The sequence below is a fragment of the Ziziphus jujuba genome, chromosome 5, assembly GCF_031755915.1.
Source record: "Ziziphus jujuba cultivar Dongzao chromosome 5, ASM3175591v1".
Lineage (NCBI taxonomy): Eukaryota > Viridiplantae > Streptophyta > Magnoliopsida > Rosales > Rhamnaceae > Ziziphus > Ziziphus jujuba.
In genome coordinates, this window is record NC_083383.1 from 17,444,946 (window position 1) to 17,517,034 (window position 72,089).

The following is a 72,089-nucleotide window of genomic DNA, read 5'->3' on the forward strand; positions in this document are numbered from 1 at the left end:
TAGTGTGCTTCATTGTTGGGTTTGAAGGGTTAGTAGGCATACCCCTCATGATAGCCTCTGCCAAACACTTGATATGCTCAACCCCTAGGGAGGTCTCATCCGTACCCTTTATTGGCTCTTGCTGACATCTACGTCTACCATGTCTAGAAGGCATTTTCAAATCCAAATATAAAAGACAAATTCAACTAAATATGATATTCAACCCGAATCAAATGAACAAATGAGATAATGTCTACAAAGTAGAAACAATGTCGAAAGGCTATGATGCATACAATAGTGCAAGTCCATTGGTAGGACTACTTCTGGGGCCCTTTTTTGGGCATCTAAGATGGTCCTGCTTGGAAAACCCCACTAAACCCATACCGAGAGTGCAATGGAACCACACCATAAATTGGATATACCATATTAGCATAATATATAAAAATAAACACCTTTAATAAAAATTGCAAAATTATAATCATACCCAGCAACGATTCCCACTCAAAAGAAAGAAAAGTAGAAATAAATATACATATTAGATCAATCCACTAGAGTATACTAAAGGGAGCAAATGAGTTTAAAAATAAATAAAATAAAACAAATGGTAGTCTCATATAAAGGAGAAAAAGGGATAATACATCAGCAGCAAAAGTGCAATGAAGGTGAATATGCAATAATGGTGAAATATATGAAGGTGATGATAAAACGGTTTCTAGATATAGTATGTATCAATTGTCAACCAAATCCTAGGGAATACAAAAATATGAGACGAGCTCAGTGAATGAACATGTATGGTATTATGAAATAAATATTATTCTTAAAATTCATTTATTTCAAAACTTCACTTTCACTATTTGAAAATTTCCCTGCTTTAAGAAGTAGTTTTCATAAAACCCTTAATTATTCCCAACATAATAATTTCATTAAACATAAGATAAAAAAATTAAAACCAAATAATATCCATATAGTTAAAATAATAATTTTACAAGTCACAATTCAAAAATATTGGTAAACCAAATGTGTATATATATATATATATATATACTATCACCACAACGTAATAACAATAAATCTATGCACCATATCCATTATCATAATATGTTGTATGACCACACTAGCGTCCCAATATGTAGTCGACTACCAAGGGAAGGGAAAATTGTAAATGCGACCCTCAACATCCCAATGGTGTAATAGACTGGGACCTCCCATTCAATTTCAAGAATTACATGATCAAGCAGAGAATTGTCAAATAAGCATATGTAATCATAATCCAACAAATTCATATCCATGATATAGTATAGTATACAATAATCCACAATCTAGTGTCCATTTCATAATCCAATATATTTATAAAATGTATCAAGTAATACCCATAATCATCAATACTAAATTATTCTTACAAATACTATCATAAACATATATACACATATATAGCCATGTACTGAAGTTTATTTATGCCGAGCTAAACATTTTAATATATCATAATACATCAAATCAAATAATTCATTTGTAGCACGTACTAAAGCATATGACTAGAATAATTCTCGAAATAACAATAATAATAAGACAATTTATATATCATATATAATCAAATACATAATTGTTAAAAATATTTCAAAAATTAAAGTTCACTTACAGATCATAGCTCAAATTAGCTTCTCCACCAGATTGCCTCCAATATCAATTCTGATGCCTAAAATAATAATAAAATATTTTTTATGCTCTAAAAATTAAAACAAAGACATTGAGTGCATACCAATATTCCAAAATAATTTTAATAACTCTTAAATTTCTATAATTAAACACCAAACATTCCAATTATATTGTAAGCCATAAATATCTAACACTCAAAATTGGGGTTTTTCAGACTAGTTTAAAGAAACTTCTATTAGGTCCCATTAACACCAAATTACACTAATCCAACTTTAATATTGTTCGTTTTCTCCAATTACCTCCAAACACAATCCAAATTTATCTAATATTAAACTAATTGATGCAAAAATTGAAAATGTCCAAAATTTGCAAACTTTATATCGACGAAAAGCTCATGAGATAAGGAATACAATAGTGTACTCATCTTGCTCCAAAAACCTTACTAGTGGCCAAAAAGCCTCCCCTAAATTTTGGTTAAACTTAATGTTGATGGGTCTCTCAACATGTGACAAATTTTGATAAACAGAGGTCAGATTCAAGCTTAAAGGGTCCAAAAAATGGTGGATAAGAGGTATGGGGCAGCTTGGAATGGTTGAAAAATGGCCAAACTTCAAAGACCCAATTGGACCGATGTCGGCTTTGTCGATCTAATCTAGGTGTGTTCGATGGAAATTTCGTCTAGATATTCCTGGGTTTTGGTGGCCGATGAGCAACCTTGCTGGGTGGTCGATGCGTGTAGCTCACTAGTGTCGAAAAATAGGTTAAATCGATGTTGACTTAGTTCGGTTTAAGACAGGTTGGGCGATCCAAACGACTCTGTCGGGTTTGCTGGTTTCTTAAGGCGTTTTGGATATTTTTCAATTTATTTAGTGAAGGTATGGTTTTTGAGATATAGATAGACCTTGGATCCACTTAAAGATAAGTCTGGACTGGTTTGGCTATAGATAAAATATTGGTATTTAAAAACTTCCCAGATCCATAGCTTTCTAACCATAACTTAGAATTAAGTATGCTTTCAGTCTACGAACTCATATCAATGAGCTTTATGCTATGGTGTACGGTTAAACCAAAATTTTTTTTTAAAAAAAAGGTCAAACTTAGGACCCATTCACAATCTAACTAGTCAATCCTGGTCAAACCAAATAAAATATAAATTCTAATTTTTAATATTGGAACGAGTCGTCACATTTAGTTCTCAAGTTTGATATTGTCATTCCCTGTCAAAATTATATCAACCACATAAACAATCAAAATAGCAAGTTTTCCTTTGCTTGAGTGTTTATAAAACATGGTATGATCTGCTTAGCTTTGATAGTAACCTTGTCTTCTAACAACTTTCCCAAAATGCTTAAACTAACCTTTAGGAGATTGTTTAAGGCCATCTAATGATTTCCTCAATCTAAATACTTTATTTTTATCATGTTTACCTTCAAATTCATGTCATAAATCCATAAAAACTTTCTCTTTCAAATCTATATTCAAGAATGCATTTTTTTATATGTAGCTAATGTAAGGACTAGTTGTAGTTTACAGTTACAGAGAGTAACATTTGAATTGAGTTTATCTTGGCTACCAAAGCAATTGAACTTGATAGTCAATCCCAAAGGTTTGTGTAAACCCTTTTGCCATAAGTCTCTCCTAATACCTTTCTATACTCCCATTAGCTTTGCGTTTAATAGAAAACACCCATTTGCAGCCTTTAGTCTTTTTCTCTCTAGGGAGATTAACCACCTCCCTAGTGCCACTCTTTTTTAGAGCATTCATTTCTTCCAAAACTGCTAACTTCCAATCTAGATGATCTAGAGCTTCCTAAATGGTTTTTGGAACAAACATTTTAGTGATTTTAGAAGTAAATGCATTGTGATTATTGGAAAGCCTATGATATGGCTCATATTTAGCAATAGGATGCTTGGTACAAGTTTTGACTCCTTTCCTAAGTGTTTTAAGGTCATTGATATCTAGAAACTCATAATTAGGAATTCCAAGACTACGAGGAACTAAAGTTGAAAGATTACCTGGAATATTTGTTGGACCAGCTCTTAGGGATAATGATTAACCCTGCTTTAGGATTGTAGAATTATCTATATATTTTGATTAGCGATTCTTCTAGTATAAACACAAAACGTACAAGTAGGATAAAGAGGATCATTTTGTAGTATGTCATTCCTTGTTTGTGGTTTAGTTATGCTTGGCAAGAGTTTTCATTTTCCCTTTTTAAAATAGTTGTTTCCTGTTTATTCAATTCAATAAAGGAAGAATTAGGCAACGGTATAGATACTTCCCAAAACTAACATTCCTTTCCCTCTTTCTCACCTAAATACAACTTTGGCTTAAATAGGGTTAATTTTCCAAAAAAGAAACATCCATGCTAGTAAATCTTTCTAGTTATAGGGTTAAAACACTTATACCATTTCTTATTAGGAGCATACCCCATGAAAACATATTTTTCTGCTTTAGAACACAATTTAGATCGAAGATGAATAGGTATGTGGATAAACAATGTGTAGCAATAACTTTTAATGGTAAATATGAAGGTATCCTAAAATCAGGAAAAGTATTTTCAAGACACTTTAAAGGTGTTATATATTTTAAAACATGAGTAGGCATTCTATTAATCAAAGTCTTTTCAAGACACTTTAAAGGTGTTATTATTTCAAAACATGAGTAGGCGTTCTATTAATCAAGTAACATATAGTTCAAATAGCATCTCACCATAAATATTTTGGAACATGCATAGAAAACATTAAAGCTTATCCTACTGTAAGTAAATGTCACTTATTCATTTCAGCAATGCCATTTTATTGGGGTGTATGTTGACATGTGAATTGATGTTAAATACCTCTTTCTTTCAAAAATTTTTCCAAAAAATGATTAATGTATCCCATTCCATTATAAGTATGTAATATATTGACTTTTGTTTGAAATTGGATTTCAATCATATTGTAAAAGTCCATAAATTGTTTTTCAACTTTAGATTTTTCGTTCATCAGTATATGCAACACAACCTTGTATGATCATCAATGAAGGTCACACACCATTTTTTTTTCTAGATAAAGTTGTAATCTTTGATGGGCCCCGAACATCACTTTGAATCAAGTAAAAAGGTTTTGATGCTCAATAAACAGCTTTTGAAGTATAAGAAACTCAATGGCTTTTTGATAAATGATAACTTTCACACTGAAAAAAAGAACAATCTAAACTTCTAAATAAAGTAGGAAATTATCTTGGATAAGGAAAACTAGGATGTTCTAATGTAAGATGCCAAAAGTTTGAACTAATACTACTATTAAAACCCTGAGCTTGTTTATTGTTAAAGAAGTTGTCATCAAAATGGTAAAGACCATCTACCAATCATCATCCTCGAGTTCTAATCCTGAAATTCACAACGAGAATAAAAAAATGTAACATAAAAATTATAATCTTTGGATATTTTACTCATAGACAAAAAATTGTAGGCAAGATTAGGACATGGAGAACAAAGTTTTAAGTCTATATATATATATATATATTTAAATAATTGAATTAAACCTATTTGCCATCTGTTATTCTAACTTTATGGTTGCCTGAACAAGGTGAATAAGATTTAAGTAAATGAAAAGGTTTGGTCATGTGATTTGACACACCTAAATTAATAATTCATGGTGCAAAGGTTAAACTACAAAGGGAAAGCACTAAGACAGCTACCTATTTGAGCAAGAGAAACACTAGAAATACCGGATAACCAATTAGACTAAGGTATTTTAAGAAGATGATCCATCTACTCTTTACCAAAGGGACTAGTCTCGGCCTCATTTATAGAAGGGAACACGTGGCTGGTTTTGTCACAAGGTTTGCTGTTTTTTCAATTCGTGGGTTTTCCATGAAGTTTCCAACAGGTTTCTCTGAGTATGGCGAGGTTTGTTGCAATAGTCACACCAAACTCAAGGTTTCCCATTTGACGGGCACTGGTTTGTAACAGTCCAATCTGCATTAGCATCGTGAGCTATTAATGATGAGTTTTCCTTTGCTCCACCAACCCCTTTTTTTCCAAGTGTGACACTCCCACATCTCTCCTCCTTCCTAGCTTCAAACCTTTCCAATTGGAGGAAGAGGTTGTCGGCCAATTATTCTTCTTCTCACTTCATCAAACTCGATATAAAGGCCAGCAAGGAATTTGAAGATTCGGTTGATCTCCATCATTTTTTTGTTGTGATTACTATCTTTTTTTCAGAAGAGTCAGAAAATAAATTCGTACTTTGATACCACATAAACACAAAGATATTTAAAGGAATAAAAAAACGGATATGATTCATTTCACATTCATATAAAATAAAATTTACTAGTTCCCTACTTATAGGCTATACATAGTATAGAATTAGGAATGAAATAACTACTACAGCTATTACTTTAATCTTTGCTAAATTATAAAGTCAACTAATCCTATATTTATAGAAGATACAACAAGGAGAACTCCTAGAATCTTGGCAATAACTTGGCCTAATATTCAACTTTCCAACATAATACCTTTGATCTCACTTCAAAATTCCCTCAGAAATATAATTTTTGATAGCTGTCAACTTCAATCAAATGCTATCATTTTCATGTACCAACTCACCTCCGCCGCATGACTATGATAATTCACCGATGAGTTGGATATACATTAACATGTGCATCATCAAAAAGCTTTAATCTGGTTCGAATTGATGGCTATCAACTTCAATCAAACGCTACCATTTGTTGGATAATAGCAAAAACTATTGAAAGAATGAATTGGAGGGTTGGATGTTTTGAAAATAAATTAACTAATTTAATTGATATTATGAAAGAGAGGAGAGGCCGAGATAAAAGAAGAAATGGTTAAAAAGCACTTAAACGGGCTTTTTTCATGTAGAGTAGACATAGCCTATTTATAGGCTTACATTGGCGATCCAAACTCTACATTGGTGGTCCAAAATAACATCAAGAAGCTTCCTAATTCAAGTTAACAATCCCACCGCCTCATAAGCATGCCTTGATTTCTAACACATCAGCTAACACGTGTTAACTTATCAACTCCCTACTCAATACATATAAGGCCTAGCTTACATGTGGCAACTTGCAACCTTTTATAGCCAATGATAGGCTTTCTTCTATGTTAAGCATTCACTTACAAACTTTTCTTAAGTTCCCTCCTTTGCCAATGCAATTACAAATTATTATTTTACTTTTTAACACCCCTTCTTATTTTGTAATTTTGGTAAAGCTCTTGAAGTCTTCTAGCTTCTTTGTTGTTGTCACCTTTGTAAAAGTATCTGCTATTTGTTAAGCTGCATTAACAAATTCTAGTTTAATTTCTTCTACTTCAACCAAATATTTGATAAAGTGATGTCGAATCTTTATGTGCTTTGTCCTGCAATGGAACACTGGATTTTTTATCATTGCTACTACTGACATATTATCACACTTGATGATTGTTGGAGCAGTTTCTTTATGTTGCATATCTGATCAAATTCTTTTGAGCCATATTGATTCACTTACTGCATCTATAGCCGATATATATTCTGCTTCTATTGAAGATAATGCCATGGTCCTTTGCTTCTTTGATGATCAAGAAATCGATTTTGTACCCAAGCAAAATAAATATCCTTAGGTTCTTTTGCAATCATCTACAGAGCTGCCCAGTCACTGTCTATATATCCAGTGAGCTTGTCATCTTCTTCTCTAACGTAATTAATTCCTAGCTTTTTGGTACCTTGCATATAGTGAAGAATTCTCTTTGCTGCAGTATAGTGATTTTTACTAGGCTCGTGCATGAATTTGGAAACATAACTAACAGCAAAGACAATATCTGGTTTGGTATTTGGTAGATAGATGAGGCATCCAACTAAGCTTCTGTAGTTTTTTGCATCAACTCTCTTTGTGCCATCATCCTTATGCAACTTCTCATTTAATTCCATTGGTGTAGATATCGGTTTATAGTTGTCCATACGAAAATGTTTAAGATCATTTAAATATTTTTCTTGAAAAATAAATATTTCTCTTTTTGCATGTTGAACTTGGATGCCAAGAAAATATTTCATCAGGCCAAGATCTGTCATCTTATATTCTTTCATCATTGTACTTTTGAATTCTTCTACCATTTTTGGATTAGTACTAGTATAAATCAAATCATCAACATATAAGCAGACAATGAGAATATCTTACGTACCTTCTTTTTTGACATATAAGGAAGGCTCACTTGGACTCTGTTGAAATCAATTTTACTATTCTAAGGTCAATTTTACTGTTCCAAGCTCTTGGTGCTTGCTTTAGTCCATATAGTGCCTTCTTTAATCGTAACACTTTGTTTTCATGTTCTTTGATGGTGTAACTCATGGGTTGTTCCACATACACTTTCTCTTTGAGTTCTCCATTAAGAAAGGTGGATTTGACATCCAATTGATAAAGTGGTGCCTCCATTTGAGAAGCTAATGCAAGAACTACTCTAACAGTTTCCATTCGAGCAACTGGTGAGAATGTCTGGTTGAAGTTAATTCTTGGCTGTTGCGAATAGCCCTTCACTACTAGCCATGCTTTATATTTCTGAATTGTTCTGTCTTCTTTGTACTTGGTTTTGTAGACCTATTTGAGTCCAATAACATCTTTGCCTTTAGGTAGATCCATCAGTTTCCACGTATCATTCTTTTTAATTGTTGCAATTTCTTCATCCATTGCTTTAATTCATATATTTTCTTTCATTGCTTCTTCAAAATTTTGAGGCTCACATGCAAAAAATGTCATATTAGTAGATTCATAGATATCTACGATTGAGCGTACCTTTCTTGGCGGTGATTATCTGAAGATATATCCACTACTTGGATTGGGCTTGGAGTTTCTTGACGACTTGTGCTTGGACCAGGGTCTTGAACAAGTTGAGAATCTGACTTATCCTGAATAGGAATTTCTTCAAGTATTTTTGCTTCTGTTTTGGGAGTGTTTTCCCAATTCCATGCTGCAGATTTGTCAAAGATAACATCCCTAAAAATTATTAGTTTAGTTGTTTTTGGATTGTATAGCGGTAACCTTTTGACTCACTGCTGTATCCAAGGAATACATATTTCTCTCCTTTATCATCAAATTTTTCTCTGTATTATGATGGGACACGTGCATAAGCTATGCATCCAAATACTTTTAAAAACTATACCTGTGACTTTTGTTTGTGCCATGCTTCATGTGGAGTCTTGTTCATAATAGCATTTGTTGGAGATCTATTCAAATTGTAGACGACAGTGTTGACTGCTTCTGCCTAATAGTCATTTGGTAGTCATTTGGAAGGCCTTTCTCCTTTAGCATGCTTCTGGCCATGTCTGTAATTGTTCTATTTTTGCGCTCTACTACACCATTTGCTGAGGGGTATGCTGAACAGTGAGTTGTCTTTGAACTCCATTTTTCTTGCAGTACTCCATAAATGGTTTAGAAATAAATTCTCCACCACGGTATGTTTGGAGTATCTTCAGCAGCTTCCTAACTTGCTTTTCTACGAGCACCTTGAATTGTTAGAAGACTGAAAAAGCTTTTGACTTTTCTTTAAGAAAATATACCCGCATCATTCGGGTAAAATTATCAACAAACAGAAGGAAATACCGTCTTCCATTTAGAGATGGAGTTCAAGTTGGTCCAAAAATATCAGAATGTACCAATTCTAATAGTGCCTTTACTGTCCAGGTATTTTTGGAAAATGACAATCTATGCATTTTTCCATATATACATCCCTCACAGAATTTGTTTACGTGAGCAATAAGAGATAGGCCTAAAACCGTATTTTTATCTTTTAATAACTTTAGATTATTATAATTTAGATGCCCATATCGTAGATGCCATAAGTATGACTCATACAATTTTTGACTTTGAAAAGTTAGTTTTTCATCACATGGCATAATAAGAGGAAAAATATTATTTTGATTCATTTGTATTTTTACCATTATGATGTTTTTATTTTCTCAATAATTGTGCTTTCATTTCCATCAAAATTTACAGAATAATTCTTTCGAAGTAACTGACCAACACTTAAAAGATTTTATGTTAAGCCAGGAACATAAAGCACATCATGGATGAGTTTAGAGTTACCTCCTATGGAGTTTACTGCTATTATTCCTTTTCCTTTGATTTCATGCAACTTTCCATCTCCAAGCTTTACTTCGGGTAAAAAATTTTTATCCATCTTCACAAAGAGTTGTGAATCACATGTCATATGACTATTGCATCCACTATCCAAATACCATGTATGTTTTGATTCTTGTTTAACAGACATGCATGAATGAAATACTGGACTTTCTTCAACCTTTTTAGAATAATTAACTTCATTCCTTTCTTGCATGTCTTTATACCAATAATCTCTTTGTGAATGATTAAAAATTTTGCATTTTGTGCATTTATCATGGTGATCTTTTGACTCATGCCCAAGTTTTTTTGCAAATAATGCAATAAGGTTTAGAATTACCCAGGTGGCTTCTTTGCTCATAATTGTTTCTTTCTCCTCTGCTTCTGCCTTGAATTCAATGTCCTCTTCTAAAGGAACCTCCTTTTCTTGTTGAGCTACTTGTTGAGGTTGCAGAATTCTTTTCTGTGATATTACAATTAGATTTGAATGCTTGCTCCACAGGTTGGTTAGAAAACATGCTCATTCTTTTTTCATGTACTTTGAGAGAGCCAAATAGTTTATCCAACATTTGTTTTAAGAACTGTTTTTTATTTTTGAAAAGAGAAAATTGTTCTCAAAATGAAAATGTGTTGTTTAGCCATTAGTTTTCAAAAACTATTTTCAATGAACAAAAGGAAAATATGTTTTTTATAGTTTTCAAAAAAATTAAAAATATGTTGGTTCACTACATTTAGCATTTGAGCATTGACAGAGGAGAGTGAGAATGACAATTTGTCTCGCACAACCCAAAATTGCATGTATCGCCCCTAAAAGTATGTTTTTGGTTTTTGAAAATTGTTTTCAAATATAATTGGTCAAACACTCGTTATTTTCATAAAACAATAGAAAACTATTTTTATTCTATATTTTGAAAATAATGTTTTGAAAATAAAAAATAAAAAACATGGCCGAACAGATCCTAAGTTTTCAAATTTTTGGACTCTTCTATAGCTGCAACAATATGCTTAAATTTTGCTAATAGACATCTTAATATTTTTTCTACAATTTTTTGATCAGCAATAGTATCTCCATAACTTCTAGTTTGATCAACAATTGCAAAAGCTCTAGAAGAGAATTCTTGAATAGTTTCGTTATCCTTCATTGCTAAATTATCAAATTCTCTCCAAAGAATTTGAAGTTTAATAGAGATTACCTTTTCATGGCCTCCAAATTGTTGTTTTAGAATTTCCCATGCAGCTTTAGATTTTGTTACATTTGATATTTTAGGGAAGATACTTTTGCTTATCCCTTGTTGAATGAAAAGCAATGCTCGTGCATCTCTTTGGATATTTTGCTTGTACTCTTTCTTTGCTACTTTTGTCCAAGACTATGATCCCACAAATCTTAAGATAAAACGAGTTTTCATTTAGATGCACCAAAAATCGTAACTTTCACCAGTAGAGATGGGAATTAGATTTTGGGCATAACTAAAAGTTGGTTGGTTATTAGTTGCCATGGATATTTTATAGAGTGGCAAGAACTAGGCTCTAATGCCAAATTTTGTTGGATAATAGCAGAAACTATTGAAAAAATGAAATGGAGGCTTGGCTGTTTTGAAAATAAATTAGCTAATTTAATTGATATTACAAAAGAGAGGAGAGACCGAGAGTTAAAGAAGAAATGGGTAAAAAAACACTTAAACAGGCTTTTTAATATGGAGTAGACATAGCCTATTTATAGGCTTACATTGGTGGTCCAAACTCTACATTGGTGGTCCAAAATAACATCAAGAAGCTTCCTAATTCAAGTTAACAATCCCACCACCTCATAAGCATGCCTTGATTTCTAACACATCAGTTAACATGTGTTAACTTATCAACTCCCTACTCAATACATATAAGGCCTACCTTACATGTGGCAACTTGCAACCTTTTGTAGCCAATGATAGGCTTCCTTCTATGTTAAGCATTCACTTACAAACTTTTCTTAAATTGCCGACTTTGCCAATGAAATTACAAACTATCATTATAATTATTATTTTACTTTTTAACACCATTTTCACTATACCAACTTGTCACATAAAGCCCGAGATTGAAAGGATTAGGGCAAGGTTAATCTAAAAGAAACAAGGTTTTGAAAGGTTTGGAAATTGATTTGGAGTTTTAGGTGTTCTCGGCTTGCTTTGGTTAAGCTGCTGGAAAATTTTCCAGTTTTGGCCGGTTTGTGTTTCTCTTGGTTTCAAAATGGAAACTAAGGTATTTTTTCCAAAACATTCAACTCTATATTCATTTAGATGTAGTAGACACTTATAGCATACAAAATAGGTGTGAAAGCACACCATTGCTGGTTCTAAACACCAATACAAAACAAGTCCTTCATGTTGAAGTAAAACACATGTGTAAAGTAGCTTTGCCACATGCTTCATGGTTTGTTGACAAGTGTTGCTACCTCATTAGGTACTTTATGTGAAGTAGTCCTCATGCATGATGACACATTTCCTTCCATACATTGGATGAGAGAGAGGCCAAATGGTTTGGTTCCATGTCACCAAGTAGCTTCCATGTCACCATCTTGGTCACCAAGGTGCTTTCCATGTCATCAAGGTGCATTCATTTTCCTAACCTCTAATTTGGCTAATACATATCAAATAACACATTTTGGTGTCTTTGTGCACCAACTTAATAAGCTTAGAAAACAACAAAAAGATTTAATCAACTACCAAAACAAAATACAAAGCAAAATAAGAAGGTTGCTTCTCGGCCAAGGCATTTAGCTTGGTCTTGGGTTTGGCTTGTTTATGGCTAAAACGTTGCCATGATTCTCTAACAGAGATGAGCTATACAATTATACTCATAAATCCAAACCAAATCAAAGCTAATCATTGTTGCAAGATACGAGCTAAACTTCAAAATTATATTCTAAAAGACCTATACGATATTTCAAACATATTTATCTACTTTATCTGCTATCATATGTTTAGAGCTTGTTTGTCTGCTTTATCTTCCATTACATGTTTAGCATATTATCTGCCATCACATGTTTAGAACATATTTATCTGTTTTATCTGTGATCACATGTTTGGAGCATACTTATCTACTGTCACATGTTTCCAGTATATTTATTTGCTTTATTTGCTGTTGCATGTTTAGACCATGTTTGTTTGCTTGTCTGCCACTGCCTGTTTAAAGCATATTCATCCGTTATCACATATGTTTAGAGCATACTTATCTCCTTTATTGGCAATGAGATTTTCGAGCATATATATTTGCCTTACTTGCAATTACACGTATGGAGTATATTTATTTGTTATGAAATATTTTTGACATATTTATTGATTATTCTGTACTTTGGACAATTAATCTAATATTCTAAAAAGGGCCGTAGCATGTTGGGCATATTTACCTGATATTTTGGAAGAGTCGTAGTATTTTGGACATATTTATTTGGTATTTTAGAAGACTCGTAGAATTCCAGGCAAATTTATTTGGTATTTTAAAATCCATGGTATTTCAGGCATATTTATTTAGCATTCTGGAAGATCCATGGTATTTCGAACACATTTATCTGGTATTCTAAAAGAACTATGGTATTTTGGGCATGCTTATTTGGTATTCTTTCGGGCATATTTATCTAAGCATTCTAGAAGACTCATGGTAGTTTAGGCATAACACCTGGTATTCAAGAAGATTTATAATATTCTTCTATATTTCAAGCATAATTCTCTGTTACTCAGTGTTTGGCTATATTTGTCTGCAATCTCTAAATACAGTAATATTTATGTAGTATTCTACAAAAACTTATGCTGTTTTAAGCTTATTTATCAGGAGTACGGAATGACCTTTGGAATTTTGTGCATTTATGACATTTTATTAAGAATTTCTGAAAAAAAAAATGCAAATAACTGAATTCCTTAATTGGTTAAATTTATATCTTCAGCTAGATATCATTCTCAAATTATATGGAGCTTTATGAGCATTACTCCGATGAAGGTCACTAAAAAAAATAAAAATGGCCCATAGTTGCACTTAAGGCAATCAAAGTCCAATAAGATGGATATTTTGTTCAAAAGCACATATTCATTGGGGTGGAGCCAAATACAAGCCTGCAGGGGGCATGGCCCCCATTCTCTCCCAAATTAATATCCTACCTTTTTAAAGTTGCTTAAAAAAAATTTAAACCCACCTCCCTCCCCCCTCCCCCACAATTAAGATACCATTATTGATTTTTATGTAATCAATAGTTGTTATATATAAAATTATAAAATATGAAATTGTTATCATAAAGCTTTTAATTCAAATATCAATTGTTTTTACCATAAATAGAATGAATTTCATATAAATTTTAAATATATAAAAAGACAACTAATAATTTATGCCTTTTTTTTTTGTTTTTTTAACTTATGATTTATAAATCAAGATGAATAAGTATAATTTTATTTATCAATATAGCTTTTTAGAGTTTTTTATTTATTTGTTTTCTCATTTACATTTAAAATTTTGATTTTGATTTAATCTCACATACAATTTATTTGTTTAAAATTTTGTCTTCCTTCTGCATTATGCCCCCCAAGTTAATTTTCCTAGTTCCTCCCCTGCATATTCACAATGCAAAATCAAGCCTTCATGCTCTCTAAGGGTAATTGAAGCCAAATAAAATGGATATTTCATTCAAAATGACAGATTCACATGGCAAAATCAAGCCCTCATGCATTTGAGACAACTCAAACCCTTATATAATCAAGGCAATCTATATGAAGCCTTCATGTATGTGAGGCAACCTAAACTCTCATATATTGGAGACAATCTACACAAAGCCCTCATACATTTAAGGCAACCCAAGCCCTCATATATTTAAGGCAATTTATACAAAGCTCTTATGCACTTGAGAAAACCTATTTAAAGCCCTCATATATTTGAAGTGATCTATACAAAGCTCTCACGTATTCCACTCATCTAAAGCCCTCAACACTCCAAGCAATTTGTCCAAAATAATTATAAACTCAAGGTAATTATTCTCAAGATAAATATATCAAATGCAACCCAAGCCTTTATGCACTTGAGACGACCTATTTGAAGCCCTCATATATTAGAAGTGATCTATTAAAAGCTCTCATATATTCCACTTGTCTAAAGCCCTCAGGCACTCGAGGCAATTTGTCTAAAATCATTATAAACTCAAGGTAATTAATTTCAAGACAAATATATATGTTAGAACTCAATTATTACTTTCGGAGTTGCACACTATAACTAAAAAATTAGGGCAGCAACTGTATGAGAATATTTCTCCTATTAAAAACAAAAATAAAAAAAATTCTTGGCCCACTAACAAGCGCAAAATAGATAACCATTTCATGTATAAATTCTATCTCATGTTATTCTTTCCTAGTTCTCTATACTTTCTCAATATACTTTCTCAATAAATATTGCCACATCACTGTCTACTTCGTTAATTCCCTATCTATTCATTATACGGAAAGAGGGGTGCTAAATACAATACGGTTTTTGACCCAGTCAACCAGCCTTTGTTTTGTTCCAATATTCAAAAGGGGAATTTGGCCCAATGCCCTCATAGGGATGAGCTTCACTATTTTTACCCTTTCATTTGGTATCTTTTTTTTTTCTCTACCTTTTCAATTTTTAATAATCCCAAAATACCCTTATATCCAAATTAAATATTTTTACTTTTTTTTTTTATGTTATTTCTTTCTTTTCTTCACCTGATTGTTCTCTTCTCCTTCATCACCCTACCCTAAAGCTGGCTCATCTCTTCTCATTCATTAAGCTTTCTTCACCTAGTTGCCCTTTTACCAAACAGCCCTGTTTTGTCTCTCCGGTCACCAAAATTCCATACAAAGAAATTGATGGTTTGGAATTCGAAATTAGGATATTGTGAAAAAGGAGGAGGTGGATTTGTATACGAAGCTCAAGGGTGGTGCTGCATGGTGGAAGCAGATGCCCAAGCTTGCTGTTTCACTTGGCATCTGTGATAAAATTCTTGGTCTGTTTGCTTCATTTTTCCCTTGACTTTTCAATTTGAGTGGTTTCTAAGGTTTTTTTTTAAACAGTTGTTGGGTTTTTTTTTTTTCCTGATTAATTTTGGCATAAGTTGGAATCAAAATTAGGGTTATGTTTTGTTTTTGCTATTTCTGTAATTTTTTTCCTTATGCTTTTGTAATTTTTGTTTTCGATAGTGTTCTGTGCGATTTAACGGTTCGATAATGGAAATCGGCAAGGATTTAGGAATGGAGGATGGGGATTTTGTGGTGGAGACTTGCATTACACGTACTCTACCCCCGGCATTGACGCTTGAGAAGGGATTAGAGAGTATCAAAGATGCTGTGGGGAAGTTGAAACTGAATCCTCCTTCTACCTCCAGTGGGTTCTTTCGGTTTCAGGTACTGGAAAATTCCGTAAGACTTTGCTATTTTGATACTATGTCGTTTTGTTTGATTTTCACTTCATATGTGATTCTATGAGGATTTCTACAGGTCGCTGTGCCTTCCAGTGTGAAAGCTTTAGATTGGTTTGCCTATCAATCAGAGTCTTCCAAGGTTTTCTTTCTGTTTTTATGTCGAAGGAAACAGAAAATCCTAATTGTAAATTGCTTTATGTGAATGAAACTGTTGGAGTTTTTGGAATTGGGTTTGTTGTTCACTTTACATGGAGTTCTTCTTCTATCTCAAGAGAGAAGACAACGACCAAAAGGTTTAGATTCTCGTATCTCTTATTTCTCACTCATCAAAAGCGTCTCCTATGGTGATTTAGGGGTTGCATTTGGTTTTTGTTGTTTGTTGCCTGTTGTTCATTAATATATATGTATATATATATATATATGTAAAAGTAATTTTAACTTTATTAGGACAAGAGTTCATTTTTTACTATTGAGCTTGATTGCTAAACTGGTTAAAGTTGGGGGTCTGTAATAGGTTCCCCCACTCCAAAAAAGAAAATATTGCCTTTTGAATAGTTGGTCTGAAAGATGGATGTTTCAAATTTCTATTTGGAGGGTCATGGACAATTCTAGAGCTATTGAGACTTATGGCTTACCCTATTCCATTGAAATCAAGGTCCAGAAGGTTATCTAATCATTTTTTTAAGTGGCTTTAGGCTAACGAACGGAATATGTGTTGAATAAGAACCCAAAATTTGTTTGGTATTTTGTTGAAAGGTCTATTTGGAAAATGACAAGGCAGAAATGAAATTGAATATTAAGTGAACTCTTCATTGGCAATTATGTAAGGAATGTTTCAATATATATGCTAAAGGTTCTAAAACATTTTATGAAATTTAGAATAATTTTGTCCATTTATTGGAAATTTGTGGTTGGTATGAAAAATTGATTAAGTAATGATGGTTAGTTGCTTATGGTTATGCATCTAATTATGATGCAAAATCTATTGCCCTTAAGGTTCCTACATGTTTGATAATTTGCATTTGGTATTGCAAATATGATGCATATTGTAGTGTCAATTTTTATCTGCATTTAGGTATACGTTGTTTTGCATGGATACTTGGGTCTTTTAGATTTGTATGAATCTTCTTCCTTGACAGCTCTAAAAATGGTAGCTAAATGCTATTAAATTTAAGTAATGTTTGTGGTTTCTCCATAGATAGAACAAATGAGCTCTTGCAAAATAAGGGTAAAACTTCGACTGTTCATTGGTCACGGTTTTGCATGTGATACTTATTTAATTTATTACTTTATGTAGTTGCATGTGATACTTATTTAATGTATGTCTTTGCTTTACTTAGTTGCCTGGTGCCATTGCTTATCTGCCACCAGTTCTATATAAATTATGATTGGCTGACGCATTGAATGATGATAGTTAAAGACGAAATGAAAAATGTGTTTAATATCTATCATTATTATTGGTATATATATATGTATATATATATATATATATATGTATATATATATATATATATATGTATATATATATTTTTTTTACTAGATATGACATTCTAGAATAGACAAAGATGGGAGAAAAAAAAAAAAAAGACAAATAAGTTTATATACATTGTTAGGAGTTAGAACCACATGTTATTTGTTATAGTTTCATCTGATAAGTTGGAACTTAATAAAGGACAAGCAAGGTGTATCTGTGTTTGTATGCCATGTTTCATTGGCTATGCTTAGTCGATGCTTTACTAAAATCCATTTAATGGTGAAGCAATAATAGAGTTTCATTCATTTCAATCTCTCAATATAAACGAGAAATCTATGAGAGTATTGAAAACCCAAGAAGTAAGTTAAAAAAAAAAAAAAGTTGGTGGAAGAGAGTAGAGAGAGGCTGCTGAAGAATGTGGTTTACTATGAGAATTGCCTAGGTTGTAAAGTGGAACAGTATAAAGAGATACAATGTGGTTTACCAATTTGAGACCTTCTTTTTATTTGGATTGTTGTGTTGTGTAATGGTATGCTTTTTCTTATTCATCTACTATTTGTTGTTTATTTATTTTTATTAATTTTTGGTTTTTGGCATTCCAAAGCATTGTTGAATGTTGATCATGTTGATGTTTTGTTTGATTTGTTGCATCTATGATGTGTATTTTGTTCTCTGCTACATGTTTTGTACTTGTTAGATTACTGGTGGATGAATTTGATGCTGCACTTTGTAAGGTTGGCAAAGGTTGACAAGGAAGTAGCAAAAGAATTTGATGGAAAACATTTTCACATTCTTCCTTCTTCTGGACACTCTGTTTTTTATAGACATGCTTTGAAGTAGGATTGAATGAAGATCCAATAAACATCTTTAACTTTAATTCAGTTTTGTTAACCTTTTTGAAGTCTGACTTATAGTCTTGTTTCTTCTTCTTCTTCTTCTTCATCCTTCTTTTTTTTTTTTTCAAGTTATTTTATTTTATCTGTAAATAGATTAGACATTTATTATTGCCTTTTGTTTTCCTTTCCAAACAGAATTCAGTTGTGCATCACATTGATATTTTTTGTCATTTGGTACTTTTTACTTAGATCAATATTATTTATACCATGTTTTTATAGAATTTGTTTAAGAAATGATCTCTTCTTCATTTCTTACTTGAATCACACAAATCCAGGACCACTTGTATGATCTATGATCCATATAATTTTCTCAGCATATTAATTGTTTATGACTAACTGTCTTTCTTGATTTGTTTGCAGTGCTGCCAATAGCATCTCTGTTTCCATTCCTTTATTTCATGGTAAGTGTGTATTTTATTTGTGAGTGTTTTTTCCTTCATTATACTCATTCATATATAGCTTCCAACATTTATAGCATTTTCCATGCCAGTGATGGAATTTTTGCACTGTTATTTGAATTTGACATGTTTATAAGTTTGAATGTGTTACTTGACATGGAAATGTTTCCTGTGTTACTTTTAATTATATCTTATGTTATTTGTCTTGCCTTTAGGATCTTCATAGAATGTATTTGCGAACATCCTTTTAGCATATTTTTCTAACTCTTTTAGTTCTTGAAGATGTATGAAATTAGATATTATTTTTTGAAACGAATTTGGGTGAATGCCTCTATTTTGAAAGCTTTAATTAAAAATACCCCCCGTTGTGTTGATATGTATATGTTAATGAAATATACCTTCTTCCTTTCAAAATTTGTTTATCTACCCTCTCATACCTATTTTATCCTTGAAAAAAAATTAAAAATAACTTGAGTGTCTTTTTTTTTTATATTTATATTTTTCTGGTAGTCTGGATTAATATTTGTTGAAGGTTGGCCATCTACTCAATGTATTCATTGAAATTGGTGTTTTTTGCTGTTTTGGAGATTTAGGCATCCTTTAGCAAATCAGTCTATGAGATTGGATTTTGGTTCTATACAATTTATAGAGAGCAAGGGATATTACTGGATATGAGCTATTGCCTCAATTGTTAGATTTGAACCTTTATACTTCTTTATGGATACTCTAGGTATTTAATTATTTTCTTTGAAACTTGTATGCTAAATATTGTAACTAACTGTAGATATTTCTTTTGATTTCATCTAGGTATCAAATTCATCCAGATATCAAATCGGTCTCCGTTTTAGTGGAGGTGCCCTGTATGCTTTTAATGCTGTCACTAAAGTTTGGCATTATACCAATTATGGTGCCAGTTTGTGTTTGAGAATTCGACATTGATGGGGAACTTTGGGTCAAATTGGGATTGATACCAACAGAGCCTTTTGTAAGAGCTGTAATATTCTTTAGTTTTTATTCATAAAACACTTGTACATTTTTCTCTTGCTAATTCAGATTTAGTTTTTAGTTTTTGTGCATGATTCTCGTGTCATGATGAAGTGTAAGGACCCAATTTTATTATTAAATCTCCATATTATTTGAGAAGTGGAAAAGCAATAAATAAGAAAGATGAGAATTTAAATGGATGGTAATTGAGTTCTCAAATATTGGCTCTCTAGTTTCTGACCATTTGAACTTATTTGAACGGTATGCATGAAATGTAGTTAGTTTTAGATTGTAGACTATTCTCAGCTTGAAAGCTTCTTCCAATCACTTTTAAAATGCGGCTCCATGGCAGTATGTCCAAATGAGAGTTGTCAGGAGGGAATTAATTGTGCACTTGTGGAAAATATTTAAATAAATGGATATGAAAGTGTAGAATAAATGGAACAGTCTCCCATTTCTCATCTACCCTCATTTCTCATTAACTGTCGAAAAAAGTGGAAAATATTTAAACAAATTCTTTTTACCATCTCCCATTTCTCATCTACCCTCATTAACTTCTATCCCTCTCTCTGACTCTCCCTGCTACCACATTCAATGAATCCTATGTGTCTCCCTCTCTCTTTCTCTTTTGTTGGTTACGTACCTTTCACCTTTCTTCGCACTGACCAACCATTGCAGAAAACACAATACCACCTTCAATTCAGTTCAGTCTCCCTGCATACCCCCAACCTTTTGTGATAACAACAAGACTAAAAATCTTCATTGTGGAGCCCATAGACTTCAAAAGCGTGTAATTAAAGTGTACGTTTGTGCAGATCAGAGTTAAAGATTTTTTGGTGTGTGTATATATATATATATAAATATATATACATATTTGTATATATTTTTCCCTTATATTGGATACATTGTTTGTCACGTTTTGACATGATATATAAGTGCAAGTTCTATGTTGGTTTGATTTTATGTAAAACAATCCATAAATGGTTTGGAAATTTCCATTTGAAAATTACAACCTTTGTTCGTTACATACGGTCCATTTGTAATTACGAAACACTTGCTTGTTGGAAAATTTAACGGCGGTTCCATCGGAATATTTAATTTTTCCATTTTCTGAAAGCAAAACACCTTAAACGAATTTGTCCACTTTGATAATGTTATTATATACGAATGACATGCTAAATGTAACTATATTTATGATCGTGAACAAAATAATCCACAAAACACCAAAATGTCAACATTGCATCCATTCAAGCTAACGTTATGTTATGATTTAGCACATGTGCCACAAACTTGACATCTTATTCTACTAGATCCACTATGTCTGTCAGGAGTAGCTATTCTACTAGGCGTTAATATGCAACATTTAAACATAATTGTTTGGCTTATTTTCTGTACTCATTTTCTGAAAATGCATTTGTATTTTTTCATTACTTTTGCTTCAAGATTATAGTTAAACCTTCCAGCAAAGATTCTACGATTGCAATTATTTTTAGTCATACGACTTCACGAATTACCACAAGCTTGTGACAAGGAGATACTTCTTATGTTTTGAATTGGTAAACCCTTTGTGCTCAATATCACAAATTTCAGTTCTACTGTTCTATGATGGAACATGGAGTTTATGTTCTGAAGGTACTTGGAGATATCAACGTCAAAGAACAAAGATGATACGGATCAAAAGGAATTGTACATTGGCAGAACTTGAAGATGTTGTCTACAATGCTCTTAACTTAGATTCTACACAACATCAATTAATCTTCAAGTTTATATACCATGTGTGTTTGTAATGTGAGTCGTACGTTGTGGAAAATGAGGAAGACCTACAAAGTTTTATAGAAGAGTATAGTTCACATAGACCTCAAGACAGATCTCCACTTATTGTTGATGTGTTATCCAAGGTTCCACAGAGTATTAATACTGCTGGATGTGTTGTGAATAGCATACCTACAAGTTCAGGATTTATGACTGTTGCCCCACTATTTGCAGTTCCAGAGATAGCTATATGTACCTCTGATGCTGATATGCAGTCCCCAACGACCGAACTTCATGTGCCGGAAACTCAACCTAGATTCTATGAAAATCAAATTTGTGAAAACAATGTGCAATCTGTGGAACATGATCATGATAATGAGTGCTTCGACATTAATGATATGAATGAATATCGTGGACATGATTATGATAAAGATGAACAATTTGAGGTTGAGGTCAACACTGATCGTAGTGACGATGGGTTACGTGACATTTGTTGGACCCAATATTCGTGACTTTCAGCTGGTGATAGTTGACATGGTGATTCTCTTTATGGTAATAGTCCAATTAGTAATGTGAATGATGATGTACTTGCTTCTCCTTATGCCGAAAACCATTTGGACATTAGACAGGATTCTACCGCATCCATGGCTGAATATAGGGTTAACGTCGCTTCTCATCTATCAATGCCCATGAAATCATTCAAATGAACCAACTCTTTTCGAGTAAGAATGCGCTACAGAAGAAGGTTAGTCTTTATGCACTAAGGAGAAATTTTGAATTCAAGGTCAAGAAGTCAGATAGGGTTCAATATCAGGTTGTATGTGTAAACGACAATTGCATGTGGCGATTGCATGCTACCAAGCTACATGGTAATAGTACAGAGGCCTTCATTATTAGGGCCTTTGAGGATGAGCATATTTGCTCTTTAGATATCATGAAAAGGGATCATCGTCAAGCAACAAGTTAGGTTATTGGAGACATCATCCAGCCAACATTTGATGGGATTTCATGGCAATACAAACCCCGAGATATCGTGCATGATATTCGCTTTAATTACGGAGTAAACATAAGCTACAACAAAGCATGGGCCGCTAAGGAAGCTGCACTATCAGGTTTGTGGAGCACGCCAGAAGAGTCATATGCAAAACTTCCTTTATGGAATCATGTTTTGAAGAGCAAAAATCCGAGCACGTTTACTCGAATTGAAACCGATGATCAAAACAGATTTTTATATTTTTTCATGGCACTTGGAGCTAGCATCAGAGGGTCCCGATTCGATTTTTAACCCGGTTATTTCTCCCACCTCCGGCCACCATTTAAGGCCAAACCGGTCCCCTTTTTTTCCTCTCTTCATTTCCTACTGATATCCAATATCAATCTATCCTAAAACCTTGTTATAATCACTTCCATACAAAAACCTAAATTTCAAATAAACTTCAAAAATTCCACATTTTAACTGATTCCAAACACAAATCAAAAGTTTCAATGTATCACATTGTACTAAATTTGTAAGTATTTAATGGTAAGGCAACAAATAAACACAGAAGAAAAAAACCCACACAGGTCCACGGCAAGGCAACAAATAAACACAAAAACAAATCCACACCGGTCACGGCAAGGCAAAAAATTACACCAAAACAAACCTACACCGGTCCATGGCAACAAATAAATAAAAATATTAAAACAATTACCTCAGAGATAGTCGTTCAAGGGTGCTGAGATAAGATGAAGTTTTGTTTTTTTGTTTTTTCTTCGTATTTTTAAGGGTGCTGAAATGAAGCTTCCTTTGTTTTTTTCAGGGTAAGTTTTGTTTTTTAGTATTTTTGTGTATTATTGTAAAAACAATTACTTGATATACTTTATTTTCTTTTTATAAAAGTAGATTTTTTTTCTTTGTTTGTTTTTATTGTTTTAAGGTTAAAATAGATATTTAAGGGTAGAAAAAAAATAATAGCAAATGAATGGACAAATATTATTAAGCTCATCCCCAAAGGAATATTGGGCCAAATTCTCCTATTCAAAACCCATTCATAAGATAGTTCATGGCTTCCAAGTCCAATTGGGTATCTGGAGCCCGATCCAATTCTCTATTTCCAAGTTGAGTATCTGGCTAAATTGCTGTGCAACTTTCAGTTCAAGATAATTAATTTTGGAATTTGAAAGTTTTGCAATTATTTTTTGATCTTCTTCAAAATTAAAAGAAAATATTCAGTCAGATTTTATTTCCATATTTGTTTTTTGTAAATAAATAATACAACTTACATCCTAGAACTTTCAAAAACATATAAGAATTTAAATATAATTTGCAACTATATTTTTAAACTTTTCAAATTAATTAAAATATACAAATCAGATAATCAGATTTCATATACATATATATTTTTTAATTCTTATAAAAACAATAATACAACATACAGTGTAAAACTTTCAAAAAGGCATAAGAATTTCAATTATAATTCACCATTATATATATATATATATATATATATATAGATATATATACATATTTACGTGCTTGTATTTGGAATATAAAGCAAAATTTAAAATTGGGAATTGTTTTTATTTTGTATTGATCAATTCCATTTTTCATCTCTTTTTTTTTTTTTTTTTGGTTCTCTGGTTCTCTCTCTATATACTTATTTTGTCGCTTATGTTTCCATATGACTTACAAAACTACTTTTATCTCAATTTGCTCCCATCTTTTTTAAGAAATATCGCTTCTGAAGTGTGATATAATGTTATAATCCATTCAATTACATTACCGTAAATTCAACATGCCAATCAAGCCACTAAACTGCAAACAAGCATCAAATGTATGTTTTAAATATATATATATATATATATATATGAAAAATAAAAAATATTACGATCAATAGAAACCAAGATTATTGTGGACAATTGTCTTTCAGCACAAAAAGTTTTATGTATATATATATATATATATAATTTTTCTAAAACTCTATCAATCTCGCACTATAAGAGGTGCGCCACCAATTTTTTTATTTATTATTTATTATTATTATTATGATTATTATTATTATTATTATTTTGTCTACATTAGACTAGATTTTCGAGTATATTATCGACAAAAGATTGGTGGAATGCCATTTATGGTATTGGATTGGCATACATTGTAACAAGATTGTATATATAATCATGCTCAAATCATATGTTTAATATTTGAATTAATATTATAATTTTTTTTTTAATTTTTAGATCATATCAAAAATAAAATTTAAAATCAAATTTCTTAATCATCAAATCCTAACATAATTTATTTTTCCTAAACAAAATTTTGGTATACCATTATATCTACATTTAACCATTTTTAAATTTTAATTTTTAACATTTAATGTAATTTAAAAGTTAATAAAAAAATACTTAATATCAAAACTATCACACCATCCTCATAAAAATCTAACTATATATGTATATTAAAAATATATATATAGTCAATGTTTGATGTTACCAAAATTATTTTGGAATTCTAACATATTTGTTTTCGTTTGAGAGGTTTTTTAATTCCTACTTAAGCGTTGCTATCCAGATTGACCATCTTGTTACATATTGATAAAAATTTTATTATTTATTATCAATGATAATAATTATTAATAAAATCTTTATTAACATTGCAATTTTTAATTGACAACATTTAATAATGCATTCATTTTTTATTCTAACACCTTAATTTGGCATCTCAAAAAAAAAAATAATAATAATAATAAATAAAAACCTTAATTTAGAAAAAATTCTTTTGAACAATTACTTAAATTGCCAAATTGACATGAATCCTAGTAAATAACCGATCATCAATGGTAAGGAAAAGCATTTTTCTATAAATAAAAGATTGAGAGCTTGTTTGGTAGGTAATGTCAGATAGCAGTTCATAAAGAAGTAATTAGGTATCTGATTTTTTGTTTTTTTTTTTTTAAAAGGGCTTCAAAACAAAAATAGGAAGCTTTTAAATTAAAACATTAAATACTTTTCATTTTGAAAAAGTACCAACCTTCGTGTAATTGCACTTTTTTAAAACCACCAGAAATGCTTTTCTTTTTTCTATTTTCTTTTTTTTTTTTCCCCATCCAAAGAAACAATTTTTTTTCTTTTTCCAAACATGTTATCAAATATGTATTTTTTTTTCTTTTTTTTTAATAAATGGTTTTAACTCTAAAAGAAGCATTGCCCCAAAAAAATCTTAAAAAAATAAAATGCACTTTAGTCAACCTGTCGGCTACCATATTTTCTTTTTCTTGTTCAGATATTTTTCCACATTTCTCACTATATGTTTAGGAAACTCATTGAATTACATACCTAAATGACACTAGAAAAAATTGATCCTTAAACATGCTCGCTAACAGATCATACAACCCAATTTTCTGATATCAGCATAAATTAACCTTAGCTTCAACATGAAACAAAAAATGGCAATTCTTCAGCTGAAAGTCTGATATTGAAAGAGAACCAAGCAAATATACACATCATGCTTGCTCGTCCAAACTCAAAGCTAGCACACACAATAACCACAATCCGAAGGAAAAAGTGCAATAACTAAAAATATTGGAACTAATTAGAGACCCAATAACTTCAAGTTCAAATGTATTTATACTGAATAATCCAAGGACCTTTCAAGGAGAATTTTAAAAAGCACATGGTACATGCATAACAGAGGAACTAATGACAAGCAAGCTCCATGAAATATCCATCAAGCAGGCAGTAGAGCAATGTAACCACATTATTCCGTAATTTGGGTAAGTCAATGAAGAACATTCCAGAAAATTTATTATGGAATGTAAAGATTTTTAACTTTGTCCTATAAGATTGTGTCAACCTTCAATAGTCCTTCCCCATAGTTGATGAAATTCAATTGAATAATTGAAATTTCAGTTCAACATTAAATAAATACTACAAGTGAAAAAATGAAAAAAAAGGAGGACAAAAAAATTGATAACTACAAAAGATGATGCTACTCTCTTTCCCATTTTCTGCAATAATCTTTCACAAAATGCGGCCTCTCAATACCTATTTATCACAATCAGTTTATTATGTTATCATCATGCATATGGACTAAAGCTACCCGAAAATGTCTTAACAGTCAAACCTGGTGCAATTTAATCCGAAGAACACTGTTTTCAATAGTCAGAGCTCAAGTAATACAATCCCACACCAAAGTGATTGTGGGAATTATATTGAAGCTAGAAACCAATAAAGATCATCATTATCAACTATTTAACTTCAGAACCATACTGTTAATGGCAAGAGGGCAAAATATTGAGGACTCACCTTGAAGTCCAGGATACTCATTTGTTGCTGTTATTATCTTGAAGATTGCTTGTTTCTTGAATGGTACTACCTTTTGAATCAATGCAAGGGGTGAGAGGAGGAAAGGAAGGCACAGCCTTCAATATGAACTTGCGGCCACTTCTCAATGCCCCTGAAGAGCTCGAACCAAGCTCACGAATGTGACCATGTGGTGGAGAAACCCGCTTCTTATTCGGGGAACTTGCTTTCACAGACTTAATTGGAGTTGAACTGTCTTTTAGTATCTCAGGTGTGTCATCTTGCAAAATGTCATGAATTTCACGACCAGATTCAAGCCCCTGGAGAGACTTGGTCCCAACTATTCTGGTAACAGGGGTAACGGGTGAATTACGCCAACGAAGGGAACTGCCAGATGAAAGGCTATCACTTCCAGGGCACCGTTGAACTTTTGAAACATTTGTCCAGTCCCTTGCTCTGCATGAAGCCATGGCTGTTGATGAAGTATCTGAAGGTGCAGTGAGATGGCATACACTGGGGCCTGTATCGCATCTTGGTGTATTTGGATCCATTGTTCCAATGTTATAATCCGCTTGCCAGTCACAAGAATCAAGATTTAATAAATCTTTATCTCTTCCTGAAAGAATGTCATTGTCCTCCAAATTTCTTGTAGAAGATCGTGAAGATTTTTCATAAGAGGATAAGATGAAGAGATCAGATTCAGGTGATCTTTTAGAGAGAAACCGAGATTTTGGTACATTCTTTCCATGGCTACAAAGAAAGTAAAGAAACAATCAACAAATGAACTTAGGTTCACAGTACGATCTATGCAGTTGAGATCAAGGTGGGAAATTAAAATAAAAGAACATTACTCTGAGTATTGAAATGTTGGTGTTAGTGGCGTGAGGTCATGCACATCATGCAACTCTGCATGTATAGGATTTCTCTTGATTGGCACCATTTCCAACTTCCCATCAAATGCATCTTCCAAATTTTTCTTGCTAGCCGCATTGCTCACCATTTCCTTAGCCAACCCATGTTCCACAGCAATATATTCTATAGAAGCAACAAGAAAATTAAATTCCACCATAAGTTGCAAAAATTGACAACTTTTTGGCTGTATGTTTGGATATGAAGACACATTTACAAAATTATGTTTCCATAAATTACCTAACAAATTATCAAAGATAGTACAACATATCTATCTACTAAGGCATGCTAAGTTAAGAAAAAAAGAACCTCCAAGAAACAAACTATGCATAGGCAAAGAAAAAACATTCTTCTTCTCTGTAACAGGACAAGTGATACTAGAATCTGTTTCATAAAGTGACAAAATATAACTTCTTGTTTAGATTTCTACCTTCCTTCCTGCCGTAGACATTTTTACATCCATCACAACGACAACCAGTTGAGCACCCAACATTAGCCTTTTTCAAAGCAATGAAAATAGAATTGAGCAATTAGAATGTATTGGAAAGGAGAAAGATAACAAATAGGAAGGCATACAATGTCAAAGCAAAAATACAAAACCTGATAGCATTCGCAATACTTTTTCAGGCACATCGACTTTTTACAATTACAACCCCTTTTGTGTCTTGCTGAGGATGGAGTCATCCGACTACCATCTTCCTGTCATGGGACAATTCCTCGTTAAGTTGGTAACAAAACAGATTATAACAAAAACAAGCTGAAAAGTTCTCTAATACCGCATTATTAGGTGGAAATTCAGTGACACGCTGTACAATCTTGGGAGCAAATGCAAGTGGATTGCGGGATTCAATTTGTTGCCTTGTCTCAAGAACTGTATCCTCATATTCAGGTCTGTTAAAGCATCCTTGGCAAGCACAAGGTTCAGCACAGTAGATTCCGGCAGCAAAACAATCGCAATAGCTGCAAAGAAAATGCATATGGAAACAATATGAATATGCAAATGCAAATCTAAAACACAAAAGTAGAGAAACTTACAGTTTCAAGCATTTGGTCTTCTTACAGTTGCAACGCTTGCAACCATCACTTTCTGTAGCACTTGTTTTCTTCCTGGAGAATATAACAACCCAACAGTCCTGGCTAAAACATATAACAACTAAGAAAATAAAAATTTATAACAGCAAACGTACTAACCTTTTCTTTGTGGGGCTTGGTTGGTCATACTCTTCAAAACTATCAGCCTTTTGAAAGTTGGGTTTCTCTATCTCATCCTGAACCACTTGATATTCAAATTCAAGATTGTTGGGTGACACGGTAGTTGCAGAACTTGCAGCTGTGAAAGCCTTAGTTTCAAACCACCCTTCCTCATCACCAGCTGAGTTTTTTTCAACATTGCTTAATGACGATGAGAAGCTTTTTGTTTTCTCTATCACTTGACTACTCACAGATGTGGGTTTCTTTCCTTGGACACCCATATAAAGATCTTCTAATTTTATACTTGCAGTTGAAGCGTGACCCATTGATGCAGCATTGACAATGCTATTTAGATGCAAACCAATACCTGATGGCTTGCAAAATGTTGAAGAGTTTCCACAATATGGAGGAGGCAATGAGGGAGCAATGCAATCAGTCAATTTAACCAGCTTTCTTTTTCCAGAAGTTGCTTTTAGGTCTGCACGACACGGTTCAGCATTCTCAATCTCTGCATTGGTGGCAGCTAATCTTGAACTAGTGTCACTTGCTGCCTCCGGATAACTGTTGCTGCCTCCAGTAGTATACAAAGAGGCCTCTCCGAACTGAAGGCAACGTCTACGTATACCACGTTGGTTTTGATTGGCCTAAAAAGACTCATGCAATTATTCTACTGCAAAAAGAAAAAACCCCTAGCAGAACTTGACAACCAAAAAGTAAGACTTCATTTTTTTCCCTTCCAAAAAAATAAAAACAATTACTTTTTGGCCTTCCATCTATGGCATCATTATATAAGAAAGCAATAATCTTGTCATTTACAAAGAAAAGACACAAAGCTGCACCCCACATGGAAGAATAACACCTTAAGAACAAAAAATATGAAAAGAAGGCCCACTTGTATTGCAATGAAGGATAAGGGCTCATCTTGTGAACAGGACTGCATGGCACTGCCAGGATTGGATTTTACCAGATTGAATTAAACTATATTGGATTGTATAGTATTGGGATTTCGTAGAAGGATTGTATGGTATTGCATTAGATACTTACAATGTTTAGTGCAGGATTATATTATACTGCACTATAAATTTTTAAAATATATCACCTTAAGCACAAAAAATACGAAAAGAAGGCCTACTTGTATTGTAATGAAGGATAAGGGCTTGTCTTGTGAATGAGCCTGTATGGTACTAGCGATTGTACCAGATTGGATTAAACTATATTGGATTGTATATATATATAAATATATATTGGTAGATGGATTGTATAGTATTGCATTAGATATTCACGATGTTTAGTGCAGGATTACATTACACTGCACTACAAATTTTTAAAATATACTATATTATATATATATAGTTTTGTTATAAAACGTGTGCATGCTCTCATATCAAGGGCATTGTCTGGTCAATTACATGTAACCCACCGGTTATAATGGGTTTTATGATTTGATCAATCTCAATCACATATAATCCACCAGGTACGCACTTTATAGCAAAATTCTATAAATTATGTAAATTTTTTATTATTTTGAATGTAGATTTATTAATTTATTATGAGATTTTTATTTCAAATTTGTATGATATTAAAATAAGGAAAAAGTTAATAATATTTTTCAAAATTATATTAAACATAAAAAAATAGAAATAAAGAATATTATTAAACTAAAAACTGGGGGAAAAAATGAATTACTTCCACCCAGCACCAACAATCAGAGAAAACTACATCTACATACACAAAATACTAATTTATTAAAAACGAGAAAAAAAAAAAAAAGAGTTTAGTGGGAGTACCAAAATTCTGATTTCAATTCTATATCATTAAGACTAACAATGGCCATGATCAAAGCAACAAAAAAATGAAGAAGAATTGCAAGTGGGTCACTAGATGGAAAAATCAAACAGAAAAAAAATAAATAAATAAATGTTGAAGAAAAATTAATATAAAACAGGTTTGTGGAGGAGATCGGCAACATGAATTACTTCCATGCAGGCACCAAAAATAGAGAAAATTATATCTAAATACATTATATTATTTATTAAACAAGAGAACAGTTTTAGATTATCAATGGCTGCAACAAGATCAGAGCAACAAGAAAATGAAGAAGAATCATGAATGGGTTACTGGTTGGAAAAATACAAAAGGTAAAAGGGAAAACAATTAAATGTTGAAGAAATTAATATAAAATTGATCGTGGAGAAGAAAGAGAAGATCGATGGCCAACAGAGGATTCTCTGGCAGCTGTTGGGTGGCTGGGCATAGTGGAGACAGAGAAGATCTTGAAGTGAAGTTTGGGTTTTGTTTTTGGTCTTTGTTAGTAATTTGCAACTTAAACCTGATTTTGTACTTAGAACGAATAACACAGCATTTGCAGGATTAAAATGGTCAGGTTGGATTAGCTGTATGGGAGTAGCCAAGCACAGTATAGTGCTATTTAATAAAATTCCAAGTGCTTATGCGGCAAATACAGTACACAAAATGAGCCCTAAAATCAAATAGAAGGAAGCTAATGAGAGATATAATTGAAGAATCTATGGCACATGTCAGCATTATTTTCGATTGATATTTATTGAAATCATTCCTCAAAGAAACAAAGAAGTAGTAAAAAAATGTATTCATTGTGTCACTCAACCTTGTCATCTACCAAGAAAAGATGCATACATATTAAATAGAGGAATAATGCCTCAAGGATGAAAATAACAAAAGAAGCCACACTTGCATCGCAATGAAGGTTGACACCTCTAGTTAAAAAGATAATGAAAATACTTTATGAATTTGTAGAGAAAAAAAAGTATCACTTTGCATCATTTTCCTTGGATATATATAGAAACCATCCCTTGAAGTTGAAGGAATCATATTCTAAAAAAATTGAAAATTTCTCTAGAATGTGTCACTCAATCTTGAGTGATACCTATGAACAAAATTCCCCATCCAATGTCAGACATACACACTAGAATTCAAATCCAAAGTTGATGTGAAAAATATATCTTGAACAGTGTGGTCTCATTACCATAAAAAAAGAATGAATTCCATCAACTTAAATACACATATTAGAATTCATAATTGATGTCAACGTGCAACATATATCTAGAACAGCAAAGAACCATTAGAAACCCATAAGACTTCTTTGTAAGACTCAACTGATAACTATTAACTAAAGATATGATGCAAAGGATTAATAATAATTAATGAAAGAAGGCATAAGTAAACAAAATTTGTGGTTTAAAATTCAAATTAAATAAATTGTACCTTAGGACCATGAAACAACATATTCTCAACTAGTCCATTCGAGACACCAGCATTTTCATTTTCACCAAAATCTTCGTATGCCTCGACACTCTGCAGAGACTCAGGTAAAGGCTGAGAAGTACAATTACAATCATCTTGATGGCTGCATCCTCTATCCTGCAACATGAAATTTTATAAGTTGTAAAGAAAATGTCCAACAAAATTCTAGCTCATTAAACCACATTATTCTGTTCTTTTTCATTTTTTTTCATTTTCAAGCCAAAGCCAGGTGCTTTTACCTTGACCTGTGAATGTTGACAATCTTGCTTATCAATAGCATGATCTACATGCAAACTAGATTTGATATTTGCGCATTCACTAGATGTCCCATCATTTTCCTCCTCGTCAACTATGTTTGGCCTAGCATCAGAAGTTGGCTTTCCTTGAATGTCCTTCTTAGCTTCCTCCAACAAACCGAGATGTTCCTCCACTACTGTTGATGCATCTGCCCTAAGTCCAGACTTGTTATCACATGTCAATATGGTTTCCTTTAAGTCATTTGATGGTTTAGATGTATCATCAATTTGTTTCAAACATGGAGAGACTGAATAAGTAGAATTCAAGCAATCCACCTCCCCAGGGTCAGCCAAATACTCATCAATACATCCTGAGGAACTATGGGGCTCACTTTGCAAAGAATCCTTAGCATCAAAATCCTTCTTGGAGTCAGTTATCAATCCCCTTTGCAATATGCTACTAGATTCCTCAGAATAGACTAGACCATCAGTAGATTTCTTGTCCCTGTTATCATTCTGAGTTGCTTCTGCACTAGATAATTGGGGGTACTGAGACCTGATAAAAATTAACAATTATCATGTTATTATTACCAAAACCATGAAAATAAGAAAATGAATCTGAAAGTAACTGAACTACATTTCAAGGGGACCAAACCTCTTTAGAAAGCTTGCTTCACGTTGCACATTTATACGGGGTGATGTGAACACAAGAGGAGGAGAAGAAAGTCCAGGAAACCCTTGTGCTACATGTGCAGCCTTGACAGACTTGATTGGTGATAGATTGCTTACATAGCTAGAAAAGGGGGACTCCTGAATCCAACAAAAACAATGTGAAGATGAGATTCATTACTAATGCCCATTTCATTAACAAAAGTGAGGATGTTGCCCTTCTAACAGAGCAATGGTTTGAAGGAGAAGCCATTGAAACATCTCAATAAGAAGATTCCCATCATTTAATATAAACTCCGTGAACTAGAAAGATTATCCATCAGTTTTCTCTACCATTTTGTAACCAGAAGTATAATTGCATCAATTTGACTCCATAAATCTTTGTATCAAAGGACAACCATTATTTAGACCAATTTCAAAAGTGAAATGCCGAAGCAAAGAATGATCAATATTCTTGCAAAGCATTAAAAACAAAATGTACACCAAGTTACTATTTGATTTTTAAAAGGGCAAAAAATGCAACTCAACAGGCAACCGTAGCAGTATCAGATTTGGTTCAAGAATTTATTCCCTTATTTCGAGGACAGAAATCTTGAACATTCAAAATTGAAATGTATTGACCAAGTTTTAAACCCAAAGAAAGGAATGAAAGCTGTTAGCAAATTATACGAATACAATGTGACTTCCTTTAATTTTTAAACCCTAATTTTGTGAGGAAAGCATATTGCAAAATCCATATTTGGAAGAACCCCACAAGGAACCTTAAAATCTATAACTGACCTGCCCAAACTGTCTTTAAATCTTGCCACATAGGATTCTTTTCTTCAGTATACTCCTTTATTCAAGAATCACATTTATGCAAAATCCACTACTACAAATTACTTACCTCAAGGTTGAATTATCAATTACTTATGTTTTAGGTACACTTCCACACATTGAAAACCCCAAAAGTCCACGTAAATGCCACATATATTACCCACTTGTAATTTAAATAGCACATGCTAATTAAACTTATCAAAATTAACACTAAGACCTAACTAGACCGCCCAACAACACTTACCACACTCAAACCTACAATTCAAACACCCTAAAAATAACAAAAAAAATTCATATAATCAAATAGCCATTATATAAGAAAATTAGAGATCTACAACCACAAAAAAATTGTTATATATATATATATATAATAAAAAACAACTTTGTAGTAAAAAAGGGCAACAACTAGCTAAGCGACCAAAGTAAGTATATGCAACAATCTATAATCAGAAATGGAAAAAGTATATTAGGGTAAAAATCGAGGAAATTATACTTACTTGAACTTGAGGAGAATTTGAAGGAGTAGTAACAGCGGAGGTGATGATCTTATCAGTTTTAGGAGATTCCATGGAGTGAAACCCTAACTCTGACCGCAACCTTAGCCCTACATATCTCTCTCTGCATCTTTCTCTCTCCTCTTCACTCTCTCTCTCTCTCTAGTCTCCTGAAACTGATTGATGAGAAAAATGTGAGGAAAAAAAATAATAATTCCTCTATTTTTCTTTTCTCAAGTATTATTATTATTCTTATTATTATTATTTTTTCTCTCAAACAAAAATGAGGGAGGTAGAGAGAGACGTAGGCTGAAAGGGCGGGCATTTAAAAACCGAGCGGGAAAAGAATGCTATTGCCTTTTGTCAATTTGTGGGCGGGGCCGTGGTCTGGATTTTTTATAAGGTCCAACCTGAAATCCATTGTACTGGGCTTGACCCAAACCCATATTTCTACAAATGGTTCAAATTACGAGAAGCCCCAGCCTACTAAAGGATGAAATAGTCTAATACAATCTAATTTAATCTCATTTAATAAACATGTCTATAATAATTTTGACTGTTTTACTTTTTACTAGATTTGAAAACTGAGGAGAGCAACTTTTATAAAATGTGATTTCCACAATAAAACAAGCTTGATCCACTCAAATCAAAACTCTCCGTCTAAAACACGCTGTCATAGTCAAGTCAAGATTTTTGATTTTTTATTGATAGAAAAATTTATATATACCTCTAACATCTTTTTCTAGCCTGTTGAGTAACATTTTGTGAAACTGTGAGAAAGAAAATAATAAAAATGATAAACATTATTCATATTTCATGATATTTCTATTTTCAAAACTTTCAAATTATATATGTAAAACATCTTTGATGCATTTTCAAATATAATTCTATAGTTTGAAAAATGTTTTCAAATTTTTTCAAATTTATATCTCAAAAATAGCTATCCAATGCATTTTTGGCCTTTTTTTAATTTTAAAAATGAAAATTAGTGTTGCCCTTATTATTGTATCATTTTGTTTTCTTTGTTTCATTTTCAAGTTTATACAGGGGTATCATTTGGCAATTTATACCTACATATATAAATTATTTCCCTTTTTCAAATTTTATATAGGTTATTATTTCGCAATTTTTAAATACATCTTTTTTTTTTCAAAGTATATTATGTGCATCTATTTACTTTTGTAATTACAAAATTTATAATAATTCAACCTTACAAGTTACCAAATGTTTTAATTTTTCGTTTTCTTACAGTTGGTTTTACGTTCAACACAATTGTTAGCAATTTTTTATAAGTTACATAAATACCAATTGGGCGAAAAGATTTTTTTTTTTTTTAAACTACATTCAATATTTTTAATGTTTTACTTCTTATTTTTGTTCAAAAGCCAAACAATACGCACAATGGGCCGGTAGCCTGTTATTTATTTTGTAATTTGTGTTATTTATTTTTTTATTAAAAAAAAATGACTCAAGACATCAAATTGTGATACAAAAAATTTGTCTCAATAGTATAATTGCAAGTAAAATTAGATGAGGACTTAATTCAAGAAAATGAAAAACAATATCGGGTTGGAATATGTATTAAGGTATGAACAAGGATCAGGGACAGTGAGGGACCAAAATGTGAGGACAAAAGACAAAGACTGAACATGCATTCTATTTCTTTTTTTCTTCACTTTTTGTGGGATAAAGACCCTACATTGTGTAATTGTTGAAATATGTTAGGAAGATTTCCAAACAATCTGTCATTTCTCAAACTCATTACAGTTCAAAGAATATAATAGTTCAAAGGAAAAAAAAAATATACACCAATGAAATCAAATTACTCAGACAATTGTATTGATTCTTGGAGAACAAACTAATCTACAACGCTCAAATGCATTAATAATTAAAGAACTTTAAAAATGAAATTTCAACTAAGAACACCTAAGAATAATTAACTTAATTAAAGTAAATACTAATAAAAATAAACAATGTAGTCTAGATTATAGTTGTATGTGAAGATGTGTGTGTCCTCAAAGCCAATTGAGTTTCGATTTATATATGCAAAAAACTTTGATTGCTTCATGTGCTTCCGATGTGGGATTTTTTTTTAATTCCAACTTTATTAATTTAATTTATACATATGCAAGTCATGTGCCATGCTAGGATGATCGTTAGGAGTCAACTCAGAGCAGTGATTGACACCTAGAGCATAAAAATCAAAGTAAAGCATGATGGAAGTGGACTCAAAACCATAAGTGGATATATGAGCTCCAAGTCAACAGCAAAACAATCATAACTGTTTGATCAAGTGTGTAGAATGATCATCTGTTAGATGAAAAAGTGCAAAATGATCGCCAACATATAGAGAAAACTTGAAGTGCTCAAAGCAAATGCAAACAAGTGGAAACTTATCAACCAAAATCCAAACAACACACTATTGGGATATGTAGTGAATTTGTAGATGAATGTGAAGGCTTATAATCTACTAAGAAAGTTAGTTGTAGCCTAGGCTGTTTAAGTAAAGAACTTGACAAAATGATGAAGGCATGTATCTAATTGCATTGGTTAAGTCCCAACTTCATCAATTAGTGTAATGAAACCTAAATTCCTAGGAAACTATGTCCAAAGTGGTTAGCTTGGCCCTAACCGCTCCTTTCGAGCACATCTTAATTTGCATTTTCGAACTTAACTTGGGTTTTCAACGGCTTCTAGCATGCCCCCAATCTCAACAATATCAATTTCCGGGTAGCTTGGCTCTTTGAAAACAACTTTGAATGAAAGCAGGAACATAAAATTCATGCCATATTTCACTTTCTCCATGGAGTTGAACTTGACTATTGGAGTCTTCTTGGTTGAAGTGATGATTAAATCATCTTCCATCTAGTAATCGTCCTCTAAATACTTCAAGCACTCTAGGACTTTTTTTGGTCGATTTTATCTTTGCCACTGGCTTTTTTACCTAAGCCATTATCCGACTAGAATGATCTTTCCCTTTAGAAATGCTTGTTTTATTATAAATTAAGACAATTATTTTCTTGTCTTTGCCTTCTTCGCTTCCTCGGCCAAATTTTTAGCCACAGTATGCAAATATTTATAGCACTTCTTCTTGGTTTGAGTGAGTGGTTGATACAAATTATACCCTACCCAATACCATTGGCCTACCTTGGTGATTGGTGCCTTGAAAGTCCTTAGCCTCTTAACTTTATGAGAAACCAATCTTATTTGATGGTTTTTGGAGAAAGTGATTTGGATCTTGTGTTCAACTTTCCCTCCTTTAACATCTGTTACTTAGCATCACATGTTCTATCTAAATTTTCAATCCTAAGCACTAAAACATAGATTTGAGATAGTGAGGCCCTTAGTTTTTTAGAGGTGACTTTCTCATGTTCAGTTCTTAACGCTTTGTAGCTTCTATCTCCTTTTTTATCTTAACCTCATGCTTATATTTGGTATATAAAGCACTTAATGAGTGATTAAACCTTGTTGGCCGAATCCTTATCTTCGATTTGGACAACTTTCTTATCAACTTTTTTGACCATTTGCCTTAAATTTACCTTGATCCTTAATTAAATCAATTTAAGACATTTCTTGAAATAATGTTTGTTTCCACTGAAGTTGTCAACTCCATGACTTCTTTTCTTTTCTTTGGGAACTTGAGCATCCCTTTCTTAATCATTTCCTAGCATTCCTGAAGATCAAATAGTGAATAATTTGATGCGTCAATATGTCATGCTATTTGTAGTACAACTTTTTCTTCATCTCCTCAGCCATAAGCATAATATGGTCATCAGGTAATTTAATTACCTTATCAACTAGAAGATGATTAAAAATCTGATTGGCTTTAGAGATGTCAAAAGTGTAGAACTTCTTCAACTCAAGCCTATTCTTCTAGGCATCATTCCCAAATTAAGGAATCTTTTGGATTCATAATACTTTTGCAAGAGCTTTGGACACATATGGCCATGTAGTCACCACCCTTGGCCACATCAATGTTGGTTATTTCTTCATCGCTTATATGGTCATCAGTATCCACAAGATGAATCTTTGTGTTGGGATCCTTGTAATAAGTTCCTTGTGATGAATTATTTCGCTGATACTCTTCTCATAAGATTTTCTTATATCATGTGGTCGCAGACATCAGTTTAAATAGATCATGAAAATTCATCCTTTCAAACTTTTTTTTTTTTTGAGTTCATAACTTAGACTGCTCTAGGCGAGCTTAACAAACTCACTTTTTAGGATATCTAAATGATATTAACTCTTGGCTATCTCGAAATAGGTGATGAATTATTCTACTGATTGGCCTTCCATTTGGTGTTGACGAGAGAGATATGCCATAGAGACTTTTGATTCAATAAAAAAGAATTGCTCATGGAACTTTTGGTCCATGTCTTGCCAAGTGAAGATTGAGTTGGTGAGCAGATTAATGTATCACGTGAATGCTGGACTTGTCCATGAGTTAGGAAAAAGCCCTAGCTTCCATATATTGTCTAATGCAGCTTTGCCACATTGGATGGTAAAATAGCCAATGTGCTCAATGGTAGACTAGCTTACCATTTCTGGGAATATGCTGAAGTCCAATTAGTGAAAGTTCCTTAAAAACTTATAATGGTCCATGGCCAGATAGGACTTTCGATATGCAAGTTTATAGACTCTCCTGACTATAGGGTCGATGACTTCCTAGATGATGATTTCGATTATTTTCAAGTCAATTCTAGCTTGGTAAGAAACTTTTGCTCTTAATGGTTTACCGGGTGTTCATGATTTTCCTCATTCCTCTGCATGGGGTCATCAGGTTCAGCTGGCTAATGTTAATGTTCATGCTCACTGGGGCCATTCTTCCGATTTTACCCATGATGTTTCGCTTGTTGTGTGACTTGCCTCTTTTATGTTGGAATGTAAGGCTGAATCTTTCCTCTTGGCTCCATTTAGAGCTCGGGCACAATACGCTTAGCTTTGCCTTCTCCAAGTGCCGTTGGTGCAGCCTATGATTGGACCATTTTATTACCCACCTTGTGTGATTGAAGCAATTTACTGCTAGTTTTGAATCTAGACTTGGTTATTTTGGCTAGAAGTTGAGTTTTGGTATGACTTGAGGAGTTTGCATTTGTTGAGAAGAAGTGGTCACAAACTTTGAAATTGTTTCGACCATGAAGCTCATCATTTCCTTTATTTGACTAAACATCTTTTCATTTCCATACTTTATATTTTGGGTAAGGAATTCTAGGATAGATTTCTGGATCCCCTGTGATTCCTTAATAACTTTGTTAACTGCTACTAGATCTAGTCATTGGTAGTTTGGTTTATTTGAAGTGAATCCCACTAAGCAATACTAAGAAATATGTTTGGCATTTTAGCAAATACCAAATAATTTGGGTCATTTCTTTAATGTGCATTGGCATGCCACTCTTATTACAATTATAGAAAAATGTAATAGTTGGCAAATAACAAATATTAAAATGATAAAATAAGTAAATTGCACACTAAATATAAATTTGATTAAAATCAAACGATTGTAAAAATTGTTAAGAACTTCTAATCTCAATATTCTTTTTTATGCCTTGTGGTAAAGGACTTTAAAATAAACTTTACTTTAATTAAAAAAAAAACAATAAATAGAGAATATATGAAAATGAAGAAGGATTTGTAAAGATTGAAAAGATAAATTAACCTAAAAAGTTAAAATCACAAGAAAAAAATAGATTAATAAAATTAAGAAGAGATGTAAAGGAAATAGCTTTTAGAATAATAATTTCTATTGATGAAGAAATAGACGTAGACAATAAAGAATAACAATAATCCAAGTAATGGAAAAGTGACAATAGATCTACTAATAAAAAATATTAAAATGGTGAACAAACTTTAACGCTAAAAGCTTAAAGAAGAAACGAATAAAATAAAGCAAGAGCCTGTGAAAAGAATTTTGGAAGTTTGTCTGAAAGATGTCCCCTCTTCTTGTTCTAATGCCTATTTATAGGGCACTCGAAGCTTGGTAAGGTAAAAAATTGATGTTTTAAATGATGAATTCATAATAACTGCAATTATCTTCAATTCCTTTAAATTATGCAATTATTCTAAATCAAAGCAATTTCTCTTTATTTCTTGAATCTATTCCATAAATAGTTACCAATCACCTCTAACTTCCTAAATCGAATATAAATTATGAATATGGCCTTATTAAAAAAAAAAAAATTATTACTTTCAAAAATGAATTGTTAGTCTTATTTAGGCTTTCAAATTACTCTATAAATAATGTTTCAAAAATATTAGATTCTCCATAGGTAAAATTGCCAAAACGAGTTATTTTTGTTTTTATCGAGGTTCCCCAAATGCTCCAATATTAATAATATTCTATAAACAAAAAAAATTAACTTTATTTACACCTTTAATTACATCAATTATAACAAACATTACAATTATTATTATTATTAATAAATAATACTAATAATAACATTTAAAAATAGGTGGCACAAACAACATTAAATACATATATAATATTATTTTTGCCATTAAATATAATATATAACATGTTATATAATATTATGTTTATTTTTACTAATGTATTATATATTATGTAATAATATAAATTTTATATTTGAATCTTGTTGAAAGTTGTAACAAACTATCATTAAATAGAGACCGAGGCGGTAGGGTGATAATGATATCTTCTTCCTTTTTCTTTCTTTCTTTCATTTTTTTTTTTTTCAATGAAAAAGGGTGACAATGGTATCTGAATTTATTATTTCATGGTTGACCAACACATAAATCGACAAGATCAAAATTTCCCTCAATCATTGATTCATGTAAGGATATCATGATGTAAATAATATATAATATTTGTCCAAATCTCAAATATGACTATTGGCAAATATTAATTAAAAATTTGATTATATGAATTCTTATTATCTGTATTGTGGAAATTTGCTAATGTGAACAAGAACATGGATTTAACCTTTCAAACCTACACCAATTATATATATATAATAAATATTAATTCTATATATCATGAAAAATGAAAGCCAAAAAAATTAATTGGGCTTTGCATATTCTGTTTAATAATGGCGAAACCCGCAAAACATGAAATTCTTCCTCTTACTATTTTCTCTGCGTTATTTTTCAGCTTCCTTCTTCCATTGTTATCTCATGCAAAAGACACCATTCGGCCTAAAGACACATTGACTGGCAACCAAACCCTGGTTTCGGCTGCGGGCGTTTTTGAGCTCGGCTTCTTCAGTGATGGCTTTTCGGGCAATTACTATCTCGGAATCTGGTTCGTAGCCGACCCAAAGAAGAAACCCGTCTGGGTTGCCAACCGAGAAAGTCCACTCATCGATCCCTACAGTGAGCTTCAAATACGTTCCGACGGGAATCTAATTCTTATAGACCGGCGACAAACGGCGTTCATCATCAACTCCGATCGTCTTGCTACAACCACAAACACCAGCGCAACACTCTTAGATACCGGAAACTTCGTCCTCCTCGCGGAAACAAATTCTCAAGTATGGCAGAGTTTCGATTATCCGTCTGACACTTTTCTTCCCGGGATGAAAATCGGGTGGTTCGGATTGAACTCCGACGACCCGAGATACCGGCTTTTAGTCTCGTGGGTGAGCTCCGAGAGCCCGGGTCGCGGAGCCTTCACTCTCGGCGTCAACAATAGCACCTTGAACACTCTCACCGTATGGCGTGGAGACAGTGTTCACATGGACATAGGCTTCTGGGAAGGAGGGAAATTCCGGTTCATTTTCGAAAACTCGTCGGGGAATTACAATTTGAGCCATTTTACTAGCAATGAAGGGACCTACTTCTCTTTCAGTAGTAATAGTTTATCAAACAAACATGTGTCCAAGTGGTTTGTCATGGCTTCTAATGGTAATCTTGACGAGTTCTCGATCTCGCCGGAGGGGAAAATATCGTCGGTGAGTCATGTTCTATGCGAGGATTCGGCCGGTGGGAACACCGGGAAGTGTTTGATAAAGATACCTTATAAGTGCGAAGATGGTGATAATTTTTCAGAGATAAATGGTACAATGCCAACGTCTTTGTTCTTGAGGGGCTCGATTAATTTGGGGTTTAGTGAATGCGAATTTATGTGCCGGAGCAATTGTTCTTGTTCTGCTTTTACTTCCTTTCAGGATGATCTAAACGGTTGTCATCTTTATTTTGGAAGAAAAAATGATATTTTCAAGGTTGTGGAGAAAGGATCGGGGATTGTTTATGTTCGAGGTGATGCTCCAAGACAAAGTGGTGAGTCTCATTTATTTATTTATTTATTTATTAATTAGCTGGATAGAAAAACCCATAAAAATCACTATAGACTCTATACCTCTTTCTTCTTCCCTTTTGCAAATTAGAAAAACACCCCTTTGAATTTCATTTTTGATGCAAAACAACACTTTTCACCCGTAAATTGAATTTATGAAGATTTGCAAATGTTAATTATAATTTGAAATTTCAGAAAGAGAAAAGTTATGCACAATGATTTTCTAGAAAAAAAATAATTAAATTTCAATAGATACTTTTAAAAGTTCATAAAATACAATAAGTAGACGTAGATGGATTTGCAAAGTTTGAGGCTAATTAATAGTCACATTTCATGCCAACTTACAAACGTCAATAATAATAATAATAATAATAATAATATAATTATTATTATTATTGTTATTATTGTTATTATTGTTGTTGTTGTTATTATTATTATTATTATTATTGTGAAAAGTATGAGCTACATTTATATGAAAGTTTTGTACTCAGCGATCATGATAAGAGTGATAAAGATTATTATATGTTAGGTTGCAGAACTTCTATATACTATATAAGATTGTTAGCTACGATGTTGACCATATGAGAACTAGTTTACCTGGTAAATAGTTTAAATACATATACATATATGTATAGGTTTTCTTGACATTTTTGTTTCTAATTGCCTATAATTGATTAGACTTTCTAGAATATTGCTACGCACATAAATTTCTAGAAACCCCTATAGATAAATAATTTCTTACATGTGGAACAAATTTGGTTTATAAATTTAAGGAATTGGTCCAACTTGATTAATTATTAGCAGTTTTTTAAATTTTAGTGATATCCATTTGATATTGCTACGCATCCGTTTTTTTCTTTTCCAGTTTTTGGTTGGATTCATAGTGATAGCTATATATATATATATATATATATACACACATAGTTGCAACCATGTTGCAGCTGCTGTTTATCTTTTAGATGGAGAGTTTTTCAACTTGTCTACCTAACGATATGACTTATTTGTTTAACATCGGCAATATCTAACCGTCAAATAAGTTTTACTAAATTTTAGAAGTATTGTTAAGGCGTACTAAATGTATCAGGATTGACTTTTCTAAGGTCCTCTCGTGATGGTGTTAGTTATTCTATAGTCATTAGTTTAATATTTTTTTATTTTTATTTTTTACTTTGCATTATTCATTTAATCATCAAATTTTCCTCCATACTGGGGAGAATTTTTCACACCACAATTAAATTAATAACGTTACAAACTTAGAAAACCATGCAATTTCTAAGACAGAAAATCTTTAAACTCAACACAAGACAGTAAAAGCAAATCTAATCAAATTTCCACTATAAGTTATTAAATTCCACTACTACTACTAAAGTCTTAACCTCAATATAAAGCAATATAATAAATTTAATTAGAATATTAATACAAGTCATACTTAACCTTATCAGTACTTGAAATGGGTCATGAAGTCCAAAAACATAAGTATAATCTCCACAAAGAGATACCAAAAATACAAACATAATCAAAATCACCATCCAACACTTACTGCTTAAAAATCCAAGTTTGTCTACTCCTCTTCCAGATTTGGCATCAACTAGGCTTACTAAAAATTTTTGAGGTCGAAAATGATGGGATGAGTACAAATGCTCAATGAGTGAGTTTTAATGCACTCATACCAAAATAAACATAGTTTTGATACAGCAATCTAATTTAAAGATATACAACTCTTTAAATTAGATACACACCATAGAAAAATTATAAAAGATATATATATATATATATATATATATATATATATATATAGGGTGCTATTACACAATACTATTACAATGGTTTTTGAAGTAACCGTCATCAATACTATTACACAAAGACAACAATTTTTTCAAAAACTGTTATCTTTGTGGATATCTGTACGATAAAAATATATAGATGTCTGCACCATAGAATTGTTCTATATATATGAAAAATTTTCAGATGTAAATATCCTAATTTTATAATATCCGAATATCAACAATAGGTAACATGTTGTTTGAGAAATGCCTTAGGCAATATGATGCCTAATATGTATCCTAATTTTATTAAAGTTTCATATGCAAATGTCCTAATTTTATAATATCTGGATATCAACAACAGGTAACATGTTGTTTGAGAAATGCCTCAGGCAACATGTTGCCTAATATGTATCCTGATTTTATTAAAATCAAGATATCCCAATGGGAAAAGAACTAATATATATATATATATATATATATATATATATATATATATATATATATATATATATATATATATATATATATATATATATATATTTATATAATCAGGAGCAAATAAGACCTTTAATATGAGAACTAATATGAAATCTTCTTTTTTCAACGCTTGGATCGTTTTAAAGGTTTTAATTTAAAATTATATTTATTAATCATCGAATTTAGTTAGAGTTTATTTTTCCTAAATAGGATTTTAATATATCATTAAACCTATATTTTACTACTTTTTGAATTTTAAATCCTAGCCCTCGATGTGATTCAATGGTCACCAAATGTAGACCTTACTTAAGCTTGACTATATATGTATATGTATATATATATATATATATATATATATATATATAAATGCACCATATGAGATGCAAATGCACATGTGATAGGGCCAAGGTTCCATAAAATCATTGAAATCCTAACTAATAGGTAGCTAACACATACCAAAAATAAATCAAGGTATGTTAGGAAAAGCTTAGGCCACTACATATGTATAAAACACATCAAAGTTTGTAGGGCATGTAAACAACTAGAGTCATATTCATATTCAAATCCATATGAACTCCAAATCCATAATCATAATCCTCACTCCGGTCTTTGGTAACCAAACCAAATCCAAATGTTAACTCTATTTGTCCCCAGTGGGTCATCAATTCAAGGCCATATAATAATCTTGTTTGTCTCCCTAGGTGATCAATCAAAAACCACGGGACGGCTTTGTCTCTAGTTCTTATGTTGGTCAGACTAAATCTAGATATCAAAAGTCAATTCATAATCAAATCGTAATCCATACATAGAATTCTCAAGTCAACTTCCATATTCTAATACCATTTAAAAACATACTTTAAAAATCAAGGTTAATGATTATTTTCCAAAATCAACTTTAGAAAATAGTTTACATAAAATATGTTATTATGATATGCTTAATGCATGCTATGCAAAATACAGTACACATAAATAGTCCTATACATTTTCAAACATGTCATTGCAGCTTAACATTTCCTAAGTAATAATAATGATAATACAAACTATAAATTAGAAAGCATATATCATATTCAAATAACCTTTACATACAATCTTTATGTGTCATGCTCATGGATGCATGAAAGCAAACACTTTATCACATATATATATATATATATATGTCGAAAATTTAATAGGGTTTAGAAAAGTTATCCCACCCACAATATGTTTTCAACGCTTCCTATCCAATGAAAAGAGCTCCCATTCAGTTTTGTGTCAGTGTTTTCTTGTTTATTTTAATACCATTACTTAAATTAGTGCCTAAATTACATTTCTCAAATTTGTGTTAGTGCTTTCTTGTTTATTTTAATACCATTACTTAAATTGGTGCCTAAATTACATTTCTCAATCCAAAACGCACATACACTTGTAAGACATAAGAGCGAATCATACAAATGATTACTTCTACTATAAGTTACAAAGTTTCAAGCTTAAATGGTATGTGACAACAATTGTGGGCAGGTGCAAAAGGCATTGGCAAGCTATTTGGTATCTAATTTCACATTGTCCAGGTGTGGTATAGGGGATAATTTAAATGTAAAGATAGTCACTCTTATAATACTGAGACTTTTTTAGAGTGGTTGCATTAGGATTCGAAAGAATTTCGAAGTTAAGCGTGTTCAGGAGAGAGTAGTCCAAGGACGGGTGATTTCTTGGGAAGTTTTGAACAAAAAATCTCATATTGAGTGCGATGAATAAATTAGGGATAATATTAGCAGAGAGTAGAGATCTACCAGTGATTAAATTGGGGACAATACCAATAAAAAATGATAGGTCTGCTCATGGAGATAAGGTATTATAAATGATATCAAAGCCTGTATTCGGTTAAAAGTGTGCTAGCAAAGACACTGGGTCTCAAAGGGGGTGGAGAGTGAGGACTTTGGGTCCTAAGGGGGGTGAATTGTGACTACTAGTGTGGGTAGGTGCAAGAGGCGCTGATAGGATATCCGGTATTCAATCCCACATCATCTAGCATGGAACAGGTGATGGTTCAAATATAAATATAGTCACTCTCATAATGTTGAAGCCTTTTTAGAGCAATTGGCTTCAGAGTTTGCAAGAACTTCAAAGTTAAGCATGCTCATGCGAAAATAGTCCAAGCATAAGTGACTTCTTGGGAAGCTCTAATGAAAAATTCCATACCGTGTGTGGTGGCTAACTTAGGGACAATATTAATAGAGAGTGATAGGTCCGCCAGTAGCTAATTTGGGAATAATATTAGTAAAAAGTGATAGATCCGTCAGTGAAGACGAGGTGTTACATAGTACACCATTCCACTATAGTGTCTCTTCCTATAAAATTTTCTAAACAATTAAGTTAGGTATTTTAAAACCAACACCAATAATCATCACCATTAATTAACAAAACAAATCCAAATCTAATTCAATCCACCATAGCTTATACCTTAAGTGACAATTCTCAACTCAAAGAAAGTATTAAGTCCAAAATGCAACATAACCAACAAAACTTAACCTCAATACCATTAAATCCAAAACAATTTTACAAAGTTCCATGATAAAAGGAATAAGTACAATTGTCACGAACTTATGAAAAAATCCAATTCTTTACCTCAAAATTTAAAGTAATTTAATTCCAAAAATCTTTCATAGTAAAAGGTAATCTTTAGGTTAACTTTATAAATTTAAAGTAACTTTGATTATTCCAAAGTCTTCAAATAGTACAGAAACTTACACTAAATCTTAAAATTTAAAATCTTTTATAACATAATTAAGTCAAAACCAAATTCTTTCAATTAATTTAAACCATTCGCCATGCTTCCAATTTACGAATTCACCATTCCAAGTACAAATTCAACAATAAAGTTCTAATTACCAAAAACAATTTCTCAAACTCAAACCATAGATAAGACCTATTATCTAAAACATCAAATCCAGGTACAAACAGAAGGTATCAATACCCAAATTTCAAATCAATTTCCAATAGCTTCAAACCCAAGTAACTAAAAACAAATTTTTTTTTTTTTTTAAATTTACAATTATCCAAGTTTCTTGTAACATCAAAGCCACGGCCAACTATAAATAAGCAACAACAATGTTTTTAATATGCTTGGCCAAACATACAAATCCAACAATTTCAAGTGTCTTAATATTTCAATATCTAACCACCGTAAAACTTCCAGGTCTACTTACCTTAATCTCCAAGAATCTCCATATAAAAACCATTAATCTTTTAAATGCTCTAGTACCCATTACATAATCATTTCCTAGTCAACACTTCAACAAATTTACAAAAAAAAATTCTCAAGAAAAATCCTATGGTGCTTCGGTTTAAAAAAGAAATAAACAACTACAAGAAAACTTCTAAAACTCAAGCTTCAAACCACATCAATAAAAGAATCACATGTCTAATGCATAAATATATAAAATTCAAGCAAAAATTAAGAAAGTGTCCTTCAGAAATTTAGAATAACCCTCTCAAGTTTGGTATAAACAACAAGTCCAAAATGTTTGTTTTACAACCAAATGAAAATTATCATGCAACAAATGAAGATCACTCATAATTCAAAGATACCTAACATGCATTACAAGTCAAAGAAAAACTTTAAACAAATCTACAAGAAAATTATCAAGAATTTGGATTTCAAAAATCTAATTTTGAGAGAATAGGAAGAACAAGAAAAATCTTCACTTTAGCTCTATAAAAAACTACATGCAAGACAATATCAATTTTTAAATCAGATTTACCAAAATACTTAACGAGATCAAGCTTAGATTTGAAAGAAAATTCAACAGAAAAACCATGAGAATGCAAGTTAAGGATCTCGGTTTCAAACTTACAAGAACTGATGATTTACTTTTGAAAACTTAACAAATTTTTAACATGCAAACCAAGATCAAAACTATGATTTAACTCATTTAAAACATTAAACAATTCCAACCTAATGATTTCGAAGAAAAACAACAAAAATTGGAGAACAAAGCTTGGGAAGCTCTCAATTTTGAGAGGAAATAAAAGATAGTAAAATTCATGAGTAAAATTCTTGTTTTGAAAACATGTGGATCATCACATGCAACAGAAGATGCATACTTATATAACAAAGCCCTGACCACAAAAATAAAAACCCAATTAAAAGTCAAAGAATAATAAAATAAAATCATGCTTGACAAGAGAACAAATTTGTTTTTGATAAACCTTTAGATCATCACATGAAAATACAAATCAGCATTCCATCAACACTCATTCACTATGAAAACCTTAAAGTTCAAAGGAAAACCAAAAGTAGAGCAAGGAAAACATATTTGGACTCCAAACACCAACCGGTTTCCAAGAACACCAACAAACATGCATTTTCACCTTGAATAGTTCTCAAAACTCAGCATAAGATAAGATCAGAGAACTAGAAACTATCATATTCAAATTCTAAAACATCAAACCAAAGTTCAAGAAAGACTTAAAGAAAATCACACTTGAATCCCTCCATCACCTTTCGTTTTCAATAATAGTATGGAGGTAAGTTCAAGTAATCAAATCAAGGAGATCGAGCTTGCAAAGGAGACGCCACAGTTCATATTTCAAGCAAGAATAAAATGGAACAAGATAGAATTTTAAGGGGGTGTGGTGTTTCTGTATTGAATAAGAAATCGGGGGAAGTGGATGAGAGGGTTCGGAGAGTAGCTTCTGTGATGGTGGAGAAAATAAATAAAATAAGTAATTGAGATTGTACAGACTATTGCAAGGAGGGTAGAATGGTAATCTCATAAGTTTTTAAGGCAGAAAGTCAAAAATTTCCTCACCAACTCAGGTAATCTCTTCCATGTCCAAAATCATTTTCCAAGACCCAAAATTTAAATAAGAACCAATTTTCATTTTTGCTGCAAGCCAAAAATACAATTTATCAAAGATCTAATACAAATAAAATTTCAAAATTGAGTAGTAAAAGCTTTCTTAATTCCCAAAAAATATTTAAGTACTAAAATTTACACAGAAGAAAACTAATATAACGAACATAGTCTCAAATAAATTCAAAAAATAAAAATCCAAGTTTGTAAATTTTTAAAAGAAACAAAAATTCCAAAAAATTTTCCCACCGTTTTTATAAAGAAGCTAAATAGAACATACCAAATTATATATACAAGCACTCTAAGTGTTCTTACAATTTAAGAAATAGAAAATTTAAAACTTTGGGTGTTATAAAATAAACTTAACAAATTTTTTAGTTTAATATTTCAAATTTCATGTTATTAGAGATATAAATAAGGATTCTCGTGGTTTTATTTTTATTTTTATTTTTATTTTTAAATCATTGTCTATGCTTGGGAGTTGGGATGGAACCAGGATGATTTCATTTAGGGGGGACATGGTTTAAAAGGAAAAAAAAAAAAAATATATATATATATATATATATATTTATATACAATATAAATATTTTATTTTTCATATATAGTATTTAATATGAATAAAATAGTTGTCAAATATCAATATCTAATAATTTATCATGCATGAGAAAGTACAAATAAAAATTAAAAAATTGGAAAATTAATATAAGTATAGAATAAAAATACTATACAAGGAAAATAGTAGGAAAAATATATAGTATATAATAATTAGACAAATTCGCCATACAACGGTAATTTTCAATATTTAGTAAAATGTTAATGTGATTATTGCGAATAAATAATATATTTAATTACTAGCAGCTATTTAAAAATTATATCAGTTATCAAATAGAAAAATAGATTAAAAATCCAAGCTAAAATATTGATTAATAACATGTTTAGAAGAAAAAGAGATTTAATTATTTTTGAATATTTTATTATTATGAATTAAATACTTTCTATTTATTTGATTAGAAGTTCTGCAGTAACTATAGTTATAATTATAAGTAAATACTTTAAGTGTTTTACTTAAAAAAAAAGAAAAAAAAAGAATCAATCTGATATTCAATTTAGGAGGCCAATTTCATTTTTCCTCATTAGTTTTACGAATTTGTATTCATAATTTTTTTGTTGATAAAATTTGTATGCGTATATTTAAAAGGTTGGAAAAAGCAATAAAAAAGGGGGAGGGGGACCATGTCCTCGGGCCTACGTGTAGGTCTGTCCCTGCTTAGGAAGGGATAGTTTTAACTTCGTAGCTAAATGGTAGGAGGATATATTTACCAATTTATTTACTAACAATGTTATTTTACTGACTTTCATTAAATTTCAATTATTCATATTTCTTTAATTTTTTAAACGCACTTAGCTTTTACTAACCATAGCCATCATTTTATTTTTATTTTTATTTTTTCCCCATTAGGTGGTAAAAATAAATGGAAACTCTGGATGGCTATAATTGCTCTTCTGGCTTCCTTATGGGTTCTTAGTGTAATCTTGATAGGGCTGTGTCATCATCGACGACGGAGAAAACATGGTAAAAGTCTTTTCACTTGCAATTTATGAGAATATAAGAATATGGCATCATTTAAAACATTGCTCAATATTATATCTAGCTAGCTACCCACCATGATTAACAATTTAATTTATTTTTCCCTATTAATTTCATGTAACTAATCTGAAGATCATCAAGTACAAAGCCAAATACACGTAAATCGCAATGAAGAGGTTCGATTATTTCGAATGGGATCCATCATTAATAGATCACCTAATAACAATCATGATGAAGCTAGAGTTTCAACTAAACTTGAAATAGGAGGCAGACCGCAGGAGCAAGAATTTCCCTTGTTTAGCATTTATTCCATAGTGAATGCAACAGATTCCTTTGCGGCAGCAAACAAGTTAGGTGAAGGTGGTTTTGGGACTGTTTATAAGGCAAGCCTACTTCAAATTGATTTGTATTATATTCTATATAATATATATATATATATATATATATAGTTTTGATCCAATCAGCATATTCTGATTTTATAAAGTTTGTATAGTATGATTTTATAAAGTCAAATACAATTTATATTATTCAGGATAAATTGGTCATTTTCACTTCAATCTAATTTTTTGCACTATATTCTGACTTTATAAAATTAAAATATTCTGATTGGATAATTATATATATATATATATATATATATATAAATACATATAATGAGGTTCAATTGAGGATATCTTTAACTTTTTAACTTGAGCCATTAGATTGCATGTAATCTACATCAAGTACATGCATAGATGATTAAACCCATTTATCCTCAACTTAAAAAATTGAAGATATATCTTCATCTGAACGAGACTGTATATACATACATACATACATACATACATACATATATGGAAATTCTATGGTGATGACGGTCCGCATGAGAACCGCAGTATTAGTGACGGTTTTTCATAGTATTAACGACGGTTTTTTAAAAAATCGTCATCAATACTATGAAAAACCGTCACCAATACTGTGATCCGCATGAGAACCGTCCGCACCATAGACGGACTGTATATATATATATATATATATATATATATATATATATATATATATATACATACATACAATAATACCTTTTGGGTGATGGAGCCCACATTATGTTGCTCAGCATGTGGACAAGTGTGTGTCAGGTAGCTTATCCTTTAATCTATTGCCTAGGAATAAAATCATATATACATAGTTTTTTTATGATGTAGATATTGGTAAGTTTTGAGCTTATAAATACATATAATGCAAAATGTTATGGAGACACTTTTTTCCCATAACATGTTGCCTAATGAGCATCTGTAAATTAAAAAACTGGCGAATGTTCACACTAGAGAAAAATTATATGTTATATATATATATATATATATATATATATATATATGTGGAACTATTTCCCAAATTATATTGGAAGACATAATCATGTGGATAATAAAAATAGATCCACATTGGTTAAACCATTTTGTTTTACAAGTTAATCATTGTTATTTTATTATATTCTAGATTAAAGACCTAATATGAGAAAGTGAACTGATCATGGTAGCTAATTAAATTACTATAACAATATGTGGCCATTCTTATTATCGACATCATGAGATTCATATAAGATAGATAGATTTCCTTTTATCAATCCTTGCTTTATTTTGTCTAAATAGAATTTTAATATTTTATTAAATCCGAATTAGATCACAAATACATTTTTAAATCTTAGTTTTTGATGCAAATTTAAAGAGGATAACAAAGGAGGCATGCTAAAACCATCATGTCAACTCATGTGAGTTTGACTCTGTACATGAGATTAATGCAATTTGTTCACCTTAAAATTTAATATTGATATAGCAGGGTAGGTTGCCAGGAGGACAAGAAATTGCGGTGAAAAGACTTTCCAAGATTTCTAGGCAAGGAACAGAGGAGTTCATAAATGAGGTTACATTAATTTCTAAGCTCCAACATAGGAACTTGGCAAGGCTTTTGGGATGTTGCATTGAAGCAGAAGAATCTATATTAATTTATGAGTACATGCCCAACAAAAGTTTGGATTCCTTCGTATTTGGTAATTAAGAATGAATCAATCTCAGTTGATATATGTTTTAATTATAAGCTCATAAAATAATACATATTCTACTATGTCGAAAGGTATTGAAATAACAATTTGAGTTGTGATATACAGATTCTTCAAGAAGGGTACTTTTGGATTGGAGAAAGCGAATTAGCATTATTGAAGGAATTGCTCAAGGTCTTTTATATCTTCACAAATACTCCAGATTAAAAATAATTCATCGTGATTTAAAGACCAGTAATATCCTTTTGGACAAGAATATGGACCCTAAAATATCTGATTTTGGCATGGCAAGAATTTTTGGAGACCATGACACTCGAGTGAAAACGAAAAGGGTGGTTGGTACATAGTAAGTACTTAGTAATGCTACATAAATAATATTTCAATCTCCAAGGGTTTAATTATTTGAAATACAAGATTGGACTAAATTATTTTAAATTTAATTCACTATATTGAATATATGATTGGAATAAACATAAAATAGTCTAGTCCATTTTAGCATTTAAAATAACCATAATAATAGGACATGCATTAATTCTTACATATATATATATATATATATATATATATTGTTATGATTTCTTTTTGTAACTTTATTGATTTGATTCAGTGGGTACATGTCTCCCGAGTATGCAATGGATGGTCTATTCTCTGAAAAATCAGATGTGTTTAGTTTTGGGGTAATCTTGCTAGAGATCATAAGTGGAAAGAAGAACATTGCCTTCTTTGAGACGAATCAATCTCTAAACCTACTTGGCAAGGTAATGAACAATTATTAACCCATGAATAATCATATAATCTATATGTATGTAACTAATGCGAATAAATTAATGAATTAATATATAGGCTTGGAATCTTTGGAAAGAAGGGAAATGCATGGAGTTGATAGATCAAACGCTACATGATTGTTGTCCAAAGGATGAAGAAGTTATGCGATGTGTGCAGTTGGGTCTATTGTGTGTGCAAGAAAGAGCATTCGATCGACCAACCATTTCGGATGTAGTTTTTATGCTCAGCCACCAAACAACGGCCTTGCCTCCTCCAACGGAACCTGCATTCTTGAGTCAATTGAACTCTAGAGCGGATGTAGAATCATCTTCAAGTAGGCATAGACTTTATTCTGAATATGATATTACCATTTCAGAAGTACATCCAAGGTAGCAAAAGATAAATTGTATTTGGAATAGCAGATTCAACCGGATCATTATGTTGAAAATTGTATCTACAATGCTAAAATAGGAATAGTACATTTTTCTAATTCATCTATACATACTTTGTACATAGAACTTAGAAGCATGCTCATATTAATGCATTTCGATTGCGTGCTCAAAATTGAAAACCAAATAATGGAAAGATCTTGCTATACCACATTAAGGATATTTTTGGTATGCAAAATTTATGTAGAATTAGAATAGCTATTTTATAGGATTAACTATTCCTATGTTTAATATATTTTCAATTTCATGAATATATATATTCCCACTACAAAAAAAAGGCAACCCTTACAACACTTTATTGCTACTATAGGGGCTTTTTTTTTTTGTCACTATCTAGAATTTAATGACAAAAACTGCTTGTTAATCTATTGTCACTGTAGACCTGCTGTTAGTGGTCAACTTCTTGATTGTAGGCTTAATTAGTCCATATGTTTATTTGGGTTTGCTTTTGCTTAAAATTCTAGTGGATGGGTAGACTAAAGCTACCTTTATAGGTTTTATAAATGGGAATGAACTAGTTGGCACCAAGACCAGCGCAACTTATTTATTGAGTGAGCCCACTTAAGGCTGCTTGAAAATTCATGATATGAATAGGTTTCGTAACACCCCAAAATTCTAATTTTTCTTATTTCTTGATTACAAAGAGGTCTTACGGTGTTTGTAGGTGTAATTTTAATTTATCAGCATCTTTCTAAAACGTGGAATTTTTTTTAAAAATTTGTTTCCTTTAAAAATCTAAACTTGGGTTTTGATTTCCTAATTTTATTTGAAAAATATATTTTGTATTGATTTGTTATTGTGCAAAATTTTACCAAATTACTTTCTAGTAAATTAAGAAACCTTTTAGTTTACGAAATTTGAGAATTTATTTTTAGCAAGATTGAAGCATTTGTTTTTAATTAAATATTGGATTGGGGATTTGGTCTTGTGACTTGGTTGAAATTTCAAAGAGTTATTAGGGCATTTTTGACTTTTCCAGTTTAAAAAATATGAAATTACCATTTTGCCCTAGCACTCTAGTCTATATAAATTTAACTCTTCCCATTCTATTCATTTTCCACTATTTTTTTCATACCCACCGGAGCTACGCCAAACACTCTCCAAGCTCTCTCAAGTTGTCTCTCATTTCTTTTCCTCTTCTTCTTCCTCTTCCTTACCTCTTCAAATTGAAAATCTAAAACACATCCATTGAAAACTTTGATTAATTTTTCTTCATGCTAAACCTGTAGGTTCTACTTGAAAGTATGAGTTGCTTTGTGAGTGTTTGGCTTTGATTTTTGTTTTGTTTCTCAATGTTTTCTTGGATTATTGTTTAATGCTTTGAATTTAGTGCTTTGATCTTTTTTTTATATTGAATCTAGTGAAGTTTTAGAAGTGAAACTCTTGGTTCTTGTTTGAGCTAGTAAAACCAAGATTTATGGTGCTTAACATAAATTATCTCTTGTTTTCCTTTGATTTTTGCTTAGATTTAAGGTCTATACTTCGACTATTTGTTGTTACAATGTTTATTTTAGTAAAATAGAATTATTTTAAGTTTTATTTATTTATTCATTTATGTTTTAGGTGACTTTTTAGGTTTTTCTGATAAGTTTCTTATTTCGATTTTTGTTTCGTTTTCTTTTCTTGTATTTGTTTAGTTTCTTATTACTTGGCTTTATGCTTACGAATAGGATTCTAAGCTTATTTAATGTTTCATTCAGACTATTATTTTAATAAATAAAATTTCTATTATTCCTCTTCTTCTCTAATCTTATAGATTTCAATTATTCTATTTTTTTTTTTCTAAGTTTAACATAACTTTGCTATTGCTACTCTTTTCTCCATAGTGGTATCAGAGTCACAATCTTATGGGTCTATGGTTTTGTTCAAGAGAAAAAGGTAATTTTAATTCAACTTATTATCATGTCATCTAATTTTAATGTTTCCTCTTTCCCTTAATTCAATGGAGAAAAATATTAATTCCGGGTTGTTAAGATGCAACTTATTTGAAGGCACTTGATCTTTAGGAATTTGTGATGAATAAAATTGAGACCACTCCTGTAACATCCCGTCCCAAAGTACAACGGAAATTTTCCAACTTTGACCGTTCACCTTTGACCCAAGGGGTCAAAAGTTGACTTTTTGTTACGGTTGGAATTCTAGATTGACTGAGGTATCGTTGCGAAGTACACGTTGGCACGAATTCGTAGACTAGTAGTACGTTGAAAACGGAGCTACGGTTTGAAAGTTATGAGCAAAACAAGTTGAGGTTCAAACTGTCCAAAAGGTACCGGGAGTTGACTTTTTATGGTTGTAGAATTTTGCTTTGACTTTGGTATGGTTGCAAAGTTCTTATCGATACGAGTTGACAGACTAGTGGCACGCCTAATTTGGACGTACGGTTAAAAAGTTATGGACGTGTGAAGTTTGCCGGATACCGTAATATTTTAATGTTTTTGAATCGATGAACAGTGAAATACCACGTGTCATCACCTGATTGGTCCATATGGATGAACAGTGTTGCCCACGGTGGCTTTTATTTGGCAAAAACGACAGGGAAGAGAGAGAAAGAGGGAGAGGAGAGAGAGAGGGAGAGAGAGGGACGATCGGCCACCACCGGTTGGCCACCGTCCGGCCACCGGAGGGCTACACGCGCTGGCCACCGTTGAAGCCCAGTTCCCCGCGACCCTAACCTCCAATTTTCCTTGCCAGACGTCGCCGGACGAGCCCAGATCGAGCCAGCGAAGCTCAGCGGCGATTTTTCCCTCCACCGCCGGCCACCACCGTTTGACCGCTTTCTGGCCATTTTCAGGCCACACGCACTAGCCACCCTTCACCACCTCCTCATTTTCCGGCGAGGCGCCGAAAATCTTCAAATCCCGATCTCTCCGCCGTCCGGCCTCCGTTTGCCTCACCGCCGGTCCCATTGGAATCCTCTCCCCTTGATCTATAAAACCGCCAAAAATCTCAGCTAACGGCCATCGCACACGCCGCCGCCGGCGACGGTTGCCGGTGACCGCGTCGGCTAGCCGGAAGTCACTGTTCCGGTGAGTACCCAGTCGCACTGCCGGTTCCTGTCCACTAATTCCGACCTCCTGAATCCAAATCCGGGGTCCTTTTCCGCCAATTCATGATGGATTGAGAGAATCGAAGGGTTGAATCCCGAAAGCTTTCCGGTGAGATTCCGGCCACCACCGGTCCGATCTCCGGGAAGTAAGACCGGATTTGTAATCCTCATCGCTCAAGCTTCGACAATTTTGGATAACGTTTGTGTTTGACCCCCCGGGTACCGGGTGTTATTTACCTGACTAAATATTAATTTATTTGACTGTGTGTGAATTGTGTTCTAGGAGCACGGGTGAGTCGTGAAATTGATCCCATGGTGGATCATGGTTTAATTGCGTGCTCCAGGTGAGTGACCCACCTTTAAAAATATTTTGGAAAATTAATTATATTTAATTGGTATTTGAATTATGCTCATGTGGTGCGATTTAATTATGAATTTTATTGTGATTTAATTTATTTATTATGCATGAGCAAAGTATATTTCAGTAATAATCGTACGTGGTTTTAAGTATTATTTTTCGGGCATAATTGGGTTAAATATTTTATGAAAATATTTGTTTAAATTGGTGGTTTAATTTTATAAATTATGCCCGTGGTATTTTATTTGTTGAACCTCGTATTTCGAGAAAAAAATTATTGTTTATTGGTTATTGATGTTTTCGTACCGGGTTTGTAAATGAAAATATGTGGGATGGTAAATGTGAAAATTGGTATATTTCCCACGGTAATTTTGGAAAGAACGGTACGGTTGATTTAATAATTATTTTAGACGCACTCATACAGTATTGGTGTTCTGGTGTATGTATATGTGGTTCAGCGCACAAGTATTATGTCTCCTGTGAGTTGCCATTGGACCGTGGGCAGGCAAGTCTTATATAGTGCACACAGACGCCCCCCTCCTTGGCCGGGATGATGGTTTCAGCAGCGGTACTGTCGGGACGCCGAAGTGCCGTTTGCAAGTTTCTCTCTTTAATCTCCCCACCAGTCGGTGCTCAGGACGCTGGGTATCGGAGGGCATCACCGGTATATGGTGTGATGCATCAAGTGTAATTTTTCGGATAGAAATTTCAAACCCCAAAGAGTACAAAAATTATTTATTATAATTTATTACATTTTATTTATATTTGGGGTATTTATTTATTTATGTGTTGTTTATTAAATTATATGATCCCTTGGTTTTCGGAAAGTACGAATATCGGGTTTTGTGAAAATGTTTTAAAAGGGGAACATTTCCAACGGAGTGAATAGTGAGGGTTTTGAGAGAAAATATTACTTCAATTGTTTATTATTTATTTATCTATTTAATTGCTGGTATTAATTAAATCCTTTTTTTTGTTATATTATCAATATTAAAGGTGTTCAGTAGATAGGGTCACTCATTGAGATGATTAGCATCTCACGTTTTTAAATTCCGTTCCCCTAGGTCCAGGTTGGAGACGTTGATTGTCCGGGGTGAGCCCAATGTCTCAGTTCGTTGCTGAAAGTTCAAGAAGTATTTCTTCCCTTTTTCCTCTCTATCTTGTATTGCTTCTTATCTGTCATGGTATTAATTCCACATTTATTGTAGAATGCTCTGTATACTGTATTGGACGTGTAGTTATTATTTATGCACTGATTTACTGTTCTTTGAAGTGCTATAAATTTGTGGAATCAATTTGTAGTAATGTGGGAGGAATAACGGGACGATTATAGAAGTGTGTTTTCAGTGCAGGTAATTTTGTGGTAAGTCCTACCCTTAGGGGAGGTGCTGCCGGATTTTCCGTTGGAAGGTTCGGTGGTATTTCCCTGGGATCAGGGCTTGTCTAGTGTTCCGGGGAGGAATTCTGGACGGGTCCTGACAACTCCCTTGCTTGAAAATTTTACTCTAAATCAGATTAGCCAACATGAATAGGAGAAGGCTTTTCATTCATACAACTGTCTTTGATTCAATTTTTTAAAGAATCATTGGTTGTGATACAACAAAAAAGGCTTGAGACAAGTCAAAAGAGGAATTTGAAGGGAACAATAGGGTGAAAGTAGTTAACCTCTTAACACTCAAAAGAGAATTTGAGATGCCAAGGATGGTGAAGTCTAAGATTGCCAAAGCCTATGTAACCAAGTTGATGATGATTGTTAATCAAATTCAACTTGTTATAGATTAATTCCCTGATCAAAGGGTTATGGAGAATATTATGAAGAGTGTCCTATATAAATTTGAATTAAAGGTTTCAACTATTGAGAGTCGCATGACTTAACTACTTTATAAATTGCTGAGTTGATCAGCAAACTCCAAGCTTATAGGCAAAAGGATGCAATCCTAATTCTAGACGGGTTGAAATAGCATTTCAAGCCAAGCCTAAGGGTAAGAAACCAACTTTAAAATTTGATTTGAAGTTAACTGCAGAAGATGGGACTAAGGGTAAAGGAGGAGTATTGAACAGAGGCAAGTTTCCTTCATGTTACCATTGTAAGATGAACAACCATACAGAGAAGAATTGTTGGTTCAAGAGCAAGCATATCTATCATTGCAACTTTTACAAAAAAGATGGTCATCAAAAGAACTTTTGTTATGTTAAACAAGCTGAAACAATTCAAAAAGCCTCGTAATAAGTCGATCGAGTTGATGAACAAAAACAATATACATAATACTTGTTTATGGCCTTGTAGATTAATGGTGAAGCAGATTCTAGTACATGGTTGATTGATAGCAGTTGGACTTCACAAATGGCTAAAAATTTTCCATCTTTTTAGCTATATTGATGAAATCATTTGGACTAAGGTGGTACTTAGATATGGAGAGACAATTCTTGCAAAAGGCAAAGCTACGGTAACAATGCACACTAAGCAAGGATAACAACATATTGCTAATATTTAATTTATTTAAAGATTATCACAAAATTTGTTGAGTATTACCCAATTATTGCACAATAATTTTTTGTTAATTTTAAAGATCCTATTGTACCATTTGTGATCCACATAAAATTGAGATTGCTAGAACTAAAATCGTTGGAAATTCATTTTATTTGAAGGGTGATTTTCCACATCATCATACGTTAGTTGCTAAAGTTGATAAGAATAGGAGATGGCATCAATGATTTGGTCACTACAGTGATAAGGCATTAAAGTTTTTACATACTACAAGTATGGTTGATTCCTTTGATGCAATATGTAAAAGTTGTCAAGAAGGCAAAATGCATAAGCTACCTTCTTCAAAAGGTAGTAATTTAAGAGCTGAAGAAAGGCTTGAATTGGTGCACATAGATGTTTGTGTTCCTATGCGTACTCCCTTATTTGACAAAAGTAAGTATTTTATTTTGTTTATTGATAATTTGACAAGGTCGAGTGGGTATATTTTTTTGAATGAAAAAGGATAAGGTGTTTGATGTCTTCAAAAAGTTTGTAAGTTTGGTGGTAACTTAAAGTGGTTGCATTTTAAAAACTTTTAGATCACTCAATTGAAAGGAGTATACCTTTAAGCAATTTGACAGATTCTGTGAGGATTTGGGTATACATCATGGGTTTTCATTGTATACACACCTCAACAAAATGGTATATTTGAGAGGAAGAATAGAATGGTGATGGCAAGATGCTTGCTTTCTGCTATAAAGTTGGCAAAGAATTTTTTGGCTGAAGCAATTTGTGCCTTAATTTATTTACTTAATAGACTTCCCACAAAAGCTGTATATAGGAAAACTTACTTCCAGACTTGGACAAGTACAAAAACTTAAGTTAATCACTTAAATATTTTTTACTCTATTTGTTATTCTTTTGTTCCTCTTTTATTAAAAGGTCTAAACTTCATGAGAAGTTCGTTAAAGGAGTTTTGGTTGGATATGCGACAAATGGTAAGGGGTACTGGATGTTATCTTTGATGAAGGTAGTTATTGGGATTTTAAAAAGAACATTTTTATATTTGATAATGATGAGACTTTTATTTCTAATGACTCAACTAGTTTGATAGAAAAAAGTTCACAAGATGATATTGATGCTTTGATTGAAGCTACAAAAGATGGATCTATTTACAAGGTGAATATAGAACCAATTTCCTATATTGACGCTTCTAAATCAGCTGATTAGATTGCTGCAATGGAAGCTGAAATTTGTATGATTAAGAATAATGACACATAGGATTTGGTTACAGGACCCCAAGGCAAGAATATAGTTGGTGTTAATGGGTGTATAAAGTAAAATTCAACTCAGATGGCACAATCAATAAGTACAAGTCAAGATTAGTAGTTAAGGGGATATGTATAACAACCTAGTGTTAACTTTGGTGATACGTTTTATACAGATTACATGTCATGATACTATTAGATTGGTGATTGCTCATGTGAAAAAACTTAATTAGGGTGGAATTTTTCATTTGGATGCTAAATTAGCTTTTTTGAATGGTGAGCTTGAGGAGGAGATATAAGTTGAGCAACATGAAGGGTTGTAGTACAAGGCCATGAAGATAAGGTTTATCATTTGAAAAAGGCACTCTATGGACTAAAACAAGTACCAAAGTCTTGGTATAGTAAAATTGAAACTTAAGCTACTTTGTATGTGAAGGTTAGTGATAATTCCAAGCATCTTATTCTTTTTCTTTATGTTGACGATATGTTGATGAAAGGTAATGATCCTCTCATGGTGCACAATTTTAATGTTGATATGGAAAAAATGTTTGAGATAACAAATTTGGGTCATATAAATTATTTTCTTGTTATGGATGTTCATCAAAGGGAGAATGGTATTTTTCTTTCACAAAGTAAGTATGCTTGGAACGTGTTGAAGAAGTTTAAGATTGATACAAAGAAATCTATTTCAACTTCTTTTGTTGTAAATTTTAAAATTTCCAAGGATGAATGTGAGAAACTTTCAAATTCTACAACTTTTAGACGTTTGATTGGGAGTTTGCTTTCTTTGACAATAATTAGATCGAATTTAATGTTTCCAACTAGTTTAGTTTCAAGGTATATGACTTGATCCGGTGAAGTTTATTATAGTATATATAGAATGGTACTTGGTGAAGTTTATTATGGTATATCTAGAATGGTACTCAGGTACTCGAAGGGTACTTTTGATTTTGGAATTGGTTTGAGTCTATTGGAGTGTTGAATTTGTATGGTTATTGTGACAATGATTGGGCTGGATTGTTGATGACTCGTAAAGAACATGAAGCTACTTTTTTTCTATTGGTTTTTGTGTTTTTTCATGGAAATTGAAGAAGCAAGAATTTGTAGCACAATTTATTACTGAAGCCGAATATATTTATGTAGTAGTGGCTTCAAATCAAGCAATATGGCTTCAAAATTTGTTTACTGATTTAGGATTTAAACAAACCATTTTGTGACCACAAGTTTGCTATTGTTATCCTTTCAGATCCTAAAAAAAATGGTAGAACTAAGTATTCATGTGGTGAGGGATGCTCAAAGGATGGTGAAATTAAGCCCACTCATTACAGTTTAGATTCATAACTTGCAGATATACTCCCTAAAGCACTACCATGTAGATAATTTGTAGTTTTGCATAGCAAATTGGGTTTAAGGAAGAAAATTCTCAACAAAGAGTTTTAAAATCCATGAGATTTTGTTTTAGATAAGTAGACATATTTAAGTTTTATTTATTTATGTTTTTGGCAACTTTTTAAGATTTTATTGTTAGTTTTCTATTCCTATATTTTTAATTTCTTGCTCTTATATTTGTTTGTTTCCTGTTCCTAAGATTTTATGCTTATAAATAGGACTTTGAGCCTGTTTGATGTTTCGTTCAAACTATTATTTTAGCTATACAATTTGATAAGACCCCGTTCGAACCCGCACAACTGACAACCCGCTGGGATGCTGATATAATACAAATGAAGACCGAGCCAATTACTAGGGCTCAAGCTAAGAGATTTAAGGATAACCTAGCTGCTTTTATCTAGGGAGTAATTAATTCTCAAACGGGCTTGTCAATACCTGAAGATAGAAGACCCGTTTTAAGCATCCAAGTGGTGGATGCCGATATGAACCCGGATAGCTATTTTCGTGCAAATATGGACTTGGGGCAGCAAGAAATGGTTCCAGCACTTTATGAATTCAATAAATATATCTAATAGGTCATGGAATCAAGTCAAGATAGCTTTAAAGGCAAACAAAAAGGGGCTATGCACCCAAGGGAGAAAGATGGCCGGTTTTGCTGTATTGTTTGCTGGCTTTACTATATTTTGCTGAGTTGACATTTTCTCTTTGTTCTAATAATGGGTAACGTGTGGACTCCATGATAATCCTATTTGTAACCTACAAAGCATATGGAAGCTGATTTGGAGCTTAAATTGGTCAAAGACAGCTTAGTTAAAAAGATAGTTATTTTGTTTGCTAATTTGATTTCTACTTTTTGTTTTACGAAATTAGTCTTTTATTTGGTTTTTATTTATTTATTTGCTGGAAAAATTAACTTATGAAATTTATTGTTTGATTATTTTCATTGTAAATTAATTAATTCCTAACTCAAAATAAAGGAATTAATTAATCAAAATAAGATTCGGAAAGGAAAGAAAATTCGGCCACCTTTAGGAAACAACATGCTTGGCTGATTTTTGCTTGAGTTTTTAGGGTTTTATTATTTATGACTCTAGCCTATTTAAGGGCTTATTTTTTTAGGAAGAACACACCTTTAATAATATTCAGAAATTAATTTGTGAGATTGAAATTCTCTTTGTTCTCTTTGAACATTTAAAATACCATTAGAGAGTGAGTGTTTTAGTTTTGACTTATCAACAGGGTATCCATCACCTATTATGGTGTCTTCAATATACCAAGGTTTCTATCACAGGTTGGTTAGAGTTTGAGGTCAATCCATTAAAATCTGAACTTAATTGAGATCCGGGCAATATAATACGGGTTTAGGCGCGTGTCGACCTAGGTCCATATCAAAATTTCTATTTTTATTCTTCTTCTCTAATCTTCTAGTTTTCAATATTTCTGTTTTTTCAAAAATTTAAATAACTTTGAATTTTTTTAATTTTTATTTGCTGTTGCTACTCTATTCTTAATAGCATGTGATGATCTAAAGATTTTCCAACAAAATTTGTTCTCTCTTTGGGTTTTCTAGAAATTTACAATTTACAAGTTTTGTTCTTTAACTTTTGTTTGTTTTTCTTTGAAATCTTTAATTAGAGTTGTTTCATGCTTTAAGCAAAGTCTTGTGTTGCATGTACTCAATTCAAGAGTTTTCAAGATGAAAATGTGTTTTATCTAAAGTCCTATTCAACCTAAGAGCCTCCTTATGTTGTTCTTCAATTTTTATTTAACTTTCTTTGAAAGTTTAGTTGATTTTTTTTTTGTCATTTAAGTAAATTTATTTTTAGCTTTGATCCTAGTTTGCATGTTGAAGATGATGACATTTTGAAAAGGAAAAATTTCATTATGTTTTGGGTAAATGTGTTTTAACAATGGATATTACCTTGTGTATAGTCTTTATTGAGTCTAAAGATGGAGTTTTAATTTTTTTTCTTATCCTCTCAAAATTGGTTTTAGTGGTGCTTGCTCTTGATGAATTTTCTTTTGGTTTTGTTTAAGATTCTTTTAAGACTTTAGTGCAAATTGTAAATCTTCAAGTTTTGAGATTATTCTTATTCATTGAATGTTAATCTTTATTTAGTTTTCAAAACAAATATTTTGGACATGTTACTTGTACGGAATCAGTGAGGATTGGTTTCAAATTTCTCAAGGAAAATTTTTTATTTTGTTTAAAGTTCAACATATATGCTTTGATCATGTGATTCTTGTACTAATGAAGTTTGAAACATGAGTTTTTAAAGCTTTTCTAGTAGTTGATTTATTCTTTTAAAGCCAAAGCAACATAGGAATTTTCATAATAATTTTTCATGTAAATTTTGTAAAATGTGGACTCGAAAATGTTATGTGATTTGTTCTTGGGCACGTAAAAGGTCGATAATTTTATTTATGGAGACTATTTGAGATTAAGGTAAGTAGGTTGAAAGTTTTAATGAGTATGTTTGTATTTAATATTAAAAGATTAGAACTTTGGATATTGTGATTGGAAAATTAATGTTCATATTGAAAGCTTTGAATTGTTAAGTGTTATGGTTGCTTAATTCTTGGTCATGACTTTGATGCTTTGAAAGATGAGTTCTTGGTTTTAATTTGACGTGGAGTAGTTATTAATCGTAAATTGGTTTTGTCTTTGATCTTAAGATTGGATTGTTGGTTTGAAAGTTTAATAATGGGAACAATTTAATAATTTTGAGCCTAAAAGTTAATGATGTGGAAGTTTGAAAATTTTGGACTTTTACTTTGGAATGGAGCTCACATCTTTGATTTTTAAAGCATGATCGAATGGTTTAAGTAAATTGAAAGAATTGTGGTTGTGGGTTAGTTATTTTATAAAGAAATTGAAAATTTGAAACTAAGAGTAATTTTCTAATTATTGGAAGATTTGTGGATAATTAAAGTTAAGGTTAAGTTAAAAAATTATCTTTTATTTTTGAAAGACTTTTGGAATTTTTTTGATTTAATTTTGAGGCTAAGAAATTATTTTTTCCTAAACTTGATGACACTGGGACTTATATTATATTTTATGGAATTTTATAAACTTTTTTAGACTAAACATTGTTGATGTTATATTTTATTCGTGGACCTTAATATTTTACTTAAGGCTAAGTTGTTTAATGTTTTGTTTATGTGCTTTTTTGGGACTTAGTTAATTTTCTTTGGGTTTAAGTTTTAATACTTAAGATATAAGTGAATTCATTTCTTTTGTTGTGAAATTGTTGGAAATTAATGGTTTGATTGGGGTTTGTTTAGGACCAATTTAAGATTGAATTGTGAAGTGGGTTTGGTTAAGATTGATAAAGATTGTTGATGTTGGTTGTAAAATACCTAACTTATTAGTTTGGAAAATTTTGGAAGAAAGAGAAATTATAGTGAGAATTGTGTATTGTTCTATGGTTGAGGTTTTGTAACTTGTAGTGGAAGTAATGTTCTATATGGTTCTCCACTCCTTTATCTTGAAAGTATGTGTGTGTTTTGGATGGTGAATCTTTGATTGGATACTAATTTAAATATTGGTTTTTAGACTAGAGAAGAAAGTGTTTGTAAGAATTTGGATAGGAGGTCCTTTTCGGGGATAGAAATTTTTTGAAACGTACTATGAATGAGACATTTTTCAACCTTATTAATTCATACATATATACATATATGTTATATATATATGGATATGTGTATTGCATTTAATCATTTATGACCATTGCATATTGTAATTTGGATATGAAATTGTATTGGGATATATCGTACGCTTTTTGGTTTATAGTTTATATTAATATTTAAGAAATATTAATTTGGATGTTATGTACATAGATGTATATGAGTATCCTATATCATGCATATCATGCATAAAGATATGCTTTTATAAAAACTAATTTCCTAACTAGTTTTGGAAAATATGTACATAACCTTTTTTTTTTTTTTTTTTTTTTTTTGTAAAGGATATTTATCAAATAGTTTTGATATTTGGTTCGACTTGGGAATTCTGGATATATATATGTATGATGGATGGTGATTTGTGAATTAATAAATTAATGATTGATTGATTTATGAATTTATTGATTCAAGGATTCTAATATATAGGCTTAGTCTAACTAACATAAGGGGTAGAGATGGGGCTGTCTTATGGTCCTATATTAATCCCTAAGATAGACAAGTAAGGCTGTCTATGGTCCTAGAGTTGATCACTTACTGGAGACAAACAAGACTAATATCAGGCTTTGGGTTGGTCACCAAAGATCATAGTTAGGGTTATGATAATGGATTTGGATATTATTTTGGTTATGGATGTTTACATGCCTTACATACTGATGAGAATCCGCCAGTACCCATACAACTGACAATCTGCAGAGGTGCTTCTATACAGTTGAAGACCGGGCCAATCACAAAGGCACAAGACAAGAGATTTAAAGACAACCTGGCTGGCTTCATACAAGGAGTTATCAATTCTCAGAAAGGCTTGTCAATATCCAAATATTCAAAGCTTGTTTTAAGCATCAAAGTGGTGGAGACTGATATGAACCTGGGTAGCTATTTTAGTGCATTTTTGGATTCCGGGCAGCAGGGAATGGATTCATAACTTCATGAATTCAATTGATATCACCAAGAGGTCATAGAATCATGTCAAGGCAGAAGAAAAAGTGTCTAAATTCAGCTTGTGCGCACAACATCTCAATTTAGCTGAAAATGCATCAAATTGGCACTAGCTTTGCTGTATTTTGTTGATTTGACATTTTCTCTTTGTTTCAATCAAGGGAAATGTATGGGAATCATAATTAATCCTATTTGGAATCCTACATGGTACATTGAATCTGATTTGGAGTCGTTACAAATTGGAAATTGGTCAAAGTTAGCTTAGTTATCAAACTAGTCAACTAGTTTCCTAATTTGAATATGACTTTTTGTTTTAGGAAACTATATTTTAGTTTGGTCTTTATTTGTTAATTTTTTTGGACAAATCAACTTAGGAAAGTTCAAATTTTATTATTCTTATTGTAAATTAATTAATTCCTAATTCAAAATATAGGAATTAATTTATACAAATTAGTTTAGGAAAGTAAGGTGACAATCGGCCAAGCTTGGTTTCCTAATCTCTATGGCCAGTTTTTACTATTCTTTTAGGGTTTTATTTTGTTCTTTCAAAGCCTATTTAAAGGCTTATTTTCAATAAGAAATCAGCTTACATAATATACAGAAAATTATTTTGTGATAAAGAATTCTCTTTGTTCTTTTTGAACGACTAAAACATCATTAAAGAGTGAGTGTTTTAGTTTTGACTTATCAATAGGACATCCATTACCTATTGTAGTGTCTTATTCATATTGATACGAACCTAGGACGACCTGCTCCTAAACCCGTATTATATTAGTCCGGATCTAATTATGTTCAAGTTCTAAGGGTCACCTTGACCCCTAACCAAATGTGATTAGAAACCTTGGTATATAATGAAGACACCACAATAGGTGATGGAAGGCCTATTGATAAGTCAAACTAAAACACTCATTCACTAAGGGTGTTTTAGGTGTTCAAAAGAATAAAGAGAATTTATTCTCATAAATACTTTTCTATATAAAATTCAAGCTTCCTTCTTATTGAAAAATAAGCCTTTAAATAGGCTACAAAGCCACGAAATAAAACCCTAAAAACAAAGGGAAAACTGGCCATACAAAGTACTTTCCTATGGTGGCCGAAATTCTCACTCCTTTCCTAATCTTATTTGGATTAATTAATTCCTTTTTTTTGAATTAGGAATTAATTAATTTACAATGAAAATAATAAAATAATAACTTTCCTAAACTTATTGTTCTAGAAAACAAATAAATAAAAAACCAAAAAGTAATGGTAATTTCCTAAAACAAAAAGTAGAATCAAATTAGGAAACTAAAATACTAGCTTTTTGACTAAGTTGACTTTGACCATTCTTTGACCAATTTGAGCTCCAAATCAACTTCAATATGCTTTTTAGGATGCCAAATAATCTGAATATGAAGTCCCACACGTTTCCCATGCTTGGAAGTGGAAGAAAAAGCCAACTCAGCAAAATACAGTAAAGCCAGCACAAAGTACATTAAAAAACAGGCCAAATTTGAAGCTGTCCGTACAACCCCTTTTTGAATGCCTTTGAAGCTGCCTTGACTTGATTCCATATCCTATTAGACATATGTATTGAATCCATAAAGAGTTGGAACCATTTCATGCTGCTCGATGTCCATATTTGCACCAAAATCGCTACTCGGGTCCGTATCGGCTTCCGCCAGTTGGATGCTTAGAATAGGCTTTGTATCTTCAAGTATGAATAATCTCTGTTGAGAATTAATTACCCCCTGTATAAATGCTCTCAGGTTGTCCTTAAATCTCTTAATTTGAGCTCTTGTGATTGGCCTGGTCTTCATCCGTGTCGGGTCAGCACCCTAGCGGGTTATCGGTTGAGTGGGATTGGACGGAATCACATCACATATACCAAAGTTTCTAATTACAAGTTGATTGGGGGTTAAGGTTTCCATTAGAACCTGAACTTAATTGTAATCCGAGCTAATATAATATGGGTTTAGGAGCAAGTCAACCTAGGTTCATATTATTTGGTATCAGAGCCGAATTTTGTTCAGGTTTGATCTATCTTATTTGCTTTATTTTGTTTTGTGTTATTCTGCAATTTTAGTATTAGGTTAAGATTGTTCTTAGTTCCTACACATTATGTATATTAAAAAAAAATACAAAAAAATTTCTAGTCAAATTAGGTTTCCTTGTTTTACCTTATTTTTGCTTCCTAGTTTGTTAGTTGTTTTGCATATTTATTCTTGTCAATTTGGTTTATTGTTAACTTTTTTCTTTGCTGTTTTAAATTTAATTAATTGCATTCATATATTCAAAAAAAAAGAAAAAAAAAGAGATATTTGAAAACATATTGCATAAAAATCTAAAAATTGTGCAATTTGTTTTTTGTTGAAAGTTGGTCTTGGGTTTGGTGAAATTTTTTGGTGTGGAATTGCAATTTGTGGTGTTGATTCTTACTACTAGAGTTGAGTTTATATTCTTTGAGTTAAAAAAAAAGGAAACAAAAGTCGAAGATAAAAAAAAAAAATTGTAAAAGGCCAGTTTTTAGTTGAAGTTTGGAGTTTGAATTTGTTTGAGCTGGAAATTTGAATTGTGATATTTAGAGTTGCTGGGAATTCAATTTTGCTGCTGGATATTTGAATTTTGATAGCTTAAAATTATTTGGATTAAAACTAAAAAGACTTAAATTACAAGAACAACAACCATCAACTATTCCATATTTTATCCAAAATTGTTCTTGTTTGTTGTTTGGATCTCTCCTCTAACTTTTATCCTTCAATTCTTAGTTTCTTAATATTCTAGGCAGTTGCTTGTTGATTTCAAAAATTACTTGTTGAATTACCTTATTTCTTGGTTTCTTAATATTTTGGGCAGTTGCTTATTGATTCTGAAAATTACTTGTTGAATTACCTTATTTTTGTTTAGTTAGGCCGAGACTATATTTTATCAATTCACTCGGTATTTGTTTGTCTTAGTTACTATTTTGTTGATAAGTTTAACTAAGACATACTTGTGATCCAGTTGTTGTTTTATGTATGTTTTAATTAGAACTTTAAGATATTCTTGTGAGTGGAAAAAGGCAAGAGCGTGTGAGCTTAAAAGAAAGGGTAAAAGCCGAAACTAGTGTGCAAACACGAGTGTCGAGACCTTATTTAAGTGAAATACGTGAGGGAGTGATTTTGGTTAGAATTTTTATGTTATTTTCACTAACATGGCAGATTCAAGGATGATAAGAGGAGATGGATCATTTAGAATTAATGAAGAGGAATCCGTTGAGTTCAAAAGTGATACTCGAGCAACAGGAAGTGGAGGTAAACCTACCGATATGATGGCGGTCTTGAAACAACTTCAAAGGATGAATGCTCACTTTGATCACCTAGATCAAAGAATGGATAGGTTAGAAACATCACAAGATGGGCCGAATTCAAGGTTTGATGCACATGGAAGCCGAGGTCAAGGTCGAGGAGGTAATTTTGGAGATAACCTTGAAGAGGAGTTTGAGGATGGTAATTTTGGGGGTGGTAATTTTGGAGATAATCTTGAAGAGGAGTTTGAGGATATTTTTGCACTCTAAGGAAGACCAACCCGTGAGAGATAAGCTCGAGAAAAAGATGATGACCTTAGAAATATTAAGGTCAATATTCCACCATTTATGAGAAAAAGTGATCCGGAAGCCTACTTAGAGTGGGAGGAGTAAATGGAGATGATTTTTTATTGTCATAATTATTCGGAGGCTAAGAAAATTAAATTGGCAGCTTTAGAGTTTGGAGATTATGCACTCCAATGGTGGACTAATGAGCAAAGTACCGGAAGGAAAGTTGGAGATGAACCTATTACTACTTGGAGATAAATGAAAGGATCCATAAGAAAGAGGTTTGTACCAAGTCATTACCATAGGTTGCTGCATCAAAGGCTTCAATCATTAACTTAAGGAAGTAGAACCGTGGAGAATTGCTATAAGGAGATGGAGATTCTTATGATGAGGTTGAGCATGAATGAGGATTGAGAAGCGACCATAGCAAGGTTTCTTGGTGGTTTGAATCGCAAGATGGCCAACCAAGTGGAGCTTCATCAATATGTAGAATTGGAAGAGATGTTTCATATGGCCATCAAGATTGAAAATCAATTCACGAGGAGGGGTACAAGCTCATGGTTTGGAGGTGTTTCAAGCAGTGGGAGGACAAATCCAAGTGTTTGGAGAAGTAGTCCTACTTATGACACCAAGCCAAAACCGAAACATGGTGATGAGAGCACCAATCGGCCAAAAAGGGAAGTCAAAACCGAATCTGTCCAAGCACCTAAGATTGAAGGTAAAATTGATC

The 72,089-nt window shown here is 32.1% G+C and overlaps 2 protein-coding genes across 2 annotated transcripts; one reads left to right on the top strand and one right to left on the bottom strand.

The window, feature by feature from the left end:
• Window positions 1–26,207: 26,207 nt before the first annotated feature.
• On the bottom strand, window positions 26,208–34,785 carry LOC107421243 (CRC domain-containing protein TSO1). Its single transcript, XM_048476636.2, has 11 exons — window positions 34,502–34,785; window positions 33,175–33,329; window positions 32,523–33,075; window positions 32,245–32,400; window positions 29,002–29,645; window positions 28,846–28,917; window positions 28,587–28,770; window positions 28,411–28,509; window positions 28,241–28,307; window positions 27,753–27,936; window positions 26,208–27,651 (listed from the first exon to the last, which is right to left on the bottom strand). Exons 1-11 carry the CDS (start codon window positions 34,571–34,573, stop codon window positions 26,922–26,924), a joined length of 2,916 nt encoding a protein of 971 aa, XP_048332593.2. The 5' UTR covers window positions 34,574–34,785; the 3' UTR covers window positions 26,208–26,921.
• A 6,749-nt stretch (window positions 34,786–41,534) lies between these two features.
• LOC107403490 (receptor-like serine/threonine-protein kinase SD1-8) lies at window positions 41,535–54,762 on the top strand. Its single transcript, XM_060817289.1, has 7 exons — window positions 41,535–42,730; window positions 51,284–51,397; window positions 51,545–51,795; window positions 53,228–53,438; window positions 53,556–53,793; window positions 54,055–54,205; window positions 54,291–54,762. Exons 1-7 carry the CDS (start codon window positions 41,542–41,544, stop codon window positions 54,603–54,605), a joined length of 2,469 nt encoding a protein of 822 aa, XP_060673272.1. The 5' UTR covers window positions 41,535–41,541; the 3' UTR covers window positions 54,606–54,762.
• The last annotated feature ends 17,327 nt before the right edge of the window (window positions 54,763–72,089 follow it).

Excerpts from the sequence above, each read along its gene's own strand:
- LOC107421243 (XM_048476636.2), bottom strand. The coding sequence starts at position 34,573 with ATGGAATCTCCTAAAACTGATAAGATCATCACCTCCGCTGTTACTACT. Across the intron at positions 33,076-33,174 it reads GAAGCAAGCTTTCTAAAGAG|GTCTCAGTACCCCCAATTAT; the intron begins GTTTGGTCCCCT and ends AATTTTTATCAG. Across the intron at positions 29,646-32,244 it reads TGTTGTTTCATGGTCCTAAG|GCCAATCAAAACCAACGTGG; the intron begins GTACAATTTATT and ends GAGTCTTTTTAG.
- LOC107403490 (XM_060817289.1), top strand. The coding sequence starts at position 41,542 with ATGGCGAAACCCGCAAAACATGAAATTCTTCCTCTTACTATTTTCTCT. Across the intron at positions 51,398-51,544 it reads TCGACGACGGAGAAAACATG|ATCATCAAGTACAAAGCCAA; the intron begins GTAAAAGTCTTT and ends ACTAATCTGAAG. Across the intron at positions 54,206-54,290 it reads CTCTAAACCTACTTGGCAAG|GCTTGGAATCTTTGGAAAGA; the intron begins GTAATGAACAAT and ends ATTAATATATAG.